This window comes from Cydia fagiglandana, chromosome 4, assembly GCF_963556715.1.
Source record: "Cydia fagiglandana chromosome 4, ilCydFagi1.1, whole genome shotgun sequence".
NCBI lineage: Eukaryota > Metazoa > Arthropoda > Insecta > Lepidoptera > Tortricidae > Cydia > Cydia fagiglandana.
In genome coordinates, this window is record NC_085935.1 from 20,885,926 (window position 1) to 20,951,840 (window position 65,915).

General features: G+C 38.0%; 3 protein-coding genes across 3 annotated transcripts; 2 read left to right on the forward strand and 1 right to left on the reverse strand.

Moving 5' to 3' along the window:
• Positions 1-5,215: 5,215 nt before the first annotated feature.
• On the forward strand, positions 5,216-8,825 carry LOC134664035 (collectin-10-like). Its single transcript, XM_063520598.1, has 5 exons — positions 5,216-5,249; positions 5,798-5,923; positions 6,553-6,690; positions 6,866-7,048; positions 8,668-8,825. The coding sequence occupies exons 1-5, from the start codon at positions 5,216-5,218 to the stop codon at positions 8,823-8,825; spliced, it is 639 nt and encodes a 212-aa protein (XP_063376668.1).
• Positions 8,826-14,433: 5,608 nt separating this feature from the next.
• LOC134664039 (peroxisomal ATPase PEX1-like) lies at positions 14,434-48,504 on the reverse strand. Its single transcript, XM_063520603.1, has 14 exons — positions 48,250-48,504; positions 47,581-47,799; positions 40,688-40,879; positions 39,416-40,328; positions 38,746-38,986; positions 37,406-37,559; positions 34,217-34,385; positions 32,686-32,834; positions 32,007-32,194; positions 31,315-31,374; positions 30,707-30,893; positions 29,771-29,929; positions 29,293-29,411; positions 14,434-15,380 (listed from the first exon to the last, which is right to left on the reverse strand). Exons 1-14 carry the CDS (start codon positions 48,340-48,342, stop codon positions 15,293-15,295), a joined length of 2,931 nt encoding a protein of 976 aa, XP_063376673.1. The 5' UTR covers positions 48,343-48,504; the 3' UTR covers positions 14,434-15,292.
• A 1,566-nt stretch (positions 48,505-50,070) lies between these two features.
• LOC134664045 (G2/mitotic-specific cyclin-B3) lies at positions 50,071-59,323 on the forward strand. Its single transcript, XM_063520613.1, has 8 exons — positions 50,071-50,234; positions 50,445-50,741; positions 51,060-51,340; positions 52,198-52,417; positions 52,991-53,245; positions 55,450-55,605; positions 55,986-56,160; positions 58,779-59,323. Exons 2-8 carry the CDS (start codon positions 50,451-50,453, stop codon positions 58,940-58,942), a joined length of 1,542 nt encoding a protein of 513 aa, XP_063376683.1. The 5' UTR covers positions 50,071-50,234; positions 50,445-50,450; the 3' UTR covers positions 58,943-59,323.
• Positions 59,324-65,915: the final 6,592 nt, after the last annotated feature.

The window sequence follows — 65,915 nt, forward strand, 5'->3', positions numbered from 1 at the left end:
ATTCGCGAGATGCTCGACTTCGGTATTCAAACACAAAGCAATAGTACAAGAATCTAACTAAATGCAAAGGCCGAAGGAGCGATTCGAAGATCCGAAGCGTCCGACAGACGCGCGCCTCCCGTAACTTTTCCAAGTATTTTTAAGTACAAGTGTCTAAGTCGCAAAATCCAAAGGCTGAAGTCGCATTGGGCCGAAAGTCCGAAGCATCCAGGAGGTCAGTTCTAAACACAGGTAATTAATACAAGTGTCTAAATGCGAAGGCCGGAGGCCGAGCTCCGCGTAGGGCCGAAGGCCCGACGCCTGCAAGATGTCAGTGGTTAAACACAGAACTGACAGCCTGGACGCTTCGGGCCTTCGGCCCTACGCGGAGCTCGGCCTTCGGCCTTCGCATTTAGATACTTATACTATTGTTCTGTGTTTAAGTACTAACATCCTGGACGCTTCGGGCCTTCGGCCCTACGCGGAGCTCGGCCTTCGGCTTTCGCATTTAGACACTTGTACTATTGTTCTGTGTTAAAGCACTGACATCCTGGACGCTTCGGGCCTTCGGGCTACGCGGAGGTCGGCCTTTGGCCTTCACATTTAGACACTTGTACTATTGCTCTGTGCTAAAGCGATGACATTTTGCTAAAGCTCGGCCTTCGGCCTTCGCACTTAGACACTTTGTACTATTGTTCTGTGTGTGTAGTTGAATACGGTACCCTAAAAACAGGCAAACAACCTCTGTAAAATGTAACGATGCGAGCGGTACGGCTACCATCAGTTTGGCATTGACATAAACGCTACCGTGGGCGTGAACGTAATTTACTTTCTATGCATCTCGCTCGTACTGACATATTAGTGCGAAAGAGATATACCTATAGGAAGTAAATTACGTTCACGATATCGTTTATGTCAATTCCAAACTGATGGTAGCCGTACGGAACACTAAATGCCTCGAGCTATCTCGGACTTGGCCAAATTATTTTTTTTTTTTATATAATAAACTGATCGGCGATTGGCTCTAGTCACACCTGATGGAAAGTGAAGACAGAGCCTAAGATGTAGCTCACCGGTTCAGTAATAGCCTATTCACTCTAGCTTTAAAGAGACCGAGGTCATATTTATTAGAAGACAAAATCGTTTGTTTTGAATTGGCCTCCTAGTGAGTCGCAGCATACTTGTACACTCGGCTTGTACATGTACAAGTGCATAGATCATCAAATTCCTCAAAACTTTTATATACAGCGGCGATTTGATATTTATGTATTTTTTTTTTATTTATTTATTAACACAAAATAATACATTTAAAAAATCATGACAGCGAACAACGCCCCCTGAGGCTTAACTGCCTCATTGCCTCATTTCGTTGTGCCTCAAATCAAATCCTTATCCTTGCTTGCAAGAATGAATTGATTAGGGTTGCCGAATTAAGTTTAACTTACCTGGATCTTACCTTTTCGTCAATGGTGGAAAATGGTGTCCATTGATTTTTAAGAGTCAACAGCAGTGGTCATTTCTCCATACAAACGTACTCGACTGTTTCCTCCGTGGGTTTTGATGCTAGAGCAATTATTTTTTCAACACAGATTAATATTGTCAATAAGTATCTGTGTCGGACTGTTTTGCTTTTTTTGATATTTTTGTTTTTTAAGGCGCTAGAGCCGAGAGGCGTAGTATTCAAAAATCAAAACTAATATCAATTAGCCAAAAAAGCAAAACGGTCCGACACTTATTTAGATTTCCAAATTTGGTTACGATTGGTTAAGTTTTGGAGGAAGAAACAGTCGAGTACGAAACCTCGATTTTTGAGATTTTTATCGCAATTTGTCCTTATCGCACTAGTTTTAGGAGCCGCTTCCGTTAGCGAGACGGGTATATTTATCTAAAATATTTAAAACTCAGCTCCTGTTTCGCCTTATGTTCCTACCGGTAAATTACTGAGAAGGTGTAGGTATAATTACTTATATTAGATATCCCTACCAATCCCGTTGTAATATTACAAATGCGAAACCCGTTGTAATATAACTGTTTGTCGGTCTTTCTGTTACCTCTTCACGCTTAAACCGCTGAACCGATTTAGACGAAATTTGGTATGAAGGTTGTTTGAGGTCCAGCAAAGGACATAGGGTAGTTTTTATCAATCATCGTCATTCCACGCGAAGTGAGCGCTAGTATTAAAGATGTAAAGATAAATAAGTTTAAATTAATAACCGATGTAAATGTAAATCAGCGTCACAGCGCCGACGTATCGCGTCCTGTGTAAATCAGGCGCGATAACGCGACGCTGCGGCGTAGCGGCGGTTTATTGAAAAACTTGCGCCCGATTAGCGCCAACTTGCAACGTAATTTAGATCGCGGGGAAACTCGCGGGACAACGCGCTAGTCGCCCTGGATATGCCTTTATTTCTCGTGTTCTCATGACTGAAGTTCGCAACCACAAGAACAGCCGGCCTAGCCAAGGTTACAATCGCTATCGCTTCGACAACGAAAAGCATTATCTCTCTCTATCACTCTTCCATATTAGCGCGACAGTGACAGCTGCGTTTCGATCGCTACGGAGCGTAAGCGATTGGCATCTTGGCTACGCGGCCAGGCGTATACTGATTTTAATAGGGTGACTGCTATAGTCATTGGCCACTACATAGTTTTTTTTTATTATAAACTGATCGGCGATTGGCTCTAGTCACACCTGATGGAAGGTGAAGACAGAGCCTAAGATGGAGCTCACCGGTTCAGTAATAGCCTATTCACTCTAGCTTTAAAGAGACCGAGGTCATATTTCTCAGGGAATACAGATGACGGGAGCGCATTCCAGTCCTTACCAAAAATTGGCCACTCCTAACAAATCAGAAAGAAACCAGCCAATTGAAGCCTTATTGTTAGAGTGGCCAATTACTATATAGTGACCAATATAGCAGTCACCCTAACAGGTTATGAATGGATATGGTTAGATTTGGATGGTTACCTATGGATCGGATATGCCAGTGTCAAAAGTGACATTTCTTCGACCACTGACACTGACAGATCAGATACATAACTAATCCAGATCTAAATCATAACCTGTTATTAAAATCAGAATACGCCGTACTGAGACTTAAAATAAAATATTCATTCTTCATTCATTCAATGAAAGTAAACATGAAATGTTTAATGGAGGCAATCAGTTGAGAAAGAGGCTGGCTCAACTGGACTCGGCTGGAAAGAGCTGGAAGTAGCCGCTCAAGATCGTGACAAATGGAGGCTTCTTCTGCAAGCCCTATGTCCCTAATGAAGGATAACAGGTATGCATCATCATCATCTTCATGAAATGTTTAAATAATCTCAAATCACTTCCAGTTTGATTACATCAGCCATCTTGTAAGTGCTTAAGCCTAGTTTACACTTAGCTCGTCTGTCGAGCTCCTAATGAATTAAGCCTTATTTACACCCCTCCAAACTGCATAACGTGTTGCTGTTATTATAAAGTTTTGTGGCAACGTCTGCTAAGTCGTAAATAATGAAAATTCGCTTTATTAGCTTAACTTTGCTTAACCATGGCGGCTCTAGTTACCTATATTTATCTTTAGAAAATAATGGTAAAAAACTTGACATAATAATATAATCTAATAAATGTATCAGAGGACAGTTCTGGGCTAGTGGGTCACTACCCTGCCTATGATGCCGATCGATAGTTCTGGATTCAAAGCCCGTTAAGGGCATTTATTTGTGTGATGAGCACCGATATTTGTTCCTGAGTCATGGGTGTTTTCTATTATTTAAGTAGGTATTTGTATAGGTATTGTATATATCGTTGTCTGAGTAGGTAATCATATTAAGGAAAAAAAAGGCCCGTAAAAAATACTCATAATTTTATTTGAGTATTTATTAATCAATGTTACAAATGTTGCAAATGTGTGATAATGCAGTCGGAAGATAACTAAATGAAATCCTCGGTGGAAAAACACAAACACTTCGAGATAGATTAGAAAGGTCGCGAGAACTACTTGATATGATAGACATACAAATGAGAAGTACAGTCAGCAATAAAAGTAGGTAAGTCACAATTTTTTTTTGAGAGTTTGTTATTATTATACAGGGTGATTCATGAGACGTGAGCAGGACTAATCCTGCACACTCAGTAAATGATAATTGATCGATCTCCGTCGTATTTAGGTAAAACAACTACACTTTTTCCTATTTTTCAACTTTTTGGTGAGGGCAAATTTAATTCTCTACAATCATGGTCACCCTACAAGACCTAATTAATAAACATAAAACCTCTTTTACGAAGGAAATAAAATGTCAAATCTTAGTGAGATACGAGTTTTCAAAAGTAACCAGACCGTGATGACAGTGATGATATTGAATTTGACACAGAATATCTGTAGTTTAGTATTCTAATTTTAGGGCGACCATGCATGTCGTAAATAAATTGAAAAAAATTTTTTTTACACTAGTAGAAAATTAACGTCAATCTCACTAATACTGATACGAAACAGTTGCTTATAATTTACAAAATGCGCAGTGTTAGTCCTGCTCACGTCTCCTGAATCACCCTGTATACATATAATAAATGGACTATCTATAACAGGGAAAGCGTTTTATTATAGATAAAAATGTCTGTAATATATTATATATAATTATATATAATTATTTAATGTACTTTTACTTAATTGATAATTGTAACTACTGAGCTCATTGATTGGGGGGTCACGGTCAGGTAATACCTATAGATAAGTTCAATTCCACGCAAATATATGATAAAATAAAATATAAAAATTACTGCATTCCCATTGCCAGGGAGCTTTTGGGATTATACTGAGAAACTTTTACTACGGGACCAACCCCGAATCCGCGAAAAAAAAATTTAGCCTCCCATAGAAAATAGACCAGCCAAAATGTGTGAAACAGCCACTTTTTTTTTCACGTAGGTATTCGGGGTTTGTCCCATAGTAACACTTGCTCAGTATAATCCCAAAACCTCCCTGGCAACGGAAATGCAGTAATTTTTTTGCCATCCTGTATGTAAGTCACTACACAGAAAATGATATTCCTGAAACAATTTTATTCGAAATTTTGAAGTCGGTCAAAAGCAGATTGTTTTGACAAACAGGGGTTTTCCAGTTTTTATCTAAGCTAGGCAACTCAGTTTATAAAGACAGACAATATAATGGGTTCACGCAGTCAACGAGCGACAGTCTTTGCGAAGATTACACCACAAACCAAAGTTGAATTTATAGTAAAAATACTAAAAATGATTAAATTTTTGTGTGTCATTTTATTTGCCGGTAAGTAATCTGAATTGTTTTATTTATCTAACCATCTTGCATCTTAAAACCGGAGTTCCATTTAACTTATGAACTTTAGCATTATAACTTAAAAAATAATACTTATTCGTTTAGAATGTGTTGATACCAAAACCAACACTAGTCGCCTAAAGGCCCAGTTGCACCAACCACATTTTAACAGACTGATTAACGTCAAACAACAGTGAAGTATGAAACCCTTACAAATTTTAGCGAACGCTTTAACGGTGACAGACGGTTTGGTGCAGTGCAACCGACCCTACGTCTGTCTTATCATCGGATCGGATGAGAAGAGATCTTTATTTAAAAAAGTAACAGAATCATCTGTTTTATACAGGTCCGTGATTGATACCAACTGATGTACTATACACAGGGTCATTTTTGAACCGTTAGCCATATTGTGCGAGGTGATTAGGTAGGTCATACTGAACAACTTTTTAGGACCAACCCCGATATCCCAAAAAAAATTTGGCCTTCCCAAAGAAACCGTCGACATCCACAAGGTTTTAAGTTACCTTCTTACGTTGCAGGAGCACACTACGCCGCTGGCGCCCCCAATTCTGGCTACGTGTACAGCCGAGAAGCGGACGCATGGCTGCGCCTGCACATGGTGCCCGCCAGGTGGTCCGACGCGGGCATGCGCTGTCTCCTCGAAGGTCATTATTTCTTACATCCATACTTCCATACTTCATCATCATTCGCTTGCCCTTATCCCATTAATTTGGGGTCGGCGCAGCATGTCTTTTTCTTCCATGCCTCTCTCTTGCCCGTCATCTCATCATTCACTTGCGTTCGTTTCATATCATCTCTGACACAGTCCGTCCACCTTTTTCTCGGTTTTCCTCTTCCATTACTTCCCTCCACATTACTACTAGGTACTTGATGCATATTATAAAGGCGAAAGTGTGTCTGTCTGTCTGTCTGTTACATCTTCACGCTTAAACCGCTGAACGGATTTAGTTTAAATTTGTTATAGAGATAGTTTGAGTTCCGGGGCTTTCCCCGGATAGGATAGTTTTTATGTCGGAAATCATTCCCGAAGAGAGTGCAAAGGGGGTGGAATTGAAAGAGTCAATGAATTGCCTAATAATTGAAGTCATTAACCAGGCGCTATACCTATTTCACAAATTCCACGCAGACGAAGTCGCAGGCAAAAGCTAGTTTATTCATAAATCACACAAATTATATTTACAGAAATAAGCACTTATTAAGCAAAATTTTATAGTTGTTCAAACGAAACTGTCGAAATCTGGTTGCGTTTCTAAATGGTAACCGAAATCTACAGGTGGCGTTCTAGCTTCTCCCACGACCAATGCCTTGGCCCAGGTGATGGCAGCCATTATGGATGACCACAAGCTGACTCGCAGCGTGTTCACCGGGATCAACTCTATCTTAGTCAGGGAAAACTTCACCTCTCTTGAAGGTCAGATACGGGATTATTATGGGACTAGTAAGATTAATATTACAACATGTGTAAAAATTCCACATACTTATCGAACTCGCTCATAAAATTTCACGAGAATCGGTTGAGAAGAGGCTGGCTTGTACGCAGCATCTTGTACTAAGATATGGGACTTATAGCCATTATGAGTTGACAGGAGTGCCGCTGTCATCTATCCCGGTTGGCTGGGCCGCCGGTCAGCCGGACAACGACAATGCTGACGAGGACTGCGTGGCGCTGACGGGCGCGGCCAAGTTGGAGGACGTTAGCTGCGAGAGCGTGCTCCCATACTTCTGCAAGAAGGCCAGCAAGAGAATTAACTGTGGAGATGGAGAACATGGTAAGAGCATCACTGAAACTTTTATGTACCTAACAACCTACCTATACGTATATTACGATAGTCTAATAAAGCTAACGTATCGTAAAACCGTCTATTTTGCTATGGACTATAAAATTAATACCTATGCTACTGAGATTTTTTAATGATCTTATCGTATTTTTTTTTCTTAGCCTATTTGATCGAGTGTCCCACAGCTGGGCAAAGGCCTCTCTCCCGGTTCTCCATAACTCTTTTGTGCTTCATCCGGCCAGTTGTAATTGACCATTCTCAATTACTAGAACTATCGCCCAAAACATCGCCTCAGAAATGGGTGACTTTCATCCCTTGGTTAACAATCTACAATATGTCAACGAAATGATTTCAGAGTACAATATGGGGTCTCGCACAGGCAGCTGCTATAAGTTTCATCGTGGTAAGAAGACCTGGCGCACGGCCCTGGCCACCTGCCACGCTCAGGGGGGATACCTTGCCATCATAAACAGTAAGACTGAGTCAACTGTGCTCAAGGAAATACTGGCCATGGAAGGAAAAGGTGATCATACCTACGTTGGAGTTATGAAATACGCTGATGGCGTGTGGGCTACAATAAATGGTGAGGAATTTAAATTGTTTATTGTGTATTGTTGTTTGTTTGTTGGTGAGGAATTTACTGTTAAGGATGATGATGGAAGCGTCTGGCACTTGGTTTTCTATGACGGATCGGTGATCACGTCATCTTTCTACATGGAATGCAAAACAGACGTAGGGCTGATTTAGACGGCGCGCGAAGTCGCATGAGATATTAGTTACCTACAATGCGGACATTGGTTACGTCCGACTTCAACCGACCGATCAAAACCCGCAATGTTCTCGCATCGTCTAAATGAACCCCTAACGGTCGGGTGGCAACTGCAGCAACAGAAAGTTGCATTGTCAAGTCAAATTCTTTGATAAAATGAGTTTCCTATAACAGGTGATTGGTAATCACTTGTTACTCAATCACTTCACTTATATAAAAAAAAGTAGTGTCGGACGCCTCGGCCCAGAACCCAGACAGTTCTAGCTTATAGATTAGCGATGTTTATATACCTACCTATCTATAACCTGGTATAACATAGTATGTATAACTTTGAATCTGATATGAGGGGTGGGGGGAAATGACCGAACGGGATGGTTTTATGGAACTTTCAATAGGATATAAGAGCGAGTGCTATTATTGTTTGTCCTAGGTAGTTACCTACTTCTATAAAGTTGTTAGTAACGTTGACGTTTTTGTTGCCCGTCATTTTTATGGTGGGTAATGCCAATGAACCCGACCAAATCACGTAGGTTATTGTTTTCGAAATATTGTCAGGAATGTCCTGTCCAAACGTGGTTTTAATTTTGTCGCAATGAGTTTGTTCTGTCCCCACTGTCTAATAGGTATAGAAAATATAAGTAAGTAAGTAAATACACTTTATTGCACCACAAATAAATATACCAATAACAGATATACCTATTGATATGCTGTTAATCCATATAATTATTTAGTAACCCGATAGTACACCTTGTAACTTTAGTTTGTCTTTGCTATTGCGCCCACAGATGACTAAATATTTGTTTATTAAATATATGCTCTAATTGTGCTTATGTTTCTATAGGTGACCCGCTCTCCGAGGCCGGATTCAACGAGTGGAGTCTTAATGAGCCCAATAATGCCACAGGATATGAGACCTGTGGCTCCATTTTTGCTAGCGGACTTCTCAACGACGCTCAGTGCGATGAACCACGCGCATTTATGTGCGAGTTTACCCTTTAAGAGTTATCTCCTAACCTAGCCGTCGCCATACAATCGAACTTATGCACTCATTTAATTTACTATGTATGTAATAAGCTGCTTTTTTGATACCTAAATAAATAAAAAAACATTTTTATTTTCATTTTGTAAAATATATTCTATAAAATCATGGAATTCGACAATTATTATTTTTACTTCGGACTAACATAATTCATATAGGTGTGTACGAGTAAGTAAAATGCATCTTAATAGCCTAAAGGTGTGTGTGTACCCAAAGACAAACAATGCAAAAAATAAAATAAAAAAATTAAAATACCCCGACTATTAGAGCTGCTTGTCCCTCCCTACCGTGACCTCAACCCAATAGGTACTTTATTAGCGGGCAGTCGAGACGCTCGGCTATCGGCTATACACCTCAGCATGTGCCACTGCCGCGCGCACTCATTTCAGCAGTGAGGCTATTCTTTTTCGCTTATTGGCAAAAAAGTCGTCCAAGTAAAATATGCAAGTAAGAAAACTTCTACCGGCTCTATTTTCTATACATACGTACTGATTCGGTTAAATTATGTTCTAATGTATGGGCAAAAAAAACTAATTATAGCCAGCATTCTATGAATGTAGTATGATACCTTTGGGTATGGTGCTTTACGCACACTAGCGTCCCTCCCCCTCCCCCTGACGCAACCCCCCTTGTGACGTTTCGCGTCACATGTAGATAGAGATAGATAGGTTAGAAATGAAAGTTTAATTTAGAAAAAAAAAATATTTAATATTAATTAAAATTAATAACAAATTAGCTAGGTCGTGAGTCCGTAAAACTGAGCTGATACAGAAAGATATATAGAAACAAGTCCTTAATAGAAGGCACTTTCCTGAGGCTCTACATCGTAGGCGGGCCGTTGTAGATGGCTCCGCGGTACAGCACAGGAGTCCCAGTTGGTCCTGAGTAGACTAGGATGGCTTCCCGCTGTGGTTCAGGATCCTCAGCTCGGAACGGAAACCTTCCGGGATACAGAGCTTGCGCATAGCGCAACCCGGGGTAGTGCAGGATAGAGGGTTTTCAGGCAGGGTGCAAGCAATTTCAATCCCAGACTTGATCCCTAGTAATATTGGGCATATTAGAAAATGCACTCAATAGTGACTGCTACATCCGGCCCACAAGGAAAGAAATATCAGGAAAGTTAACCTTTCAGCATTATTTTAGTGTTCACGGATGAAGCAGTCAGAAAATAACAGATTAGTTAACAGTATAAAAGAACACAACCTAAAATTATTCCTAGTAGTAACTTAAATGAAATATTCACAACACTTACCCGATCCGGGGAAATGTACACATCATAATACCAATAAGGCACGATCTAGATAGATTAAGTTAGGTAAATTATATTATTTTAGAGATATTTAGTATCTTATTTGCAAGAAATTGTCGTAAATGTTCATCAATGTTCTTCAAGTGACAGATTCCAGAAAACTATTTAAAAATGTTTTTAATTTTTTTTAAAACCGGCCAGCACAAAACGCTTAGCGCAAACGAGGTTTTAAGCAAACCGTTACATACCCCCCTTTTTAGGTTAGGATTTTTGCTAAGAAAATCCCCTGCTAAGTCTCTATTTTACTTAATAGAAATACAAGTTATCAATCAGGCTTCAATCACAAGATACCTCTTCATACATACAACACGAAGACAAACAAGCAAAAAACACAACAGAAAAGTGTTTTTGCGTCCATACAGACTGAGTATTTTACTTAAGCTAGTATAAAATACTCTCATATAACTATTAATAGATGTTAAATTAGTCTAACTCTAAACCTCAGTAACCAAGTTATTCACGCATACTATTCTTTATCATAAAACTTTCTTTTAAAAGTCTTATATTCTAATATAATAGGCAAACAGCTCATTAACCGGTAGGGGTTAAAAGCAAATTATTTTTTTTGAACTTTGTTGAAGTTCATTAACCGATAGGGGTTAATAAAAAAATAATTTGTACCTAATACAGTGAAAATTTAAAGAACATGATAGCGGTTTAGTTAGTATGAGTTCCATGAGGGTAGTTTTAGAGAATTAGATTATAGACGTAGAGATAGATAGCAATAACGGAAGGAATTAATTTTAAGACTTATTATAGTTCGTTATTTTAAAATCTTTGACATCATTTAGATCAGTCGCAGACTTTAAGTGAGATTCTAAAATATCCTCAAGTGGTATATTTAATTTAACAGTCTGGCTCTAAGGATCTTGTACTAAGCCAACTGAACCTCCCCTTAGAATAACCTCGTATTCTAATTCGGCTTTTTGCAGAGATAGAAACTTAATAGGATACGCCATGATCAATTCAGACGAATTAGGTGAGTGTTGTGATTATATACACAGGTTTACAAGAATACACAGGTTAGAAAAAACAGTTTTAGTTTCATAGTACGTGGTTTACAAATTTGTTAGGAAAGTGAAGCTACTTTATAGTAAGAAAAAAAAAACAAAAATGAACAGATAAATATAACCACGTACCAAGGAACTGCTCAAAACAAACTTAAACTAGGTAGATATGACTGTACAGAAACTAGAATGACTAATGATAGTAATGAACCTACATATACATGAACATCAGTGAAAACTAAAAATAAAATGCTAAGGACCTGTTTCGATAGTGCTCAGCTCAGTTAAACCTAGTATGGGCGCCAATGTGACGTTTGTAGACCCGGTTTATCATTGAAAGCTTTAGACTATCGCACGTTGGGCGCTAATGTAACGTTTAGCGTCACATGTAGATAGAGATAGATAGGTTAGAAATGAAAGTTTAATTTAGAAAAGGTATTTAATATAATTTAAAATTATAGGAAGTTAGCTAGGGTCGTGAGTCCGTAAAACTGAGCTGACACAGAAAGAAATATAGAAACAAGTCCTTAATAGGAGGCACTTTCCTGAGGCTCTACATCGTAGGCGGGCCGTTGTAGATGGCTCCGCGGTACAGCACAGGAGTCCCAGTTGGTCCTGAGTAGACTAGGATGGCTTCCCGCTGTGGTTCAGGATCCTCAGCTCGGAACGGAAACCTTCCGGGATACAGAGCTTGCGCATAGCGCAACCCGGGGTAGTGCAGGATAGAGGGTTTTCAGGCAGGGTGCAAGCAATTTCAATCCCAGACTTGATCCCTAGTAATATTGGGCATATTAGAAAATGCACTCAATAGTGACTGCTACATCCGGCCCACAAGGAAAGAAATATCAGGAAAGTTAACCTTTCAGCATTATTTTAGTGTTCACGGATGAAGCAGTCAGAAAATAACAGATTAGTTAACAGTATAAAAGAACACAACCTAAAATTATTCCTAGTAGTAACTTAAATGAAATATTCACAACACTTACCCGATCCGGGGAAATGTACACAGCATAATACCAATAAGGCACGATCTAGATAGATTAAGTTAGGTAAATTATATTATTTTAGAGATATTTAGTATCTTATTTGCAAGAAATTGTCGTAAATGTTCATCAATGTTCTTCAAGTGACAGATTCCAGAAAACTATGTATGTTTTTAATTTTTTTTTAAACCGGCCAGCACAAAACGCTTAGCGCAAACGAGGTTTTAAGCAAACCGTTACACCCTTTTAGCATGAAATATGTCCCGGTTTACGGATTTTTTTTTTATTTTTGAGAAAAGTATTAGAGTTAGGAAATAAGTGTCAAGGTAAGAAATAATCCTTAATAAATTTTAAACAAAAAAGGTTATATACATCTTTTTAGTAAGACTCACCATATTCATGTATTAACTTGTTGAAGTTCATTATAAGTTAGTACGTGATAGTACTGAAAAAAATCTTATACGGAAAATATGCTTGCAAGGTTATTGTCCTGTATGATTTCTTTTAGTACCTACTATCACGTACTATGTTATATTGATCTTCTGCAAGTTTTTCAACGGTTAAATTTTGTCGAAGTTCATCTAGCCATAACATGAATATGGTGCATCGTATCAAAAAAATGAATATAACCTTTTTTGTTTAGAATTTAATAGGGAACATTTCTTTCATTGACACTTTTTTCCTATATTGTATACTTTCCCCAAAAAACAAAAAAAACTCCCAACCGGGACATATTTATGCTAAAAGGGGGGGTTGCGTCAGAGGGAGGGGACGGGACGCTAGCCTGCGTAAAGCACCATACCCAAAGGTATCATACTACATTCATAGAATGCTGGCTATAATTAGTTTTTCAAAACACACAATTTGACCGAATCATACTACATAACTTTGATTGGACGGCGACAGAGGTCCGTGTGACTCAATGGTATCAAAATGACATTCATTAGAAGCGCAGCGCAGGTTATCGCGCGGGTTATCAGGGCACACTAGGTATGTACGCAATAATTAATACAAGATTAGAGGGGATATGTTACGCATAGTGGGAATCCCATAGTTGTTGTTGTTTGTTTGCTGTTTTGTACGCAGATATAGACGACCGGTTTCTGGGGTAGTGCGCCGTTTTTTGCCCGGTTGCGAAAGTGTTAAACTTGTTTAATACAATTACCTATGTTTTTTTTTTATTCATGATAAAGTAATACACAATAGACGGTGCAGGTTGGGGTTTAGGCAGACCAAAAAGGAGATGGCGGGACGACTTGACCGCATTCTACCCCAAATGGTGGGGAAAATGCCGTTGACACATCATGGTCGAGTGGAGAAAACGAGGGGAGCCCTGCAGTGGGACACCTAGTAGGCTAAAAAAAAGTAAAATATACATTTTATTTTTTATTTTTTTTATTTTTGACGACTACTCTGGCCTAGTGGGTAGTGACCCTGCCTATGAAGCCGATGGTTCCGGGTTCGAATCCTGGTAAGGGCATTTATTTGTATGATGATACAGATATTTGTTCCTGAGTCATGGTTGTTTTCTATGTATTTATATATTATATATATCGTTGTCTGAGTACCCACAACACAAGCCTTCTTGAGCTTACCGTGCGGCTTAGTCAATTTGTGTAAAAAAAATGTCCTATAATATTAATTTATTTATTTATAAATTACATAAAACTCGCCAAACTGTGAAGTTTGATTTTTTTACCTTTTTTCATAGACATATTTATTTTTGTCAAGCTTCTAACTAATGGTATAGAGTGTGTAACATATTGAATATAAAATAAGTTTGATGTATACCTATAATCAATCTTTTTCCTCCTAAACTGCATTACTTCCCCGAAACGAGGGTAACAAGTGTAGACCATTTATCTATGTATACATAGATACATATAGGTACCTATGTGTTTGTTTCACAAATTAAAAATAACTTTTTACCAACGATAGGCATTGATGATAAGTAGTAACATTGCCAATTAACCTATCTATATATAGTAACTTATTAAGTAGTGATGCAATAAACAGCTCACATTGAGTGCCGCGAACCCGCAATCTGTTCGTAGTCGCTTTCCTCTACAAAGTGGGAAAACGCTGGAATTGGCTAAGAGCATAACGATAGGGTCGATAGCTAAGAAAGCGTTGGCATCAGTGAATATGTTAACGATAATTAAAAAAGGGCTAATGCTAAGCTATTAATATAGCTTTTTTCTATATTTGCATTTGCCATTACATTTTTTTTCTAACTTTACACCAATGGGTTATAACAATAAAAACTCACTTTAAAATCCCAATTGTTATATTTTATTCAACAATAATTAATTCAAATAAAAAAATAACTGCAATATATACAAATCACCTATAACAAACTTTGCGCTTAAATAACTTCGCTTACAGACTAGACTTTGCACCACAGATAAAATAGCGATTTAACTAAACACAACATTAAACTATATTGCTAAAATTTGAGCTTCAAGAAACTTCCTTTTTTCTCTTGCTTGCGTACAGTCGAAGAATTTAATTTCAGTGCCATTTCGAATCTTGTCACAGAGACAATCAATATGAAAGTCGCTAGGGACCTCATACTATTGTCACTGTGACAAGGTACGAACAAGAGCTCATTCTTAATGGGTAGGAAAAAGCTAGAGTAGGTACAGAGTCTAAAAATATCGATATGTACGGACAAACATATGGTAAAATATACAGTACTTTATACTTTCCACTTTTGTCCGTATCGATATTTTTAGATGTGACTGTTCTAAGCCAAAAATTCATTGATTATATAAAATGATATATGTACGATACATTCGGGCTACGATTTTGACAGATGATGTAGCGGCTGTTATGTGGTAACAGTTGTAACCAAAATTAAAATTTTATTGTTGAGACTTTTTATGTTTGGGTTACAAACATGTGGCGCCATACAGCGCAATCTACAACAACAACAAACTACAAACTCAACAAACAACAAACACAGTACGATTTCAATCATGAATTAAAGTTAGTTAGTTTTACTACAAATTTGAAAATGTAGGCGCGAAGGGATATCGTCTCATAGAAAAGTTGAATTTCGCGCCTTTTTCTACTGACAAGATTTGCTTGACCATATATAATTAAATTGTCAATTTATTAATCTTTGACTATGCTAAAGTGACTCTCTGCTTCTCCAGTTGCCGCGACATCAGTTTCTGGTCTGCGGACAGTTTCTCGCCTCTGAACCTTTTATATCTACAACAAAACACATAATCGATATTAATTCATTTTCTATAATATTGAAGCGTCTCCGTTTCAGCTTAGGCAAAAGTGACATATCCAGCTGATCTCTACATGTCGCATTTCTCAACCGATTCTCGTGTTTTTTTTTAATGGCGGAGCGTCGTAGTTACAGCGCTACCGAGAAATTACAGAATAATCAAAATTGTATGCATATTAAACTATAAAGAGGTAAAAGATAAAAAAATAAGTTTATTGCACACAAAACAGGCAGTACAATACATAAATTGCTGTGACATCGGGTGGGCGCATAGCATGGGCTGAATAGTACCGAATTTCCAGGGATCCCCGCACTAGGCTAGGCCTGTACCATAGACCTAGCATTCGCTTGCGCTTGACAGACAGCTGAAGTGTGCGAAAGGAAAGCCATCACGTATATGAACATCCCATGAGTGCGAAAGAGTCAGACTACCAATGAGAAAACGTAACCACTTTTGAGTTTGACAACGGCCGCGGACGGCCAAGAGCGTATCACGGTAATTTTCAAATTGAAAAATATACACGGATTAGGACGAAAAGTATTAAATAAAGTAATTCAGTGAAGATGGTGTCTTGTAGTGTGCCGGATTGCAGTGTCACAGGGCCAAATAATCCAAGCAATTACTCATTTCAGAGGATTTATGATATTCCGAACGAAATTTTCATAACGATATTGTGTCAAATTAACAGCGTAAAAAGTGTAAGAAGCCGGTTTATACAGTTCATTATAAGTTTTTCTTCCGCTCCGTGCTAATATTTTATCATATTAGTCAATAATTTAGGATATTTTGTGTAAAAACATAAACTGTTCGTTTACGCTAGGGCTTGACAAAATGTTCATATGACAGTATCGATAACTTGTCGGTATATTAATAGCTATGTAATTATTTCTTCACAAGACATCATTAAGATATTCGTTTTTATAACCGACTTCAAATAATAACGATTGTTATACCTTTTTGAAGGTGTTCATGTTTAGCGTGTCATGATAACTTCACTTTGCAACACAGTAAGAGTTACATTAAGATAAGTCTGTAACGATTTTGATGGCAAACGCAGTGCAATTGTTATTTATACGTCATAATGTCGTAGAATTTTAATGTTTAAAATAACACATTTGAAAAAGTAGTCGATAAAGCAATCAAACATCGACAGATTAGTAATATGTTGTAACATGACATCACTATTTTTGATCTCACATAGACAATTTACGCACACACTTGCATTTCATTTTTGGTCACACTTTTGAAGATTGAGAGTTGTTCTTTGTCATATAATTCTTTGGCCTGTACTGCGGGAGACCAAGTATGCATTTGTATGTCATGAGTGACAGTTGGAATAATAAAAAAAATATAAACTAAAAGTACCTGCATTGTTTGATTTGTTTGTTAGGGAAATAAATAACATTAGGTACATTACAGTTTTACAGGAACTAGGTGTAGTTGGTTATAGTTGTATGCGATTGGAAAGAGTTAACTCTTAATATAAAATTCATTTATACAAATTAATAATTATTTTGAAATAATGATTAATCAATAATACATTAATAAATTACATTCGATACAAAATTTCAAAAAAATGTTGTCACATTTATATTTTAATTATTCATTTATTTAATTTTTTTTAATAGCCTATATTGTGTCCCACTGCTGGGCAAAGGCCTCCCCTGTCTTTCGCCACATTTATTTGCTTTCTTTTATTTAATATAATCACATTTATTTATATCCTCCTAAGGCCCAAGGTCCTACCTATAGTACTTATTCAGTTCAATGAAATTTAAATCATATTCGATTGGAACAGAGTTGCTTTTCCTGTGTTTAGTTCAGTTTTTGAACAACGCAAAATCAACTCTATTAGCTACATTGTAGGTTCAAATTTCTGTGGCAAATTTTGCATTGTTCATTTGTATGGCTGGGCCTTAGGAGGATATTGATTTCAAAATTTTTTTTATTTATTTAAAACGCAATTTTGGCTCGATATTCCTCACCTTTCTGAAATGCTGCAGTCAACTTTAAAGTATGCCGAGACCCATGGACTCAGATACAACGTAAAGAAGAGTGAGTGGCTTGTGTTTAAGGCTGGTTCCAAATATTATCCTGACGTACCACACCTAAAACTATGCGGGACTCCTCTAAATAAAGTCGTCAAATTTAAGTATCTGGGTCACTGGGTCACGGAAGATCTGAGTGATACCATGGATATGGAACGTGAGCGTAGAGCGTTGTCAGTCAGATGCAACATGTTGGCGCGTAGGTTTGCACGGTGTACGAAACAAGTCAAGGCGACGCTGTTCACAGCATATTGCCAATCTTTTTACACCTGCAGCCTATGGGCCAACTACACGCAGAAGGCTTACAACGCTCTACGTGTACAATATAACAATGCTTTCAGGGTTCTGATGGGGTTGCCTCGTTACTGTAGCGCCTCGGGGATGTTTGCCAATGCCGGAATAGATGGATTCCATGCCATCATGCGAAAGAGGTGTGCTTCAACCCTGAGCAAGATACGGGACAGCCCCAATAGAATCCTGGGCATTGTCTCAGAAACGTGGGACAGCCCCCTAATGAGGCACTGGCTCGGTCTGCATGCGCCAGTTCCGTATGTACCGGGTCATAGGTTAAGTTAGTTTTGTTTTTGTTTTATTTTTAAATTTTAATGTATTCTTTAGTTTTATATGATGTTAACCCTAATTTTAAGTTTAGTAATAATGATACTAACCCCAATGGACCTAAAGTCTGAAATAATTTTTTTTTTTTTTAGATCCAACGCTTGTAAAATTAAGTGGCAAACACAATTTTATATAATCATATTCTATCAAGTCTGATCAGATGTAATCATATCTGACATCCTGCACAAATTCGGCCTTAAATAGAATTTTGAGTGCAGTCAGTGGTTTTCGTGTATTTTGGCTGATGCTCGGTCATTTTCGGTTCTTCTCTGAGCGCCTTCGAGCAGAAACCGAATACGCTGCAAGATAACGGAATAAAGCTAGGTTGAGCCAGCCAGTCTAGTCAGTGCCAGTCAGTCTCTCGACTCCTTCTCTCGAGAGCGCTAACGAAACGAATAATAATTATTTTAGTAAAATTAAAATGCAACTGTTCATATTCTGCGATGTTATTTGGCTAACAGCAATAACATTATATATGGTGGAGTGCAAATCATACGTTTTTACCGATAGTTGGAGAAATGAAATTAATAAGTGTGCAAGTGGCGGTGGTGACCATCATACGTACACTTTCAACGTGGGAAATTTAAACGCTGTGGGCCTGAAATATGAAGATTTGAACGAGCAAACCGAGGTCATATCTTTTGGTGAACTTAGCGGCCATACAGGAGCCTCAGACCACAATATTCCAGAGCTAATACTTCAAAACTACAAAGACGGAGGCAGTTATAAAACATACTATGCTGAATGGGGATTCACATCTACAGCCGGATGGGCCACACAAATAGTGCAGATACAGCTGACGGTGAAGTTTATGAATACTGGCAAAGTGGAGCTCACTAATTACGTATATGCATACGCTATGATGTCCGTGACATGTGCAGAAACGAAAGCTTATGTGAATAAAATAAAAGTTAATACCGATAATAGTAGATATCGCCTAACTGATAATTCTATTTAACCTTTTGGCCGCCGGACCTAGTCCGCAAAGACGCTCACTCACACGCCAGAGTAAATTTTAAGTAAACAACTAATAAAAAGTTTAGGGATTGCAAATTGTGATATCGATATTTACAATTTATGGTAAAAATCTTCTCAATTTGGCTTTGTTCTTAACCAACTTTAATTTATTTCGAGAATGCCAAAAATTAACATATTTTTTACACACGACAATGTTAAAAATAAAGGTCTTTATCATTAAAAACAACCACTAAACAATATCGATTCATGACGTAATATCACCGCACTAGGCTCTACGAGAAGTCTTGTATACATAACAACGGCGCGTATGGACTGCCCGCAGTGCAGACCGACAAGGACCGTTTCCGCGCGGATTAAGTAATAATAGTCTCTAGGTCAACGGCGTAAGCGCTTGTCGGTACGTAAACTTTATAAGCGTTAGGTTAGAGCCGCGCATGGTGTGTCGATAATATAAATGTACCGGAACTGCATTGGGGAAAATGACACGTGGGTTGAATTGTCAATGAGTGAAGAACAATAATATTGGAAAAGGGTGGGGATCAGAAATGTTCGGGAATGCATGTTTCACATTCGACATGTTCCTTAGAAGAGCTTGTCAGTTCCCGTATTACACCCTCCCTACCATAATATTTTTTCGTCAATTTCAAATACATAGGTAACATTCTCATGGTTAGGCGACACTGACTAGTCCGGGCGTCCGCCTGTAGGTACCATTCTTGTGCGAAGCGGTCACTGCAGGGTATCACTCCCCACTATACTGCAAAACGTAATTCAAGACCAAAAAAAGTACGACAATGTTGCCATTGCAATAATTTGTTTGTAAAATAGTAAATTCCTTTTGATAAATAATCACGCTCAGATAATTTATTCCTTAGTAATTTTACTCCTACTATTTAATAAAGTACTTTTATTTATTTATTTGTACATAAATACAAGACGCGCTAGTAAAAAGTGGCAACATTTCTTACTTTTTTTGGTCTTGAGTTACGTTTTGCAGTATACACTATCATCTCAAAATGAATCATTTGTTCTGCAAATAGACCACAAGGACAGATTTACTTGTCTGACTCTACTATGGACAGCTGAACAAGTTCCCTGAACTCCGGAGTTATGCCTGTCTCTCTCTCGTTTAACGTATTCTAGTTACTAGTTATCACCAATTGGCATTTAACAGATGTTCAAATGCTTAAATAAAACCAGATTGGCCACTTGATATTTAATTTGAATATTCTCTAGAGATGCACCGGATATTCGGTTACTATCCGGTATCCGGCCTATCCAGCCAGTATTTTAATATCCGGCCGGATACCGGATAGTACCATTGCTTGATTTCGGAGTTAGCCACGTCAAATTAAGCCGAATTTGGGCAAGCTGCGGAAATAATTCGTGTAGTTTTGAAAATTGGTACAGGCATACCTTGTGGTGTCTAGATAAACATACTAGAAGTCCTCGAGGGTAGGGGGTGTGCTGGGGGTGTAGAGGGGGGTTGAAGGTACCTTTTTTCATATTTTTGCTCATATCTCGAAAATGTGTACGAATTGCATTATAATTACTTCGAACAAAAGTTTTAACATAAAATTTACTACAAATTTGGTTATGTTTATTTTTACTCTGCGATCAATACTTTAGGAGCTACAGGCTGTTAAATTTAAATAAGAGATAAAAAATAGACGGTTTAAAAAAACGTCGTATTTTCATAATTGTTCATCATAAATAAAAATTTTAATTGAGAATAAGCAAGCTAAATGACCTGCTGATAAAATATAAAAAAGCCGGCCAAGAGCATGTCGGGTCATGCTCAGTGTAGGGTTCCGTAGTTACCCGTCCGTCAAAATAGACTATTTGCAAAAACTCAAAAACTGCTTAATCGATTAGGTTCGCTATATTTTTCTCTGAAAGTCTTTACTAAGTTTTACTTTCACGATTTTTTTCATATTTTTTGGACCCATGGTTCAAATGTTAGGGGAACTAAAGTGGAAAACACAACTTTTTTTCTTTCAGATCGATTATTTCCGAAAATATTAAGCAGATCAAAAAATGGTTCTGAAAGACCCGTATTCTTTTTAAAAGACCCATCTAACGACACCCCACACTATAGGGTGGAAGCGAAAAAAAATTTCATCCCCTTTTTAATGTACGGCAGCCACCCTAAAAAAATATTTTTTCTAATTTATATTTTACAACTTTGTCAGCGTAACTGATTTATATATTCGTGTCAAACTTAAACATGAAAACTAGAAAAATTTTTTTTTATGGTGGTTGCCCTACTACATTAAAGTGGGGATGAATTTTTTTTTCGCTTCCACCCTATAGTGTGGGGTGTCGTTGGATAGGTCATTTAAAACGAATAAGGGTCTTCAAGAACCATTTTTTGATCAACTTAATAGTTTCGGAAATAATCGATCTGAAAGAAAAAAAGTTGTGATTTACCCCTTAGTTCCCCTAACTTTTGAACCATGGGTCCAAAAAATATGAAAAAAATCGTGAAAACATAACTTAGTAAATACTTTCAAGGAAAAATATAGCGAACCTAATCGGTACAGCTGTTTTTGCGTTATGGCAAATAGTCTATTTTGACAGACGGGTAACTACGGAACCCTACACTGAGCATGGCCCGACATGCATATGGCCTATTTTTTTATATTTTATCAGCAGGTTGCTTAGCTTGCTTACTCTAAGCTAATTTTTTTATTTGTGATGAACAATTCCAAAAAAACGACGTTTTCTTAAACCGTCTATTTTTTATTACTTATTTAACTTTAACAGCCTGTAGCCCCTAAAGTATTGATCGCAGAGTAAAAATAAACATAACCAAATTTGTAGTAAATTTTATGTTAAAACTTTTGTCTTAAGTAATTATAATGCTATTCGTACAGATATTCGAGATATGAGCAAAAATATGAAAAAAAGTACCTTCAACCCCCCTCTACACCCCCAGCACACCCCCTACCCTCGAGGACTTTTAGTATGTTTATCTGGACACCACAAGGTATACCTGTACCAATTTTCAAAACTACACGAATTATTTCCGCAGATTTTTCTAATTTGCTCAGGCTAAGTAAACAAATTGGATTTAAGAAACAGTCACGGTCATAATCGTACTTGATTATTATTTTAAAACAATTGGGTAGGTAAAGTTTTTTGAAGATAGGCAAATTATATTTTTTCCCGATAGTATTCATTATAGCGATCACGGAAATGCAGCTCTTTTATTTTTATATCATTTTATTGATTAAATATAATTTTTTAAATGATCGATATGACGTTTGTGAGGTGAAATGGCAGATTCCAGTAATTAATTCCTTGGCGCGTAGTAAATGGGACGGGATAGAAAAAAAAACGATGTCAACTGTCAGTGTCACTTAGCTCTCATTCCCGAAAAATAACGGACAAGCCTCATGTTACCTTGTGAATTGCTATTAATGTTATCATTGAGATTTTCGGCGACCTCAACACGACCCACGGACTTCTGATTCCCCACGACATCTGCGCGTATTTGGACAAAGATTGAATTTACTTTCGATAACTTGGCACTGCATAAATTATTGGACAACGTTTTCTTCCCCACCCCTACACGACGGCCCCTACGCTAACCCTTGGACAGAGTTTTGCAAGAAAAATAAGCGAGTTCATACGAGATTGCGAGCAGATTCTACAAATTTGAAATTATTATCATAACAGTGATAGGCACAATGCCGTTGAATTAGAGGAGCAATGGCCGTACAGGAGTACGTATCCGTGAAATACATAGGTACATAAAACTTTCTTCACTTGTGTTTTGATTTTTATTATTAAATTGCCATGTGCTGTTAAGTTCGTAAACAAGAAATCGGTCTAATTTTTTCTAACAATTTCAACCATCTGTTAGTTTTGTGTGGTTATCCTCATTTTATGAATGTTGTTCTTATTTTCAGGTGGATGTAAACATTCATTGGCGGTATTATACTGATGGCTAATTAGAACCATTGAGCCATGACATACTTCCTTGCAGTGTTATTCGGCTAAGCCTCTCCGAGCATCCTGTGAATCTGAAGGATATAATTATTTCCATAAAAAAGAGCAATCGAATTAGGACCAAGATATCCCGAGAATCTAAAGACATTTTATAAAAAATGCAATAAAATGAAAATGGGAGACTCTTATTTTAACAATGTTACAAGATCATGACAATGTTATGGTCTATACTTATTAAAATTTTAAAACCAACATGTCTTTATCTTTGACTTGAAAATGTACAAATGATTTGGGTTAAGTTTTATGAAATGCAACTTATGCTAAAAATCTATTATTATTATATGTCAAATTATCGTGAACTCGATGTTGCTTAAGGCGTATCCAGATTAGTCAATTTTTCGCCAATCTGATTAAATTGCCCGATCGAATCGGGACGTATGGACGCAAACGCCAATTTGGCTCGCCGAATTCAACCGCCGATAATGACCAATAAAATGAGGTGCGGACACAAGAACACCAATTTGTGAGGCTAGTATTTTCGTTATGGGGCATTTTTTCAACTTAAATGGGTCTAATATCACCATAAATCTAAAATTGGAGATTGACGCCAATTTCATTTCTGATCAGATCGACCGATTTGATCAGTCCCGTCTGGATACCGCTTTAGCACCGCGAAAGGGCGCTGCGCGGTGCGCGCGGATTGACGCATGCGCGTACCGTATGCTTTGTATCTATGGTAATATAATTTTAAAAAATATGCAAATAAAAGGCGGCAAAGTTTATTCGTTGTGCAATACTCAATAAGTTACCGCTTGTTATTTTAATACTCGTAATAAACAAAATGAGTTCAAGTGACGAAAACGACCTGGAATAGACGGCATGCACCGCCTCATTTGAAAGCAGAAGCAAACTTAATAATGAATAACTAGCTTCCTGCTAAGTCCTGGGACAAATACAACAGGACTTACGACATGCTCATGCTGTGGAAGGACACAAGAAGGACAGCCAAAACGCAAGAAACACCTACTCTGAATGTGGTTTTTAGCGTATTTCTGTGACCAAGTGAAAACTAAAAAGCCATCTACATTTAATATAAACTAAGAATATGCGTTGTTTTTTTAATTGTATTCGCGTCACTTTACCCCTATTAAATACGCTTTACTAAATTGAATTTGTTTTATTTCCTCACATAATTTGAGAATAGTGCTTACTATGTATACCTCAATGGAAGCAAAAATGTAGTATTTTTGCGAGTTGATACACTTGCTACTTGTGTATAGTGGCAAATGTATTAAACCCGCAATCAACACTAATCAATATGTAAACAGGCCCCAACGTGAAGCACATTTACCCTACAGACATACTTATCCATATTGACCATATTTGAACCGCTCAACTCTCTTCAAGGGCACGCCACACAGCGTGATTCTATATACTGTTGTAATGTTAATGCTTAAGGATAATAATTTGTGGATTTTAAAATAAAACGAAACGAAATTTACTGGATTTATATTATATTATTTTGGATTTATTTTATTTTTATTTTATTTTGTAAGGAGTACCAACAGCTGCAAAAACATTATATAGATTTAGGTAACAATACAAAGCCAATTACAGGTACTCACAGATAGAAGAATTTATATTATAAGTTTTCTAAAGTACAGTCGCCATCAGATATATTGGTGCAGCTAGGGTGCTCATAAATATCTGAACACGCCTCTATTATCAGGGCGTGCGTGTTCAGATATTGTGAACACCTTGCCGAGCCCATATATAATAGCCAATAACGACCTAGTTATAAGACTATTACAATCTTAATCATTATGTATGTATAATACAACAATCACGTTTATATAGTCCTCACAAACGTATAAGTTACCATTTTGGCCAATATATCTTCAAAGCTTGGCACCGAATCGCTGTTAAAGACTTTGGTGTGCTCAAATACGCTGAATTTGGAAAGTAACGTATCTGTACTTCCTACAAGACGGTACGACGCACTTTGAGTTCATCTCTGTAATATTCTATTTCCATTCGAACGTTTCCGGGATCGTCTCCATCTATTGTGTTGATACTGAGATCCAAAATGACTCGTGTAGCAGTCCAAGAGTCGTGGTGGAGGCGTTAATGAAAATGTTCTCCAAGAAGCAGTGCCAAGTAGTCGAAAGCAATCGTTATCATTATCAAAATATCCGTGTTGATCGTGCTAGGGACGTTAAAAATACTTATTCTAGAAATCACACCGACATCCAATTACAAGAAAACACAAATGTTTCGTCCGACCATTATTTTCCAATTATTTGCAAGTTATTTTCCAAGAATGACACTGACAGTTGACATCGTTTTTTTTTTCTATCCCGTCCCATTTACTACGCGCCAAGGAATTAATTACTGGAATCTGCCATTTCACCTCACAAACGTCATATCGATCATTTAAAAAATTATATTTAATCAATAAAATGATATAAAAATAAAAGAGCTGCATTTCCGTGATCGCTATAATGAATACTATCGGGAAAAAATATAATTTGCCTATCTTCAAAAAACTTTACCTACCCAATTTAGAGATTCCACTGACTTCGAACTCATTTCGAACCTAGAAATGTGTCCGCGCGAACGTTCACTTAGAAACAGGTCAAAACTGCAGAATGCGCACCTGAAAAACCGAAATGTAGGTGCAGCTCCGCTGGCCGAATATTCGGCGGCCGGATACCAGATATTCGGCCGATGGGCAGGCCGAATATCCGGTATCCGGCCAAACAACAAATCCGTTGCACCTCTAATATTCTCATATCGAGTTAACATTCCCATCCCTAGCTGTCTTGTATACAAGACAACGGCGACGAGGAACATGAAAAACGTTGAAAACTGGAGCAATTTTTTTGATTGCCTTATTATAAAAGAATGGATTTATTTATCTGCTTTGAATGCAATTATTAAAAATCAAAGACCTAAAACATTAACACGAGTGTAAAAAATACTACAATTGATGTTTTTTCACATTTACCGAGCGGTTGAATTTGTGTCTTGTATACAAGACAGCGGCGCCAATGTATCGTTCTATCGTTGTCTTGTATACATGCCAACGGCGGTCAAAGGGTTAATAATAAAATTACATCGCGCGGACGATGACCGCAGTGGATGATAACTCCTCTGAGTGTCGTCCGCGCGGGTGGCCTCTGAGGTCATATTATTTTCCATTGTATTTGTACCTAAATCAACCCTTATTTTTAAGTATCTTTTATTTACTAATCCATGGATCTTTGTAGTCTGAAATAAACGAATTTGAATTAAATTGTAGTACAGTCATCAGCAATAGTATCTTACACAACTAGGGCCGCAAAAATGTGACACGTTCTTATTTGGAGCGCAATAAGAGCGCGTCATATATTTTTGCGGCCCTAGTTGTGTGAGATACTATTGCTGATGACTGTACCTAGTGCAAAGGTGTTTCGCGCTAAAACTCTGCTACACTGGGCCTCCCATTTCAATAAATTGAACCGTTACATCGATGCTGAAAATAATATATTAATTTGGAGAAATAATAAATGTTTTGCTATGAGCATCACCACCAATGGTGTCTACTTGTTCTTATGCAGAGAGAAGATGTATCAATAATAACGAGCCGAAAGGAAAAAAAGAGAAATTATTAAATTAAAATTAAATCAGTTTGAAATATCCATTAGAGCAATAATATATCAATATCATTTAATTTTAATAATAATGTATGTTGCATAAAGTCCATTCCAATAGAACTTGCAAACTTTGTCAACAAAGCACGTAACTTTGTTTTGTCACTGTTTCTCCTTGAATTTTCACATAATCTCATCAAACACCATTGAAACACATACACTATACACTATTAAAGCGGTCGTTACCGTAAAATACAACAATATATAACTGTATCTTGGATATTTCATTAAAAGTTTAAAATGGTTTCATAAGTTAGGTTAGTAGGCCCTGATGTAATGACGTTTTTGTTTCTTTTACATTCTACAATTGTCTATGATGGGTAGTGTTGTGACTAAAGTTGGTGATATACTCGTAAAGCCGCTACACACTACGCGACTCACGGTCTGTACCTGCCAACGCGGTTATATACACTACGCGGTAGTTTGACCGTACCATTCGCGTCACATCGACAAAGTACCCACCATGCAATGGAGGAAAGACGCCATCCAAGCTTGGTTTCGGCAGAAAAAAATAAATTACGACGAAAAAGAAATAAAAGCTGACCTTATAGGAAAAATAGATAGGGCTAGATATAAAAAAATGTTCGTCGATGAACTGTCGAAATCAAGAGGGATAACGGTATTGCGTCTTCCTCCCTATCATTGCGAATTAAACCCAATTGAATTGATATGGGCACAGGTAAAAGGTTACGTTGGGCGGAGAAATAAAACCTTCAAGATGCCAGAATTGAAGGTTTTGTTGGCAGAAAGCTTATCGCGAATCGGAGCAGACCAGTGGAAAAAATGCGTGTATCACGTCATAGAGGAAGAGAATAAAATGAAAAATTTAGACGGCATCATCGATAGGGCTACAGATGATATAACGGCACCTTTTATAATAAATACTGGTGATACATCATCTTCTAGTACCGTTTTTTCCTCTGATCGTGAAGAATCGTGATTAAACAAATTAAAAATAAGTATCTACTTGTTTTTTACTTTCGGTATTTAATTATTCGATATGGTTTGACATAAAAACTGGGCAAGTGCGAGTCGGACTCGCGCACGAAGGGTTCCGTACCATAAAGCAAAAAAAAAAAACGGAAAAAAATGCAAAAAGAAAACGGTCACCCATCCAAGTACTGACCACGCCCGACGTTGCTTAACTTTGGTCAAAAATCACGTTTGCTGTATGGGAGCCCCACTTAAATCTTTATTTTATTCTGTTTTTAGTATTTGTTGTTATAGCGGCAACAGAAATACATCATCTGTGAAAATTTCAACTGTCTAGCTATCACGGTTCGTGAGATACAGCCTGGTGACAGACAGACGGACGGACAGCGAAGTCTTAGTAATAGGGTCCCGTTTTACCCTTTGGGTACGGAACCCTAAAAATGGTAACACACTATCGCACCGCACCACGACCTTGGTGCGTCGCACCCATAAGTGATATATAGTTCGATTTTAGCATTAAAAATAAGGTAAACAATCTTTATGTCTTTGTTTTTGATTGAAAAACACATTCAAAAAATAAGTTACGGCAAATATGTAACAATTATGAATCCAATACGATCATTTATATTCTTCTGCTTTCATAAGTAATAGTTACTGATTTTTAATAAGCGTTTTTCAATTAAAAGACATGTCAAGATCGCTTACCTTCTTTCAAGTTCTTTTTAATGCAAAAAAAACGAACTATAGAGCGAGAAAGAGATATCTGTTTCTCGCTCTCACTTATGGATGCGACGCACCAAGTTCGTGATGCAGTGCGATAGTGTGTTACGGCCTTAAGTAAAGGACTAAGTAAGACTCTTGCCCATCACTAGCAAATTCATCATTCAGAGACAATTTCAATATGGCGGTTTGTTTACATACATTGCAAGTTCTATTGGAATGGACTTTACATTATTATACTTCTTATAATGCCTTTGTAATTCATGATAACAAATAATGTATTACCCGACTAGAAATGAAGTCGGGTCACAGAAAACCGCCTATAGAATCCTAATTATTGGCCATTTTGTTCGCGACGTGCAGGGTGTACATACAGCATACTGCCACGAAAAGGGTGCAATAAAGAAATATAACTAATACAATACAAAAATGACGTGAAAAAATATTTTACTATAAATAAGTCATAATATCCGTCTAAAAAAGAAATGTTACATTTAAAACTTTCGTGTTTTGAACACAAGAAGTCAAAATATGTGTTCAAAACGCGATGTGTACTTTTTCATAGATTTTTCGTCGGGGAGTTATTCAAATCTTTTGACGTTTTGCTGGAACATCGATTATCTGCGAATAAGACCTTTGTAACCTACTTCAAAAGCCTATGCAAAAAGCAAAGAAAAAAAAATTCGCGAAAAACCCGCTAAAAATTATGATATATCCTCTAGCGGCCCACCATACAAGGAAAATAGGCAATCGAATTGGATCAACGGTATAAGAAAACGGAGTTGAATTTGTTTTGTTTTAAAATCAAACGAAACAAACAAAAGCAACTCTGTTCCATTTCATTAAGATTTAAATTTCATTGGAGGTAATTTGCACTAGTATTAGGACAATGAACCCCAAGAGGTTAATATAAATAGCAACGTAGATAACAAATGCAACATACATCATGTCGTAGAAGACCCTCTGCTCGTTGGAAAGCGAAGGCTTGGTCTCCAATAGCGCGCTCTGTATGTCTGTCTTCCTCACAACCACTGATTGCAAGTCTTTCTCTACTCCGCTTAACTGAAACAACGAACTTACATTATAGTTATTTACGATAAAAGTGCGAAAAACAGGAAATTCGCAACGAGTAGCGAATTTAAAAGCACGTATCAAAGGAAGTGTTTCGAATTACCTATTCGCACGTGTATCGTCTAGCGTTTTGCAGTATATATTACCCTTTAAATTTTCGACGTAGTTACGTAATGAGCTTATTATAGCACCGGTGTCGTAATGTAGCACCAGATGTACTGAAAATGATTTTAAATTATACCAGGTGGGGCTTGTAACTGGAGCAATAAATTTAACTGTAGGCTGTACTCCTCAGACTGACTAACATTTGTTCAGCGACTTTTTAAAATAAACTTGTAAGGTCAACTCACCAGCTGTTTCTCTAGACTACCAAGTTGCGCTGTGACCAGTAGACTCTTGAGGTCCGCCGGTGAGTAGCCCTCGGTGACCTCCGCCAACTGTTGTAGATCCACGTCTTCCTCGAGGACTACGTTTTTGCTCAGCGTTTTAAGCACTTCAAAACGGTCATTCTGTGGGACATGAAACAAAATGTGGTACCTCTATGTTACTATTACGCGCTCAAGGTGGGGCTCGTAAGAGATGGTCTGACGCCATGAAGAAGGCGAGTGGCGGCAGCCTGCACCGTGCAGTTCACTTGGCTTATGACCGCAATCAGTGGGGACATGTTGCATGTGGTCGCGATCCTCAGCATTGAGGGAACGAGGAAGAAGAAGAAGAAGAGATGTTACTATTACTTAATACTGATTTTATCGTTATTCATAAACGTATTTGGTTACAACCAAACCCCTTTATTAATGTTGCGATTCATTGAAAATCAGTTTTGGCAAAATTGTATATGCCGGTGTAATACGTCTGCCGCCTTAATGTCCCCTGCATTAAGGCGGCAGGCGAATTTTTCGAACAATATTAGATTAATATTATTAGTCCACGAGCTGGCAAATCATAGGACAACACACTAATAATATTAGACTAATACCGTTCGAGAAATGGGCCCCAGGGCCGACTAAGTCATTGCCACTGGCCGCAGCGATTACTATCATCACGCACCACACGTTCAGCTGACCTAATCATAATCTAACAACAATACGAGTCGTATTCGATGCTGGTTGTACCCGGTCAGGCGGAGCGCAGTATATGTGCCTCTGTAATCTACCCAGTCGCAGTAACGCAGGATCGACTAAGTCGGGGCGACTAGTCGAAACGATTACTGTCATCACGCACCACACGTTCAGCTGTCCTAATAACAGTCTAACAACAATACGAGTCGTGTTTGATGCTAGTTGTACCCGGTCAGGCGGAGCGCAGTATATGTGCCGCTGTAGTCTCCCGGGCCGCAGCAAGGCGGGGTCGAGCAGGTCGGGGCGGCTGGTGGCGGCCACCACGGCGCCGCGCGCGCCGCCCGAGGCGCCGTCGAGCCGCGCCAGCAGCTGGTTCACCACGCGGTCCGTCACGCCTGTCGAGTCGTGGCCGCGTCTGATGACAGAACACAGGATCGTGTTGGACGATGTCAATTTAATTTAGACGATACGAGAATTCGCATACGCCTTTCATTACATTACGGTTTTTAATCGGTCGGTCGAATTGGACGTAACCGACAGTCCGCAATGTAACTTAAATCGCATGCGAGTTCGCGCGCCGTCTAAATCAGCCCTAAAGTGTAATCGTTTTCACTGTACGCTTTAAATGGTAATATCAGTATTACGATCGATTAGTGTATATGAAGTTATAAAACATGAAAATATAAAGTCATCTCGGAGGACTCCATAAACTCCCACTAGACAGATATTTGCAAAATTTTATAACTAGTAATAGAACAGGTAAAAGACGACTTAAAGTATAATTTAAAGTATAATTGTATGAACACAAGGCATAAACTTACAACGCGCTGACTTACTTAGGTGCTAGACTGTCGAACTCATCGAAGAACAATATGCACGGCCGTTTCAAGTCCGCTCTGGAACAAAAAAGCAAATTAAACTGAACATTCCAGACTTTAGATTAATAAGCTGTAAACGAACAAACACAACACAAAAGAAGTTATTTAAATGGGAGTAACAGAAAGAGAGAGATAATATCTTCTTGACATCAGATTTATTTTTAATTTCAAATTTAAAATCGTGGTTTAATTATCTGTATATCACGTGACCGAAAACGACGACCACCGATTTTCTTTTCATGAGTGACGTCACTATACTCACACTCACAATAGCAAAAATAAGTGTTAAATTTGTAACAACGGTGAAAAGTTTGTACTGAACATTTGACGTTAATTTTTTACTGCACTGCTATTATGACGTCACGATAACGGCGGGCGGCTGCCTTTTTGGCGTGAACATGTTTTTTTGCATATAATTTTCATGAAATAAAAATACCAGTTGGCTATCGAAGCTATACGAATATTTATAAATTTATTTCGTAAAAGTGTAGAACTATTAAGTAAATATAAAACATTAAATTAGCTTACAAATAATAATACAAACTATCTCTAAACTAAATAAACTTAAAATAAAAAGCGTAGAATAGCCTATTGAACCGACTAGACTTGCCGGTGTATTCAAGTGTGAGTGAGACGGACGTCGGGCATACTTATCGAACACGTCGCGGACTGCCTTCTCGCTCTGGCCGATGTATTTGGAGAGCAGCTCGGGCCCCTTCACGACGACGAGGCTCATGTTGTGGAGCCTCGCCAGGCTGGAGCCGATGTGCGACTTGCCGGTGCCCGGGGCTCCGTATAGGAGGATCCCGCATGACTGGGACGGAAACAGGGCCGGGTACTGCGGAAAAACAAATTTTTCAAATGTATTTGTCATTATCAGACCTTAGAATTGATCATTTCATGAAATGATCGGTTGGCCACATCATGAAACAGTCAAACCTAACCTAACAATATCATGATCATGAAGTGATCAATTTTAAAATTGGATTTCGTTGAAGTGAACAAAATCTATGATATATAGCCACGACATTCACACAAATTTGCATTGTATAAGGGTTAACCAATTTTTTTGTGTCACCGTCGCCATGGTCACGGTTAGTTTTCCAGGGGAAAATGACTTAAAATCATGATTTTTTTTTTTAAACGTGCATTTGTGTAATACTTACTTGAAGCATTTTTAACCGATTTAACCAAGATACCGACATTTTATTTGACAAACTTATTTTACATTTTTTACCGATTTAACAGAAAAATATCGACATTTTATTTGACAAACTTATTATAGTCAAACTACCAGTTTTAGTAGTTTTAGGGCCTACTGCAACTCACCATAAGAGGCCAGAAGATGCATTCAGTGAGCTCCTGCTTAACTCCCTCCATTCCCCCTACAGATTCCCAGATGTCAAACGCGTTGTTTTTCTCCTCTGACTCAATCGCGCTCTCCACTAACCGGGGCATGGGTTCGGATGGATGAGATTCTGTAACAGTACCATGGTTAAAATTGGCCAGAAAGCTGATTTTATTTTAAGATGACACTAGAGTCGGTCCATGAAAAGTCTGCAGCGGATTTGATAGCCCACGCAGTGCACGTGTTATTTTAAACGTCAACTTCTAGGAAATTATGACGTATAAATGACACTTTCACTGCGTGCACACGGCTATCAAAGCCGCTGCAGACTTTTCATGGTCCGGGGATATAGGGAATATTACGTAAAACTCTGCGTAGGGGGCCACTGCCACTATCCATCACAATCTGAGGTTCTACCTCGAAAAAAGAAAATTGAAATTTCGTTACCTAACCTCTCTATCAATCTTGCATATTCGAGCGATAAAGAGGCAGATATCTAAATTTAGATTTTCGCGTTTCCCGATAGGCCCTTGTTAACAAACCGCCTTGATGCAACAATGTCATATTTTATTGTATGTGAAAACTTGTCATAAAACAGTTTAAGGCACAGTATGTATAAGTAAAAATATACCCATACAGAATGTGGATTGTTTTAAATATTTAGGTAGTTTAATTACAAAGAACTCCAGATGTACGCCAGAAATTGTTACACGGATAGCCATGGCAAAAAAGGCGTTTAACCAGAAGAAGCAACTCTTAAGATCTAGTTTGTCATGTAAGAGCAAAAAGTTGATGATTAAGGTGTATATTTGGAGTATCGCACTTTATGGTAGTGAAACGTGGACTATGACTCAGAGAGACCGAAAAAGACTGGAAGCTTTCGAAATGTGGTGTTGGAGACGTATGGAAGGTATAAAATGGACGGAGAAGATAACGAACGAAGAGGTATTACGAAGAGTGAAAGAGAAGAGGATGATATTGAACACCATCAACAACAGACGGGGAAAAATGATTGGACATTTGTTACGGCACGACAACTTCTTTAAAACCATCATAGAAGGCAAGATAGAAGGAAAGAGAGGCAGGGGCAGACCAAGACGTAGCTATATAGACCAAATAAAAGAAATAGCTGGTGTCGTGTCGTATCAAGAGGTCAAAGCTATGGCTTATGAGAGGGAGAAATGGAAAATACTCCACCGACAAGAGGATACCTCTTAAATTGAAGAAGAAGATGTATAAGTTACTCTATGGTTTACTAGCTAACTTAGTGCTGCACTCTGGCGGCAGAACATTGAAGTAATACCCCCTGTTGTGGCATGATCAAACACACTTTCACTTTAACCCTTTCAACGCTACGTCTATCTTGCGCGGCGCCATTTTGAAACTTATCGGAATGCACGAAAGTTAATATTGGGCTGTAACCGCTTGCATTAGTTGACATCTTTGGTGGTAAAGGGTTGAATGGAGTGTATACATTTTCAACTTTCGCCTTAGATAAAGTGTGTCACTCACTTTTTTTCTTAACAGCTTGGAATATCTTCTTATTCAGATGGTCAGTGATTTCCCGTATACTAAAACCGGCCGTGGCGGCACCCAATCTTGTGAAATCATCTTCTTCCACTAAAAATTGCTCCCGCAACTTATTGTTGATAAGATGTTTGAAGAGTTCCACTCTCTCCTCCTGGAAATTGTGGTCAAGGCATAGAGGTATATGTAAGCTTGAAATTGTGGTCAAGGCATAAAGTTGTCCCCTACAGTTTTTTTTTTCAAAATTGGGATTTTTTTATGTTATTTCTACTCGGAATCATGAGCTCTTTTGATCCTAATAGGAGAAAAAAAGTGTCCCAAGGTTTATATGATGTCCCATATGATGTATCGGAGCGGCCGAGGTGCTTAAAAATATCTGAACACGCACTTTAACGCCTTCACAAATACGTGTAGACATATTAGTGAGCACCTTGGCCGCTCCGATATATCTAATGCTGACTGCACACTATAGCACTAGCTAATGCTTAATGTAATTTTCATATAAAGAGTCACTTAATGTTTGTAGATAACGCTATTTAAGGTGGTTCGCTTTTCATACAAAATTCAATCAAAGCTCATTAAGTAACTACACACTATTAGTACACAAATATTTCCGCATTTATCTTCTTTCGAATATTCGTTTGCGCGAAATTAACAGGAAAACAATGTTTCATACAGAAATCATGCAAAAATCATAGTTAAATTTTCATCAATTTTACGTATGTGTGTGTCACAAATGCCGTGTACAGATACATTTGCGACGTTGCCATACCATTTCCGACGTTGCCGGGCTGACCACGACTCGAATTTGGAGTGCCGTCATGTTTAGTGCAGTTTTGTTGACACTGATATTTGACAGGTAGTTAATTGACCTAAGCGAGAAGTTCGTCAGCTTAGCTAAGAACTATCATGGCGTGTTATGCAAACAGTCGCTTTTTTGCTTGCAAACGGAAGATTCCCGGTTCGATCCCCAGTCATTGTATGCTGGAACATAACTTTTTGTATTTTTGTTACACCTAAATTTCGTATTGTTTTTTTATTTTTAATTATTTTTTCTTATTATCATACATCGATTATTAAGTATGGGCTACACGTATTCTTTTATTTTTACAAAGATAATTAGAAATTATACTCTACCTAATCTCTCTGATTTTTACAATCAGGACATCCTCACTGCAATAAAAACCGGGCAAGTGCGAGTCGGACTCGCGCACGAAGGGTTCCGTGCCATAATGCAAAAAAAAACAAACAAAAAAAAGCAAAAAAAAAACGGTCACCCATCCAAGTACTGACCACTCCCGACGTTGCTTAACCTTGGTCAAAAATCACGTTTGTTGTATGGGAGCCCCATTCAAATCTTTATTTTATTCTGATTTTAGTATTTGTTGTTATAGCGGCAACAAAAATACATCATCTGTGAAAATTTCAACTGTCTAGCTATTACGGTTCGTGAGATACAGCCTGGTGACAGACGGACGGACGGACGGACGGACGGACGGACGGACGGACAGCGAAGTCTTAGTAATAGGGTCCCGTTTTACCCTTTGGGTACGGAACCCTAAAAAGAAGTGTATAAAATTTCCTGTGGTTAAAAATAATGGATTTTGTCTATGAATGAAAAACACAATTATTACTATAGTTTGTTTTTTTTAGCATTAGAAATAAGGTAAACAATCTTGACGTGTCTTTTAATTGATAAACACATTTTAAAAAATAAGTTACGGCAAATATGTAACAATTTTAAATCTAATACGATCATTTATATTCTTCTGCTTTCATAAGTAATCGTTTTTGATTTTTAAAAAACCGGGCAAGTGCGAGTCGGACTTGCGCACGAAGGGTTCCGTACCATAATGCAAAAAAAAAACAAAAAAAAGCAAAAAGAAAACGGTCACCCATCCAAGTACTGACCCCTCCCGACGTTGCTTAACTTTGGTCAGAAATCACGTTTGTTGTATGGGAGCCCCATTTAAATCTTTATTTTATTCTGTTTTTAGTATTTGTTGTTATAGCGGCAACAGAAATACATCATCTGTGAAAATTTCAACTGTCTAGCTATCACGGTTCGTGAGATACAGCCTGGTGACAGACGGACGGACGGACGGACGGACGGACAGCGAAGTCTTAGTAATAGGGTCCCGTTTTACCCTTTGGGTACGGAACCCTAAAAACCTGATAACACTGAGTATGTGGGGGAAGCGCTGCTGGCCTAGCGGAAAGCAATTCGGAGGTCGCGGGTTCTAACCCCGGCTCGTACCAATGATTTTTCGAACTTTTGTACGAAATAGCATTTGATACCTACCTATTTATACACCGATACCTATTTTTCGGTGAAAGAAAACAATGTGAGGAAACCGGACTAATCCAAATAAGTTTACTCTCTGGGTTGGAAGGTCAGGTAGTCGCTTTCGTAAAAACTAGTGCGCATGCCAATTCTGGGATTAGTTGCCAAGCGGAGATTGAATATCTGGGAGACCGACCAAAGCTTACAAAACATAAAAACTCAAAAATGCGCGTTTTCTCATAGACCTAGCTAAGAGATCAAACCCCTTATAGCAAATTTCATCGAAATCGTTAGAGCCGTTTCTGATACCATCCAAATATATAAATAAATAATTATATATCTAATAATTGCTGGTTTAAAGGTAAGATAACACAAAGGAGAAACAAAAAGAAATTACCTACTCGCACCAGTCTTGAACCCCAATCCTCTTGCACGTATTTCCACGAACATACCGTTACGCTATTGCAACATACTTACGTTGTGTGAAATTGTCTACTACAAGGATCACGGAAACACTGTTTGCATGTGTGAGTAATAGTAGGAAAAAGCGTGACAGCAACACTCCGTCGAATTAAAAAGGTGGTTTTTGCACAATGAAGTATTCAATGTTTATTTTAATAGTTCAATATTTACTTAAAGAGTGCGCGAAACATACTTTTAAGTATACAAATACCAAGACCATTTCACAAAAAAATAAAATCTGAAATTTTGCAAAAGTGGTGCCATCTAGCGAGAGTTAGGTTTTGAGTAACCTAGGCGAACCACCTTAAGCTGTATTGGGATTGTCTTGTAAAATACTGTGCGTATGCGTGTGCGTGCGTGTGTTCGTGCGTGCGTGCGTGCGTGCGCGCGTGCGAGTGTGTGTTTGCAATGAATAATCGTTTATTTACCTGTTGTAACTCTGGTGTGGTAAAGTGCGCAGTGAACAGCGGCCTGCCCCCGAACTGGCGCAGCGTCGGGTGCAGCTCGTTCACGCTGGTCGCCGTCAGCAGCACAACGACGCCCGCGCAACTTTGGAGCAAGTGCTTTATTACTACCGCCAATCTGTAATAATTACAACAAAATTCGATAACGTAACGTACGTGTATTTCCAAATGTCGTATAAATTTGGAAACCATCTTATATGTTTTTGCTCAATGCACACAGCAATTAAACCCATTTTTCGTGTTTAAGTATTTTTTATAATTTTTTGTATCTCCTTGGATATCACGGGCCTATAATCCCGGTTTTTTGATAGGCTTGCGTGGGGACACAGATCCAACACGTAGAGGCCCCTTGGAGAGCTTTAATGTCATGTAGAACGCCTGCTGGAACCCGTTCACAGGCGCAACAATAGACACCCATGAACCGGTCGCAGCAGGCATTGGGACTATTGTAGCAAAAGTGAATAGTATACCGGTCTATGGATTGAAGTTTGGGTGGACAATGAGACTGGGCTTATAATTTTTATTGTTAATTAAACTTTGTACAGAACAAAACTAAAATAGGAGTTTTGTTCTGTTTTGTAATGTACCTATTTGTAAATTGTGTGTTTTTGCAGCATAAAGGTTTTATCTATCTATCTTATAATCTTATTCATGTCCATTTTCGGAACATCGCACTAAAACAACACGGAATTAAATTCACAACACGATCATTCTCGTCTCTTCAAAGACGAAAAACACTTGAAATTTTCAGGTATGGAATTACATATATACGTCGCAGTCAAAAGACAATGTTTTATCAAAAGTATGACAACACGGCTAGCGCAAATAGGCCGGGATTTATATATATTAAGGGCTGTTCTCTTGACACATCAGAATAGCTCGACCGAGATCCTCGGGATTGCTCTGTCCCTAGTCATCATCATCATCATCATTTCAGCCTATATACGTCCCACTGCTGAGCACAGGCCTCCTCTCATGCGCGAGAGGGCTTGGGCTATAGTCCCTACGCTAGCCCAATGCGGATTGGGGACTTCACATACACCTTTGAATTTCTTCGCAGATGTATGCAGGTTTCCTCACGATGTTTTCCTTCACCGAAAAGCTAGTGGTAAATATCAAATTATATTTCGTACATAAGTTTCGAAAAACTCATTGGTACGAGCCAGGATTTGAACCCGCGACCTCCGGATTGAAAGTCAGACGTCATATCCACTCGGCCACCACTGCTGTCCCTAGTACCCCTGCTAAATTATGAGATAGGAGACAAAACAGAAGATACTGCAAGGATTTTGGTGTTTACTTACCTCTGATAATAAGCAATGTCTTGCGGCGAAGATCCTTCCAAATTCGGTGGCACTAAACTATCAATGTCATCACAGATCAATACTGAGGGGCTTCTCTCTTGGCACATAAGTATAGCGCGGCCTAAGGCCTCGGGAATGTCTTTTCGGCCTCGTAAGGATCGACAGTGGAGTATGTGCGACCAGACGGTAAGGTCTTTTTGGACTATGTGGCAGAGGGCGGATTTTCCTGTGCCGTTGAGGCCTGAAAAAAGATCGAATTTTGAGCTGTGTTTGGACTGTATAAGGTATATTTAAGTAGGTAGATAAGTTCAAACAATTCTCGAGCCTTTTAAATATTGAACTGTGAGGAATAAAATCTGCTTAATGTTTCTTTCAGTCTAAAACAAACTGGCTGGATTTATGGCCGAAGGTACCAATTTATTGGCCACCTACCACTATTTAATATAAGCATTTGATAAGCACATAATATTAGATAAGCATTTGTTTATCTCATTCTTTAATACTAGAACTGCTAGAAGTATGTTTTATGATTGGGACATAAAAGTATCGATCTATCTTCACTCGTAGAATAATGAAATTTCTATTATTTGCCTGTGGTTTACAAAAACTTTAAAAATACAGTTACAGTTAAGAATAACCCGCCCCAATCAAATAATTAAAAACAACTCACCAGTAACAAGCACATTGCTCTTTATCTCCGAGACATCTTTAAATGTCGCCTCCCGATGTATCTCAAAGAACAGATGCGACACAACCTTCTGTACCAAATCCTCAATAGACTTCAAACCTCTACAGTAATTCTTGCAATCATACTCTAAACTCGACGAAGAGATTTTAGGAAACTCGAAATCCGTGTCACTAAGACATTTCGCTGATACAGTACATTGCCGGAAAGATTCGGAATTGAGCAATGTATATTTTAATCTCTCTGGTTTTAGTTTAAATTGTAGGAATCCATTGCAAATTTGAAGATTTTGCTTTAACATATCATGATTGATAAGAAACTTTTTACCTGAATGTGTGTTGTCTATGACGCATTTTTTAAATTTCTCAATTATATCATCTTCTTTCAGTGACTGTTCAGAATAAGTCACTATATCTACATGATCTGGCTGTTCTATATTATCTCCTATTATAGTAAAAGACATTCTCATTCCATTTTCAATATTAATAATAGAATTTAAGGACTTTGGTATAAGCACTGTCGGTATAAATCTGTTGTATACTTCATGGCATAGACTTCTAAAGACAATATTGTTTACAGGAACAATTTCAACACATAGATCATTGATTTCTTTGTGAGCTTCATCATCTGTATCTTGAATTATTGAAGGAATATTTCTCATTGTCGCTAGAATAATGGTACTATCTTTATATTTTGCTTCTAATAAGTCTTCGTGCATAAATACTGTGTACGGATGTATTAAGTTTCTTTTCCTATCACTGTCTATGGGTAGAGCTCGAAGGTATAACCTCTTTGGTGGATTTAGGTAAGGTCGAAGCATTCCTTGGTTGATGATTCCTATGTTATTGAAGCGGTGTTCTTTTTCTTTTGCTATATTTGGCGTGTTTTGCGCGGGTGCCTGTAAATAAAATTGATTACATAAATGTTTGCATGAAGTAAACAATAACTACGTAAATCTTCGTTCTAGTATGGTTAAATGCAGATTTTTGCGTATAAATAGTATGTACTTATAAAAAAATAAAAAATAATCGGATAATAATAACATTGTAAAAGTAAATAAAAATTAAATAGGTAACATTCCAAAGTAAATAAAATAAAAACATTTCATGCGATAATTTAAAATTCAATGTCACAATAAATAAGGTTAAAGTATATCATTATTTTTAGTATTTGTGCTATTTTAATCCGTCAGCTTTTTATCATTTAAGAACTCCTCAAGTGAGTAGTAGCATTTGTGAATTAAAATGTCTTTCTTACCGAATTGTGGTGAAGCGTATTAAACGCATCCACTTTGACGATAATCCTTGACTGGTTGACCAGCAAGCCGGTCTGTTTGGGAGTGAAGATGATGGGCAGCGAGACGGAGATCCAGACGACGCATTTCTGGCCTGACACCACCAGACGGAGCTGATCGAGGATTCGGAGCTGGAGTAGCTCTGCATTGTGTTCCTGGAGTCAGAGTTCAATCATTTTGTCGGGTGACAAGCAAAAGTCACTAAGTACTATCAAAAAATTAAAGTAACAATGCACTTTATTACACTTATAACACGGTTTCTTGTCCAGTGATTTCAATGGTGTTAGTTAGTGACTTTTGCTTGTCACCCGACGATTTTTCCTACCAATTGTAGGTTTAACAATGACTTTTAGCAAGGGATTCGAGAATTTGGGGTAGAAATAGAAAGACTATTGCAATAATAACCTTGTGTGAATGTGACATTTTAAAATGTATAGAACAGAATTTGCATTAAGTAAATATTCGGAATGCTTTATAATATTGGATATTATGTTATGATCTTGAATTATTATTAAAAAAGGAAGTAGGTAGGTACTTTTATCTAGAGAATTCGAAAATAAATACATTTGTCAAAAATCATACATACAATGTAACTAATAAACTGTTAGAATTCTTTGCAATTTCAGAAAAAATTAACTACTATGATTTTCTTAGACTGATTAGTGTCTTTATAAAGTAGTAGTAGTAGTAGTAAACTCTTTATTGTACAAAACGACATATTAAAAATAACATACAATTAGTAAGAAGTACAAAGGCGAACTTATCCCTTTGAGGGATCTCTTGCAGTTAACCTTCGAGAAAGTGATTTCCCTATAGTGATATCGTATCCTATAGTTCCCTAGTGATATCGTATATCTTCTCGGGCGGTTAATACACGTACGCGCTCCGTACTTTATTTTAATCGCGATTGTTGTCAAAATGTCGCAAAAAACGTTAGAAAGTGCAATACGCGAGCTGCAAAAGACAGTGGCTACACTTGTGAATAAAGTCAGTGCATTAGAGGCAAAAATAACTGAACAAAACAATATAATTCAAGTGCAATCTAAAGCTATTATACTACCAAATAAAGAAGTCCTAAATAGGGCTCCCGGTATCCGTGTTACACGCCGAAACGAATACCCGTGTTCTTAAGACCGGCGGTGCTAAGAACACGGTTTACACGGAACCGCCGGGATCCGGATACGTGTCCAAGAAACGTTCCCAAGAAACGTTTCTCAGATACGTATCTCCGTTTACACGGGTACTTAACACCGGCCCGAACGGATCCGAAACAGTTTGAGCCAATCAATGCTCTAGGTCTGGGTATGCAAGGTCTAGTATTGAATGTTAACTTAAGATGAACTCGTTTGGCGTAAGAACTTTTTTAAATTATTTATAACAGTTTTAACACATGTGTTAATATATCATATTTAGCCAACTATACAATAAATGAATGGAAGTAGGTGTTCCTATTCTATATAGTCTACTATTTTTAATTTTAAACCTACCCGTCCCTAGTTTAGAACCTTAATTTTTGTACTATTATTGCTTTTAAGCTAATTTCATTACATATTACATTTCAATCAAAGAAACACATTTTATATACCTATAATGGTGTAAGTTATGTAGTTTCGCGAAGAATAGGTGTGCAGATAAATACACCTACTACTACTTTGTGGTCATTTGTTATTTTTATCAATTACCTAACTGTTGCGCGAGAACAGCAAATCCACCAACGATGCAAAAAAAAGTACACAAAAGCGGCATTTGAAACTCAGGATTTCACGCGAGAACTTTAAAAACCCATGCTACCTTGGTTACCTTGCAATTATATTGTTAAATACATTAAGATAGATCTCAAAATTCGTAATCATTCATGTTCACTTGGATCACTTTCACACTAGTGTTCAGGTAATAAATGCCGGCCGGTGGTGTTCCATTTAACGTGTTGTTTTCCAATACCCTTTTGTCTGATATCGCCGAAAACAAGTAGCATCCCAAATCGTTATCAGACCTGCCATAGCCAATTCTAAGCTTTATGTCGGTGTACTAAGGAGAACCTGTCTACACATACATGAAATTGTAACAAATGCAGCGGCTAAAATTAAAGAAGCAAATATATCGAAGCAAATGATTTATTAATAATAAACCACAAAGTATTAGTATTTGAAGTCTTATACAAAATACTATTTTGATAAGTGGCATAGGTATACTGTATTTTTAATTTTCTACTCGTATTGCAACATTGCAAGCAAAAACTACCTGCTCAGAAAAGGGTTACGAGTATTTAAACCGTTTGTTGAATTTCGACTCTACGGACCACGGAATAAGGTTAGATATGACGGTAACTCGTCATGAATCTTTTGTCTATTTATTTGTAGCTCTTAAGTACGCCGCGCCGGCTCGTTCCTTCACTACTCGTCAAGGACGTGTCCGGAGCCACGGGTAAATAAGATCCGTTTCTTCGAATACCCGTTTATCCGTGGAGACGGATCTCAATTACACGTTTCTTAATTACACGTGCGGAACGGGCCAGAAAACCGTGTACGTGTTATTCGGAAACGGGTATTCGAAACGTGTAAACGAAACACGGACTCGACCGCGAGCCCTAGTCCTAAACGAATCATTGAAGACTACCCGCGAACCACCAACGACTGCCACAACGACCGCGGCAGCGCTGCAGCGCCCGGTCCGTAAAGCGCGTCTAAACGCAGCAGCAGCGATACAAAACAAATCCAGCGCTGCGCGAAAGCGACGCACGGATGAGGTGCGTGAGCCTGTCAACATAGAACGGTGCGCAACTCCTGAGTCAACCCGATCCGGGACGAGTACGCCGGTCAGTGCCAGTGCGGCCACGAAACATGCGAGTGAAGCCCTAGAAGTCCTAAACACACCTACTCAGGACTATTGTGACACGGGTTCATTAATAAATGACGACCTTAACTCCCAACAACCCGATGAACCTTGGAGGAAACCTACCGGTAGGCAGAACAGGCGTCGCCAAAAACGTGAGGTAATCGTAGGAGCCGGAGAGGAGGACGAGGAGATAAAGACTGTTGAACGAATCAAATACATTCAGGCATGGTCATTCCAGCCAGATACAACTGAGGAAAATGTAAAAAAGTTTTTAAATAAAGTCAAAAATTGCGCTGAATATTATGTCGAGAAACGTAATATTAACTCCACTAGGCATGCCTCATTCATTATAGGCATCCCTGAAAATTTGTTCGAGTGTTTTAAATCGCCAGCGGTATGGCCCCCACGCGTTCGTGTTGCGGAGTGGTTTCTTGTGCGACCCCGCAGGCAGCGGGGTGACCCGAACGTCAACGGCAGAACAGCGTAGTCCCGTCCCGCCCGCTCCCCCGCTACCGCATATGCAAACACAGCGCGCTAATGCGATAGGGAGCGGAGACGAGATATTGTCAAATGGGCCGATAGCAACTGCAACCGGTTCACCTGTGCGTCACAAACAAACACAAAACGATGACCGCGCTGTTAACACGCACGCGCCGTTAACTGTTTCTATCCAACGCCGGCGGGATGAATGTAAACAACTTCGTATTATTCAACAAAATGTACAATGCCTGCGCAACAAAACTTACAACATCGAGTGTTTACTTCAATCGGACTTTAAGTGTGATTTATTTCTTATGACTGAGCATTGGTTGGAGCTGAATGAAATTGAAGTACTTAACTTTGAGAACTATGACCTTATATCTCACTTTTGTCGCCAGACTCGTAAGCACGGTGGAGTATGTATCTACGCACACAATGCTTTAACAATATTAACTAGGGACGACTTATGTAAGTTTTCCGTAGAAATGCACATAGAAATAGCAGCCGTTCATATAATTCAAATAAATCTAATTGTCTTATGTGTCTATCGTTCGAATACTGAAGGTGATTTTAATGTTTTTATTAGGCAATTAGAGCTACTATTAAGCATAACAATTAATGAAGATTCTCACGTTTTAATAATGGGTGATGTGAACGTTGACTTACTACAAAGATCGAAACAGAAACGCGAATTACTAGGCCTTCTGGAATTATTTAATCTAAAATCGTTTGTTAATTTCCCAACCAGAGTCCAGGGGACATCCAGGTCGTGTTTAGACCACGGTTACACTGACTTACTGACTGGTCAATTCAAAACTCATCCTATGGTACAGGCAATAAGTGATCATTTCGCGGTATGTGTGGATATCAACATACCTGCCTCCAATAAGGACTGCACTACGCGCCATTGCGTAAAACGACCTATATCTCAGGCAAAATTGACTAATTTCATAAACTATATGAATCAAATAGATTGGTTAACGCTCTTAAATAATAATAACGCAGGTTTTGATAGCTTACTGAATATTTTTATACATAAATTTCACACTTTTTTCCCACTGAGAAATGTACCAGTATTAAGTAAAGATAAATCTTGGTGCAACACTGAAACAAGTGACAGCAAAGGCTTTTTACAGCTCCTAGCCATGTTATTAAATTTTTATCCGGAAAATAGCAGTTTACGGGATTTATACTTGTCCTACAGGTGTAAACATGATGGCCTTCTTAAAAGAGTAAAGAAAGCGTACCTAAACCGGACTATAAGTGATGGTGCTAACACCTCTAAGTCCCTGTGGCGTATGATTAAAACCCAAACCAACAAAGGGTCGCGGGGCGGAGATGCGCTCGCCGTGCTCCGGCATGCGGTGTGCGGCCCGACCGGCTCAGACGCTCAGTTAGCTGGCTCGCTCAATACCTACTATCTTTCTATTGTGCGCGACACCCCACAGAAGCCGAATATAGCAATGGCCATGCTTAATTTGCGGAGGAACGTACCGCATGTGGCAAAAACAATGTTTTTCGCACCTTTCACTGTTGCCGAATTACTAAATATAGTTAAAAAAATCAAACCTAAAGGCACAAGAGATATTTATGGGTTACCTACATATATTTTGCGCCAGCTTCCTTGCAACTTTTTGCATGCACTGTGCCATCAGTTCAATATATCCGCATGCAGAGGGGAATATCCCATTTTGCTCAAGACGATAAATGTAACGCCGGTGTATAAGGGAAAAGGCTCTAAACGAGAACTAAAATCCTATAGGCCCATATCAATAGTCCCGGCGATATCGAAAATGTTTGAGATGGGATTGTGCGACCGACTAACCAAGTTCCTAATGGCTAGCGGCGCACTCTGTAAGCAGCAGCACGCCTACCAAGTTGGTAGGTCCACAACCGGAGCCGCTCGCCTTTTGAAGCGAACTGTATTGGAACACCTCGAGAGCAGGAAACGCGTAGCTGCTGTCTTCTTTGATTTGTCACGTGCCTTTGATTTGGTCGATCACAATCTCATCGCAAACAAACTTGAACACTATGGCGTCCGTGGCATTGTACTCAAGTTGCTCAATTCCTTCCTATGTGACAGAGAGCAATCGACTGATGTCAACAATAAGAAGTCGAGTCTTGTCCCCATAGGAAACAGGTCCGTACCGCAAGGGTCGAATATTGGAAATAACATGTTCCTAATTCTAATGAATGACCTTCCGTTTGACTCGCCAATAGTAGACTTTATAATGTACGCTGATGATATCTGCGCCATTATTAATGCCGACACCAGAGATCAACTGCTGGCAAACATTCGCTACGTTATAGATAACCTCTCTGAGTGGTTTGCAGTAAATGGAATGCTCCTAAATCTCGATAAAACCAACCTAGTCGAGTTCAACTTAAAGAAAAGTCAAGAACCTGCTGAGACTAATTCAGTACTTGTAAAAAATATTACAATCCCGATTGTTGACCATGTCCAATTTTTGGGTTTCACTTTTGACTGTGGTCTAAAATGGCAACAGCATATTGACAGGATGTGTACGAAACTCCATTCTGCCTACTTTATAATAACCCGTCTCATGCCTATCCTATCGAACGAAAACCTTTTAATAGCTTATAACGCTTATTGCCACTCCGTACTAACATATGGCATTGACCTGTGGGGCCTAGCTGCTGACAGGGATCGTCCATTTCTTATTCAAAAGAAAATCATTAGAAAAATAGCACGCGTTGCTCCGGACACGCCGGCCCAGCAGTTATTCATACAGCTCAAAATCCTGACATTACCATCTATTTTCATTCTGGAAGTTGGCAAGTACGTCCGTCAGAATCTCGAATCGTTCAGTAAGAAAAAATGGAAAAGCGGTCGTTATCACGAGAGCAGACAACACGACCTGGATGTGCCAAAGCACCGGCTTGCTAAGGCGGCCAATAGCTTGCATGTTTTGGGTCCGCAAATATTTAATAAAATCCCTGTTACCATTAAAAGCGCTAAGACACACTTGGGCTTTGCCCTAAAATTAAAATCATTGCTGTTACAGAAGGCCTACTATTCCGTCTCTGAATTTCTATCCGAATGAAGTTAAATAACGTAGACATGCATAATTGTGTGTTGTGTCCCATATTAGTGCAGCATTTTTTATTTATTACCTTTATTTAATTTTTTTTTTTTTTTTTTTTTTTTTTTTTTTTTTTTTTTTTTTTTTTTTTTTTTTTTTTTTTTTTTTTTTTTTTTTTAAATATTATTTTATTTTTTATTTTTTATCTTTCAAATTGTAATATTTGGCTAGACTTATATTGACCAGGATCTGAACCGAAACTCTGAAAACTGATGTAATATTTGAATTTTTAAATAGCTAATACTTAAATTGACCAAACCTTAATTTATATTATTACTATCTGTACATATTATTGTTAATGTTATTATCTGTTTGACAATGTATAATCATTACTGAATAAAGGAATATGAATATATGAATATATAAAAAGTTATTTTTCACAACACCCATTATGTTGCAGTTTTCATTTAAAACCAAATACTTCAACATTAACTTACCAATATCTCCTGATCATCAGGACTATCGGTATCTATATACAGCTCGTCCAGCACCTTGACATCCCCGTACGGAGACACAAACACTTCTGTCCCCTCATCTAAGCCGAGCAGACGGCCATGTATCGGGTTGCAGGCTAGGTGCCCCTCTGACACGCTGTTGCTGTAAACTACCCATAGCAGGAGCTGACGGTCTTTAAAGATCACTTGGATGCTTTGACCCTGGAAATATTATAAAAGAACTGCTTCAATATTAACAGTTATGAAAAAAAATACATACATTTGTAAAAATCCAGGTATCTGATTAGGTACCAAGTGTACTATAAATTGAAATATCTACAATATAATACTTTTTCAATAAATAATGGTTCCTTTTACTTTAAAGAACGGAACGCCTGCAGAAAGGCATTAATTATCAACAACAGAAAACCTTTGGACTTTGACTTTGACCCAAAACACTAACAATATATTAACAAAAACAAAAGTTTTTAGTTTTAATGAAATATATATAAAACCTTGAAGAATATTTAATCCTATTAAGATTACGTACTATTTGTTATCGGAAATTGCAAAAACAAAGGAATAACCTAAAAACTTTTAAGTATCTGATTTAAACAGCTACTATATAGAATATTTCAGGACTACGCTGTCGGAGTCAAGCACTGTACCTACCTGTTCATTATTGGTGCTGTATTTAGAACTTAAATAAGCAAAACAAGTCTTTTCGTGAGTGTAAGTAACTTGCAATCTCACTCCTCCGAGCATTATATAAAACTAAACTTTGTTGGAATACTTCTATAGCGAAGAATACTAGGATTAATTAAAGCACTATTGCAGGTTAAATTAAATGTAAATACAATTTTTTTTAACAAAAATTAAGAATAGTTTTGGTATTTTAATGTATTATTTATCTTCTGTCATCATTATTAGTGTCACCGTCACTGTCAAATTGTTGTACCTACAAAATGTTGCCATAGGAAAAGCACCAATTCCCTTCATTGGATTGAACGGCGGAAGGTCGAGCCGAGTAAACATTTTACAAAGTGTTTGGTAACTTGGTGCAAAGCTTTAAAAGAGTGTACCATCGCCCCCATCGCCCACACTGTTAACTGTACATAGGTGGACCTTATATTTTTTGCAATAAGGTCCACCGGTATACAAGAGTTCCGGTTTGTACCTAAGGAATTTATTGTTTATTTTTTGGGTCAAAATCTATGAATATTTAGATCACTTATTCTGAAAACGAAAGTTGATATCAAAAAAAGAATGGATTTCTTACAAATACAATAAAAATACGTGAAATTCTGTAGATTTTTTAAAAATAGAATAAATACGTGAAATGAATACTTATTTGTGACGTCCCACGTGGAAAGGTACTTTATGGCGGTTGGCGCTTACGCTATTATTAAAGCCGCTGCAATATTATTGCGGCGCTATGCGACGTAAGCTCCAACCGCCATAAGGTACCTTTTGCCGTAGAACGTCACATTTGACATATGGGGTCATCCATTAATTACGTCACACGAATTTCTAGGTTTTTTGACCCCTCCCCCCTCCTTGTCACACTTGGCCACATTTGGCAAACCCCTCCCCCCTAGTGTGAATTCACATTTTTTTTCTACGAAATCGCCAAATCGAATTAAGTAAGTACCTAAGTATTATTAATATTTTATCAAAATATTTTTGACGATATAAATATTAGTAATTTTATAACCCAAAACTGCTTAGGAAAGAAAATTAAACGAATAAAAACGTTTTTCGTTTTAAAAACTTGTTATTTAAATGTACAGCGAATAAAATAATTTAAATAAATTTTCGGTTACTGATGAAGTTAAAGTGACGTCACAAAGTTTGTGTCTCCCCCCTCCCCACATGTCACAATATGTCACATTTTCTTGACCCCCTCCCACCCCCTAAACGTGTGATGTAATTAATGGATGACCCCTATAGTCATTTCAATTTTTGCATGGGAATAAAATTAATAATTTAAGGGCAATGCTTTACACTGGCACCATATTGACCGTTCTGAAACATATATACTATCCAAATAGAAAAATAAAATTTGTAACAAATTACTTCAAATTCAATGGCAAAGGACATATTAATTGAATTTGCACTAAAATCATACAAATTCTTAAATTCTTTATATTTGTTTTCAGAAAGTCTCATAACTTTAGCATAAAATTGTCTGACTGCTCTTTCTAACTTTAACTAGAGGCTGGACTTTGAATGTGCCTACACGTTTCGTTTCACGGACACATACAAAAAACAAACAACTAAATTTTGTTGTTTTAAAAAGCAAAAATACTGTACGTAAATTCTTTTGTTAAAACAGTTTGTGTTTTTTAACAAGTGCACTAATCATACATACAAATCCTTTCTCAAATTACAAACAATTACAAACTCTCAGTATGTGTGTCTTAAGTTCCGTAGTTTGGAGCGTTAAATCACAAGCTTTACTGCCATTGGCCAGATGGATGCCCAATAGAATTTTAAAGCAACGGTTTCTGTCTGTGGTTGTTGGAGTTCAGTCCGGTTTCAGGCTGGACTTTCGTTAAGTTTAGATAATATTTTACACTTCTTAGCAAACAATCGGGACGTGCAACTCCTTAAATATCTATTAAACTAATACACAACGGCCGCCGCCGTCTAGAAACGTGAGTATTCACAAATCGTTAGATAACCGTTTGACGCTGTCTCAACGGGCGACGTTCGCTTGTTTTGCCTCCATTTTTAGACGGTTAGACGTGAGATTTTCGAAAGCCTTGTTTACATTTATCATACGTGTTCTATTATATTTATCTGTTTGTGTGCTTAGTGTTAATACCACGTTGAGCAGTGCACGTGAATTGGTTACCGTTTTTCAGTGCGTAATGGCGCCAACCAGGTTGGCATCTAAGCCAATCGGCGTCAATGAAAACTTGAACGGTATCCTGAGTCATGGCATCACGACGAGGAGTAAGCAGATGGCTACTCTGAAAAGCTACAAAGACAGTATGAAGATGCCAAACAAGAGGAAGGCCGACAGTCCCCTGAAGGATGCGACGGCGAAGCGAGCGGCGTTCGGGGACCTTACTAACGCCTTCAACAAATCCGCTGCCCCAGACAAAGCAGCGCCTCTCAAAAAGGTCACAGTGGAGTCTAAAATGCTTCCTACACTTAAGGTTAAACAAAATATATTTCTGTTATTTTTTGTATAGAGAGGGTACTCAATTTCTTGGTTTCCTTGACTTCTTTTGTTTAACACATCACTAAGGATGTAGATTAATAACTATTGGACTTAATGATCATGAGGTAAGGCTATATTTACATCCTGACACAGGTCAATGAACTTTCCCTCCAAAAATTTTGAAGTTAAACTATTCTCAACTGATCTCAATTAAACTTAACTAAATATGCATTAACAATGTTAACTACTGTGTTACCACAAAGAAAGCACATGTTTTGTTTATGATAACACTTTTTTAAATCATTATTTTTAGAACATCAAACCACAAGTCACAGTAAATGGCAAAACATCAAAGACAAAACAGCTACAAAGAGTAGCCACCAATGCCCTAGAGTCTGTACAGAAGCACTTTGCTAAGGACCCACCCAAGCCTGTAGCGACTCGGGCCCAGAACGGCATCCTCAAGAACATTGAGAAAAAGGTTTTGAAGGAAAATCAAAGTCAGAATCAGAGCAACTCATCAAACTCTGCTAAATCAATGAGGAGTGATGTTTCTGGAGAGCCTTCACTGTATATGACTGCATTAGAAAATATGTAAGATATAATTGAAGGGATGTTTACAAAAACAACATAACTGACTACACTGGTTGACACCTGAAACGATTTACAATGTTCTTTTAAAAGTGTCAACCGCTCTAAGCAGTTAATTATGTTGTTTTTGTAAACATCCTTTCAATTTATGCCCATCATTTTTCATTTGGATGATATGTTAAGCTTGTGAAATTTAACTTTATTTAATTATCTTGAGGAAAAGTACTGGATGAAAATTGATGCACTATTTGCATTCTTTTTTTTTTAATTCCTAATGGTAGTAGTTTCACATAATCATAAAAATTTTAATATAAACTGAAACCTTGACTTAAATACTTATCATCCACACTGTAATCAACAACTTTGTAAGACAAACATAAGTTGGTCAGCAGTATTATTATAATTAACTTTTGTTTGTTTAATATATACTAGTTTCTATTTGTATTAGTGGCCTGTAAAAGTATCTACTCACATAATTATAGTATTTTTCAAATTGTATGAAGATGACATCTGAATGGAATGAACGGAATGGAATTAAATAAAATTTAATCTGTCATCATGCCCATACTGTTTGAAAAGTACTATACACGGCGTTTTTTGAACAACTAGCCATTTTTGGGAAGTTGGATATGGTATGGTTGGTATGGAAATTTTCTTTTTGTGTTTCGGAGTTATTTTCATAGAAAAAGTTGTTCAGTATGACCTACCTAATCACCTCGCACAATATGGCTAACGGTCTACAAAATGCCCTGTACAAAAAATTGAAGTTCACCAAACATTAATATAGGGTTTTATACCCAGAAAATACAATTTAATTCACATAATCTTGCTTCAATTCTCACTACATTACACCATTACAGAAGCCCCTTAGACCCCACAAAAGAAGAATGCAAGGCAATCAGCGAGAAATTAGACAAAGTCAACTTGGACGACAGCACAGCCAACAAATCCCTGGACGACGAGACAGACTTCCACCAGGCCCCGGCGGGAGTCGCGGACTTCGACAAGGAGAACTGGAATGATGTATTCCAAGTATCACAATATGCTATGGATATTTTCAATTATTTAAAAAATAGAGAGGTGAGTTTAGGTATTTTTATTTATTGGAAACTTCAAAGCTTATCTTTTTACGCTATTTCAAAAAACCGGACAAGTGCGAGTCGAACTCGCCCAACGGGAGTTCCATACTTTTTAGTATTTGTTGTTATAGCGGCAACAGAAATACATCATCTGTGAATCAATTTCAACTGTCTAGCTATCACGGTTCGTGAGATACAGCCTGGTGACAGACGGACGGACGGACAGCAGAGTCTTATTAATAGGGTCCCGTTTTACCTTTTGGGTACGGAACCCTAAAAAACGGGTTGCACTCCGGGAGTGTCGGCAGAAGTGAAAACTCAATGACATTGCAACAGTTTTTCGATCAGGTCACGTGTCCGTCTTACGAATTTTCAATGTGTCGAATCTGTCGGTCACGTGACCTGTCGCGAATTTAACATTTCTTTTTCCCCATCACAAAAAGTGCACAACGCCGCTAAAAAAGTTTTCACTTCAAAAAATATTAACTAATTAGTTTCCTAATATAGACATTAACTATGGACAGTTTCTGTTACATGCTCATTGCCAACTTTTATAGGTTTTATACTTTTCCAGCAACTATTCCCCGTGGACGACTACCTAACCCGGATGAAAGGCATCACCTCCTGGATGCGAGCGCTCCTCGTAGACTGGATGGTAGAAGTCCAGGAGAGCTTCGAGCTGAACCACGAGACCTTGTACTTGGCGGTGAAGCTGGTGGATCTGTACTTGACCAAGTCCTCGATGAAGCAGGCGGAGAAGGAGCATCTTACTAAGGAGGAGCTGCAGCTACTTGGGGCTTCTGCGCTGTTCATTGCTTCCAAGTTTGACGTAAGTGTTAAGCAATATCCATATCTGCCGCAGGGATGACGACACAGTGACCAGCGACTGCTTTTGGTGTGAAGAGATCATCACCAAGGATGAAAGGGAAAGAAAATTTACAGAATAAGGATAGCAAAGAATAGGGAAGAGAAATAGGATAGCGTGTCATTGTGTAACTTACTGGAATGCACGAAGGTTGATATTGGGCTGTAGCCGCGCGCGTCAGTTGACGTCTTTGGCGGTCAAAAGGTTAAATACATCGTGTCTAAATTTGCGCTAGGCCACCAGCGCCAGTTTGGCTTAGTTATTATTTTTGGTCTATTAATTAAGATATGTAAATTACATCTGTGTCCGACGTGTGGGCACGGCTCCACAGAATAAATAATAGTACTATTAGGTACAGAAGACTCACTCTCTAACAAAACGCGTCTGTTACGATCAGCACAGATATGGCCGCTAGGTGACGACAGCGCCACGCGCGGCTCATGGCAAACCCCAAAATTGGGGCCGAACGGATGCACTTTTAGCTACCTGTAGCAAAGCTACGGAATCGCGGAGTGAGCCACGCCTGACGGCTCGAAACAATTTAGCGCACGCGCACGTGTATGTCTACGCACACACAGCCGGTGTGCCCTGTCCCGAAACTAACTAACCCTGGTCTCGTACTGTCTAAGCATTCTAATACACAACTTCCGGTGTCTGCCCAATGTTATGGCTCCTCTTCACGTTGGGCCAACGCCAACGCCAACGAGGGACGCATTTATGCGTTAGAGGGAGCAAGTGTTATTGCTATCTCAATCTACCGCATGGCTGCGTCCCTCGTTGGCGTTGGCCCAACGTGAAGAGGAGCCATTAACGACACTGTTACAACTTGAGTGTTCTTTATTGAGAACAATAGGCATGACGAAGCTAGAAAACACTAGTAGAAGAGTTTCCGTCGTTGAGTTCAGTGCCCTTTATTACATTCTCTCTTGTTTCATTTCGTACTGTTCTCTTTTGTCGACATGTCACTCTCCATCCGATACCGATTACTACCGGAAACATCTGACAAATTATTTACACTTCATATTTTTTCACGCGTCTAAATAATCTTCCCTTTTTCACAAACATATCACCAACTACCACCATACAATTCACTGTCTACTTATAACTCTTATTACAAGTAAATAAGGGCTATTCATGATCAAATAAGTACAAAGGATGCAACATCTTCAAGACTCCCAATTTATATTTGCACCCCAATCTCATGTGCCAAATTGAAAACCACCCATGCAATGCTCTGATTTTGTCCGTCTTACACAATGGCACCCCTCACTGAAAGGTCAGACTGACAACGTATTCATTTCTTATGCACCCTAAGCTCTCAGCTGCTAGTTAGCTGTTTGGTAAAAATCTCACGCCTTGCCATTCGGTTTGGGGAAGGTATAAGCTGTCATATACAATATGACAGCTGATTTGTAGTATTGTTTCCGTAATTTAAAATTATACAGGTAAAACTAGTATAGAGATTCTTAAAATGACGGTGACAATTTGTGTGGCCTGTTTCTATGGTACTATTTAACTTCATATGAAAATAAGACCAATATGATTATGCTGGCTTTGCTGATGCGTTTTCAGTTACTTTGCAGTTACTTGGTAGTACGCGTCACAACACTCACAACACATCTATTCAGCCATGAATTTTAACTTATAAAATCTTTTTATTTTCATACTTTATGCATATATTTTGTTTAATGTCCTTTACGAATGGAACTTGAGATTGTACGTTGCAATTATGTCTTTCGGTGATGTTTCACGAGTAATGGCGTTTTATTAATAAACGTGCTACAAGGCCTACAAGTCTCTATTTAATCATTTGTCATCTGTAAATATGTTGTAAGTAGTGCATAATTGTTTTCCATCGTACTTTCTCGGAAACGTTCGCATTTGTCATGCTACTTCAGTCAACCTCAATACTTTTTGTGCCGAGACTGACTGAAATAGCAGGACACGTACGAAATCGTACGATTCCGTGAAAATACGACGAAAAATAATTATGCACGACAACTGTAACAATTATTTAAAACAGTGTAAAATGTACTTTTTTGTGTGACTGATATTACTTGACTTGACTACCTATCGCAAGATCGTCATGCTAATGCATGATGAGGAGTAACTGATATTCTATATTAAATATAAATATGTTGTGTTAATAAAGATGTAATTACTTGCAGGAACGCGTCCCCCCTCTAGTAGACGACTTTCTATACATCTGCGATGGCGCGTACACACTCAGCCAGTTGCTCAAAATGGAGATGACCATCCTCCGCACGGTGGACTTCGATCTCGGCGTGCCGCTCTCATACCGCTTCCTGCGTCGCTATGCTCGGGTCAGTACACTACATTTACATAACTCAGGGGTCAGCGCCGTTAAGCGGCTCTTAGGAGCTACGATTGCGGCTCTACAAATTATTTAATAACTAGCGACCCGGTGGCTTCGCACGGGTTGATAAATTATACACTTGATCAAGAATCACTCTATCGATAGGTGAAAACCGCATGAAAATCCGTTCAGTAGTTTTAGAGTTTATCGAAAACATACAAACAGACAGACGCGGCGGGAGACTTATTTGTTTAATAAGGTGTTTGTGATTTGTTTTTGATACTTCTTTGATTTTGAGTTTGATTGTTCTTATATAGGTTTTAATTCACTAGATGGCGCTGTTAAAACTTTGTCAGGGGTTTTAAATTAAGTTTTCTGATGTTACAGTGTGCGCGTCTGTCAATGCCAACATTGACCCTGGCGCGCTTCGTGCTAGAACAGTGTCTACTAGACTACGCTTTAGTGCAACACTCAGACAGCAAGATGGCGGCGGCGGCTCTTTATATTGCGCTACGTATGAAATCCCTTGGACATTGGACGCCCACGCTCGAATATTATACAGGTAACTAATACAGTGGACGTCTATCAATGAAAACATAGACAATAGCCCAGTTCGTGCTAGAACAGTGTATACGCTTTAGTACAACACTCAGACAGCAAGATGGCGGTGGCGGCTCTTTACATCGCGCTGCATATGAAATCCCTCGGACACTGGACGTTCGTACCAGGGCTCGGAACCGGTATTTTTTAAAAACCCCGAAATAGACCAATATTTTGAATTATTTTATGCTTTTTACGTAAGACTGGATCATGTATTTAGGTAACGAATTTGTGTTATCAGATTGTCCAATTAAAAAAGAAATAATAAACCAAAGAACGAAAAAGAACGTAATAATACCGGTATTTTTGTATGGAGCAAATACCGGTTTCCGAGCCCTGGTTCGTACTCTTATACTATACAGGTAGGCAATGGTCTAGTTAACTCTAGTTTGTGTTAACCTTTTCGACGCCGTGTCAAACACAAAAGCTGTTACTCGGACGCCACGTCACCGAAGTGTCAAAACTGAAATTGAACTTTATGCATATGCACGTAGGTCTATGTTGCTCTGTGGTCTGTGACCGATTAATCCGTCTTTGGCGTTGGACCTGCGGTGCGGATATATCGGTCATTGGCGTCCAAAAGGTTAAAACAGTGTCTACTAGACAATGCATTAGTACAACACTCGGATAGTAAAATAACGGCAGCGGCTCTTTACACTGGAGGCCAACGCCTTAATATTACAAAGTCTACTATGTCAGAGATCGGGGCCAGCTAGTTAAAGCGAAATCGACGTGAAGAATATTGTACAAGAATCTAGTTTAAAAATAAAGGGTCTAGCAGGCTAAGCGAACAAGAAGTGCCCCCAACGACGGATTTGGTCATTCTTTCAGGTGGTGTACTGGCAGGTCCTAAGAACTGCTATGCTTAATATCAGTCCTCGATCTTCTTTTGTTTTCGAGTTATTCAGGATAATGTAAAATCATCAGTGTATCATTGAAAGTGTCATATTTTGTAAACCGTTCAAGTTAGATTAACCAAACAAAATTATATTTGACAACAATAAAATAGACTACAAAATGAATATGTTTATAGAATATGTGTATAGAATACGCCAAAACGCGGCAAGAGACTGAAAAACTGATATTAATATCGTTTATCAAAATTGAAAGTTTAAAAAATCCAATAACCTAATTAATTAAAATTTTTTTTAATTACATTTCCATTTTAAGAATTACATTTACAATGTTTTCTTTTTTCAATGAATCACTTTATGTGTTATAACCTAAAGGCCAAAACGATGCAACTAGGAAATAATTATGGCAAAATGATGTAACTATAGAGTTACAGCGTTTTGCTAAGAACTTCTATAAATTATTTTTAGTTGGATCTTATTGGCAAAACACTTTATGGCTAATATTTAAATAAATACACTAATTTATAAAATTTTCATTAGTCGGCTATATAAAATGCACTTTTAGGTATATATTGTGTAAATTTCAACCTTATAAGTTTATGAAAAATGGGTGTTTCAAAGGCCGGAATGTTCAAACCTTTAAATGCGTTTTTCTCAAAACTGCATTTTTTGACTTGCAGCGTTCTACCATTTGACGGCAGTGCATCATGTCCTTATACTTCATTATAAAAAAAAAAAACATTTTATTTTTCTTCTCATTATTTTTTATACTATTCGCGGAGGTACACCTACAAAAAAAATATGCATGAGTAGCCACTAATACCCACTATATACACATATAAAAATATTTGCATAAATCTTCGTGCGTTATGTCAAAAAAAAAAACATTATCGAACAAGGATCTCGGAAACGGCTCTAAACATAAAAAACTCAGAAATGCGCGTTTTCCCAGAGATAAGACCTAGCTAAATCAATTTATCGCCCCCGAAAACACCCATATAGCAAATTTCATCGAAATCGTTAGAGCCGTTTCCGAGTTCCTTGTTCGATAATGTTTTTTTTTTGACATGACGCACGAAGATTTATGCAAATATTTTTATATGTGTATATAGTGGGTATTAGTGGCTACTCATGCATATTTTTTTTGTAGGTGTACCTCCGCGAATAGTATAAAAAATAATGAGAAGAAAAATAAAATGTTTTTTTTTTTATAATGAAGTATAAAGACATGATGCTGGATGCTGGTTAAACATATTCATTTTGTAGTCTATTTTATTGTTGTCAAATATAATTTTGTTTGGTTAATCTAACTTGAAAGGTTTACAAAATATGACACTTTCACTGATACACTGATGATTTTACATTATCCTGAATAACTCGAAAACAAAAGAAGATCGAGGACTGATATTAAGCATAGAGAGTTCTTAGGACCTGCCAGTACACCACCTGAAAGAATGACCAAATCCGTCGTTGGGGGCACTTCTTGTTCGCTTAGCCTGCTAGACCCTTTCACTGCAGATTGCTTTATTATACGCAAGGGTCTAATTCAATAAGATATGCTATTCTGCCCTCCTAAGCTAAAAAGCGGTATTTGCAAAAAAAAACCATTAAAAATACGTCCTTCCCTCCTAAGCTAAAAGGACGTATTTTCAATGATTTTTTTTTGCAAATACCGCTTTTTAGCTTAGGAGGGCAGTATTAATACTTCACTTTTCACTTATTCCAGGCTACACATTTCAAGAAATCCTCCCGATAGTCCTAGAACAGAACGCATCCCTGCACAAGAAACCCAAATCTGCCATCAGCACTGTCCGCAACAAATACTCCCACCAGATCTTCTTCGAGGTGGCCAAGGTTCCCCTCCTCGACGATGAGGCGCTGAGCAGCTGAGGACAACGTGGCACCTTACTCAATATACTCAGGTGGGTACGCTTGCTCTGATACAGTATTATAGTATGGCCGGATAGTGGTAGAAGAAAGTTGCTGGTTAGGGCGCGTTTATATTGACTTGACTGCCTGCGATCACTGATGACCAGTCGAGACAGTGAAACACACCCTTATATGTCGATCAAAACTCCCAAAGAAATACTGCAGATGAAGCTTATTAGTGGAATGTGGATGTAAGTTTATCACACTGGATGAGATTCGCACGTCGCTCTGATGTGCGAGCGGGATGTTTATAATACGCGAATAGCATTGTCTCACTCATCGGATCGACATGCGAATCGCATCCAGTGTGAAACACCGATAACCGCCTAAATCGGCCATATGAACCTAGTGCATAATTGTTTTCCATCGTACTTTTCGTAACGTTCGTATTTATCATGCTACTTCAGACAACCTCAGTACTTGTTGTACCGATACTGACTGAAAGAGCAAGACACGTTCGTAGGTTTCCATGAAAATACGATGGAAAACAATTGTGCACTACAACTGTACATCTTGAGGTTTTACAGTGTCTTTATTCTTAATTTTAGGCATATTACAATGCACTTATGATTGTCAAGAACTACCACCAGCCGGCCAAAGTGATGGTTAGACCAGCTACTTTCCACTGCCGTTATTCGATGGCCAGACTGCCACTTACAATGGCTATCGGTAACCTACGGTTTTTAAGTGAATAATAAAAACTACTGCAATAAAGTAGAGCATGTACAAATTTGGGAAATTTACTTGTCAACATATGATCACTCGTACAAATGTAGCGCATAACCCTTTACCATCGTATTTTCACGGAAACGCACGAACGAGTCTTGCTATTTCAGTCAGTCTAAGTACAAAAAGTACTGAGGTTGACTGAAGTAGCATGACAAATACGAACGTTCCCGAGAAAATACGATGGCAAACTATTGTGCACTACATCAATTGTTGTGCTGTGGATTTTGCGAATTATCTCACATAATTTATGTCTATGACAAGTCAATGTGTAAAATTATTCATGCTCTGTAGACTTAATTCTACCAGATAAATTCTCTAGTGCAATAGTGAAATAAGTTCAATAACCGATAGTCATTAAACGGCTGGCATTACTGTACTAATAAAAATAACTAGTTCAGAACATTTCCAGTGAAATTCAATTTTGTACAGAAACATCGGCTAGACGTAAGATTTAAATCGGTAAGAATTCAAGAGACTTTCTAACGGTGACATTACGCGAGTTGTTATATAAATAGCTTTGTCGCATTGTTACGGTTTGCTAATGTAAGGTGCCACAACGCTATTTAAAACTAGAGATAGGATCTGACCAATTAATTTTAGACAAATTGTTCTCGTTATGATGATAATTGTATGTATACTTGTAATGTACCTAGACGAGGCGGCCGCTCACTGCCCCAGACAGGAACCTTTTCGAACGGAGCGGCAGAGACGGTCCGTCTAACCTAACTTTGCACTGACTAAAACAAAGTGAAGAGTGTCATTATAAAACTGCGTTTCCACTAGAGATTTGCGAGGATGCGTAGGGAGGGATGTGTTTGTTAAGAACCAATAATAAATATTATCATTTTCATTCATATTCATTTTGGGTCGCTGAGCCAACGGAGTAAGTAAGTAGTATTATAGGACATTCTTACACAGATTGACTAAGTCCCACAGTAAGCTCAAGAAGGCATGTTATGGGTACTCAGATAACGATATATATGTATAATATGTAAATCATTATATACATAGAAAACCGCCATGACTCAGGAACAAATATCTGTGTCATCACACAAATAAATACCTTTACTGGGATGCGAACCAAAGGACCATCGGCTTCACAGGCAGCCCACTACACCACACTAGGCCAGACCGGTTGTCATATAATAGAATCACTAAACGCTGGCTGACTGAAGAAAACAAAGTGGAGGTGATTCTTAATAAAAACATCCCTCGCTACGCATCCTCGCAGATCTCTGATGGAAACGCAGCCGTCATATTTTCATAGAAATTTGACTTTAATGATTATATTGCCAGTTTTTCATTTCGAATGTCATGCACAGTTATCTTGGTCCGGCTCTATTGCCGCGTCAATTGCTGTCGACGCCACTCTGTTCGGAATTGTACCTTAAATAGAGAATTGGTAGAGCGTAGGATAATTGTAGCGTTAACTTAAAGGTTTACATTTAAGCGGGAGCATGACGAAATGCGAATTGTTATAACGCTTTAAAGTCTTTATAATATTTGCTTTTTATGCAAAGTTTATTTACAATCTTTTTTTCGTAAAGAGAACAAAAAACACCGAAAGAGAGACTGACACTTTTTAATGTTAAGGTATTTTTTTTACCTTTTGGAAGAGCTACTTAATTATTTAATGTGCCATATGTGAATGGCAAAAATCTGACCACAGAGCACAAATTGAAACTAAGTTTAACTTGTTGAAGCTCAAAGTTTCTTTGTAATTGTCAAACTGTTTGAAAAAAAAAACCAAAATCATTGCCAACCTTGTCCGCTTTCCCGCGCAAATTTACAGTAAGTAGATGGAATTTTACCAAAAACGTATACCTAATAGTACCCACATTCCAATGTTTTTCCGCTTTATTCCTCTATAAATATTATTTAGTGTTATTGTCTTCCTGTAGTAAATTTTTTAACATACGGATTGATTTAACATTTAAATAAATGGCGTAATGCAGTCGGAAAGCCGTAGATACTAAAATATGCTAAGGTTTGGAGATTCCCGGGTGGCGAAACTGTATTTTGAAACACATCCTATTTATATGAATACTGATCCACAAATATAAAATTTACCGATGTTAATTCTCAAACATTTCGAAATAACGTATTTATTCCTACGACTTCACTAACTAAATATCAGTAAATAATATATTTGTGGATTAGTGCACATTCAAATGGGTATTATTTAATTTTAAAGGTAAATAGTTTTACTCGCTATTGAGTGTTCGCTCGCCCGCGCGTCGTCCTAAAATTGTACGCTTAAATACTAGACTAGACTTAAAGCAACTCCAAGGTACCAGACCGGACCTAGGCTCGCAATGGACGTGTCCAGATATTTTTATATAAAATATGTACTTGGCAAGCTTTGCTAATACTCTTTTAATTATAACAATTATTAATAATGGATTTTTGTAATGTTTTAATAATAAACTTTACATAGTAATTATTGTGAGACTGTTCACAGCATTTGTCGTATGTTTTGTAATTTATCACATTTTAAAGAGTACAAAATATTGGAATGTTATAATAATAATGTTGTTCATTAATGATAAGTTTTAGAATAATTCAATTTTAATGCTGTTTTTACCTAATATCATTTGTCGTCTAATTATACAAAACTGATGTAAAACCCCAACTTGTAAATAAAGTGATTTTGGTTTGGTAATCCTGCCTTCTTAATTTCCGAATAAACAATAACCACCAGGTTTCCGATGAATTCATATTTTAAAACTTCGTTATTCGAGAATGGAAACTCCGTTATAGGTACAGATGTCGTGCATAATTGTTTTACATCGTACTTTCTCGGAAACGTTCGTATTTGTCATGCTACTTCAGTCAACGTCAGTACTTTTTGTACCGAGACTGACTGAAATAGAAAGACACGTTCGTACATTTCCGTGAAAATACGATGGAAAATGCAGTACATCTGTACCATCGCCTCCACTGTTAACTGTACATCGGTGGATCTTATGCCTTTTGTAGCAAGGTCCACCGATGTACACGATTGGGAGTCTTGTCGTTTGTACGACGCCTATGTATAGGCGTCCCTGATGTAAGTGACGTAACCAGCCGGCCTAGCCAAGGTGACAATCGCTATCGCTTCGACAGCGAAACACTTCGTGTCTATCTCTTTCATATTAGTGCGACAATGACAGTTGCGTTTCGATCGCTACGGAGCGTAACCGATTGGCATGTTGGCTACGCGGCCAGTTGCGTGCTGCCGGCCTAGCAAAGGTTACAATCCCTATCGCTTCGACAACGAAAAGCTTTGTCTCTCTATCACTCTTCCATATTAGTGCGATAGTGACAGTTGTGTTTCGATCGTTTCGGAGCTTAAGCGATTGGCATCTTGGCTACGCGGCCTGGTTACTCTAGATTCTAGAATAGTGGGGCAAATAAAACAAAATATCTATTTCCTGACGTGATTTAATCACCTTCGAAAACAATGGTACCTCTGGAGTCTACAACTCTTACAAAAGTTACAAAACGCTTTAGACGGTTGCCGATACAAAACCGTTCGTACGGCATGGGAATACAGTTCACACAAGTTTAGTTCCAAAATCGGGGATATAGTCACGATCATAAACACAAGCTGGCCAACCATTGCAGTCTGCAGTTGGTTACATTTAAAATATGGTTTACCAGAACATTTTTACTTGTTTCAGTGGCTAATGGTAAAAATTTGTATAGTTATGACCGCAACAATAGTATAATATTCACATGAGTTTGATAGGGTTCACAGATTCCACAAAACAAGATGTACACAGTACAAAAATACAATAAAAATGCGCTTAACAACAATGAAGTTAACAACCTGGCAATGATTTTTGAAAAGGGTGCTAATCTTGGAGGATATAACCAAACCAAACGGAGTAGCCAATAACAGGCGTTCCCCTCTGTCGAAACTCTATGACCAATGGTCATACGCATTGTATGGACTGACGTTTATCTGACATAACTATTTTTACGTTACGTCACAGAATAAGTAATAGTATTATCATACAGAACGGACACGCACCGCCCCGCCCCGACTCGGATTACCTCGCCCCGCGACCAAGGCCTGTTCACTTCCTAAGAAAGTTATGTCCCCAAATAATTGCGCATGTGTGCGCCTGTAGCTTCTATGTGTGCGTTGGCCTCCGAGAAAAAATTGCGAGTAATAAAAATAAAAACATTTTTCTACAGCAACATTGCTCCCAACTCTGATTTAAATTATCACGAATTTTATATATTATTAATCATAAAACGGGACTTAAAACGCTTAAAACTTAATTATACGCGATTAAGTTTTAAAATTGAATACAGTAGAATCCGGTTAGTACGACTTCGCTTATAACAACCAACCGCTTATAGCGACGTAAGTATAGGCACTTGTTTGGTTTTAGTACAAGCTACTATGAAAGAACAACCGTTTATTACGACTCCGCTTATAACGACCGACCGCTTTTAACGACGGATATTGACACAAAATCCGTCCGTCAAGTCCGGTTACAACGACGAGCGACGTAGTTTTACAAATAAATTGTTGGTAAGAAGCTTACTCCGTCCCGCACACCCAACTCCCCTTTTGTCTATACGGAGCAAGATGAAATAGTCACGTGAGTTTTCGTAAACTTGCTCTTCCTAATACTTTCGTAAACTAAATAAAACCCAATTCCCATTATTCAATTGAGCTTAAACTTCACATAAGTACATAATTATGTAAGTTCGGTATCTATGCAATATTTTGATAGGTACCTTCGAGCTGATCTGATGATGGACACAGGAGGTGGCCATAGAAACTGTGTGATAAAACAACGTCATCTTGATTAGATCTCCAAGAATTACGACTTTTTATTTTACGGGATTCGAGTAATTTGCGGATGACGAGTGAGTACGCGTACATTGAAAAGTGGCTTCTTCTAAACACACAAGTCTCTCTATTTTGACAAGGTGTCGTAATACTAACGTAAAAAATATTTTAAAAGGAATGTTTTCTTTTTTATTTAATTGTCGCATAAATATTAATAAATACAAAATGATGTAATTATTTTGATTGAAAAAATATATTAAAATTGGCAGTTTGTTTTGTACGACGTCCGGTTAGTACGACGTAATATCAGCGGTCCCTTGGGCGTCGTTATAACCGGACTCTACTGTATTTGCTTCCAACTGTCTTTATCAATGTTCATAAAATATATGGAGGGTAGGTACGTCTACCCACCATAATACAAAAATATATTTGTCAATGACTTTGTCCAACTGCTGTGGTTAAAGTTCATAACGAAAATTTTATTTATTAAATCTATAAATAATAAATACAACGTAGCGGTACTACCACCTAAGACTGTAAGTCTGTACCTACATGGATTACAGCAATGTGCTAAATGCGGAGCAACGGCTGTTGAAGCAGCCAGAGTGAAATTTACAGCTTAAGTGGGTTCAGAAGGAACCGAGTCATAACGCATCTGGAAAGCGTATTAATCAACCGTGAAGAAATGTAGGAATACAAGTTGGAAATCTGTGTAAAATGCCGTGTGTAAAGTGTAGTGTATCTGTGTGTAAAGTGTAATAGGTAGGCACGCCTCATGTTAATTGTATTATACTGAAAACTTTGTGAATGCGCTTTATTAATGTCTATTTTTTTATTAAGTTGCCAGTTGCCAGTTTTCAGTGTATATTTCTATATGTAAAACATTTTTTAATAATGAATACAATGTTATAAACATAAACATGCCTTTTATTTAAATCAATTGATAATACCAGAAACAAGGGTTTATTTGCACCTTTCATATATTTCGTGATATGAAGATAACAAATATGTTTATCAACAGAATTACTATATACCTACCAATACCCGCCAGGCTAAACCGGTTGTCAACTTTAGTTCCACTGGTACACAAAGACGGCGCCTCTAGTATAAACGTATAAACGGTTGGGGACATTTTTTTGTATGGAGTTACCGTTCTTCTCCTAGTGAGTATTATATTCTTTGCCCGCGACTGAGTTCTGACGGACTCCTGACATACGCTCAGTTCGGCTAGCGACGCCGCGACGCGATGACGCAACGTTCAAAATGCCGGTGTATTGTGCGATGTACGGGCACCTACTTATTGTAGAAATGAATAATAATATAGTTTTCCAAAGAGACGAAATATGTATCAGTAAATAAGGCTATACTTTTGCGTAAAAATAATAATATCATATGAATTAAAACCCGTTCGTTGAA

What these genes read in the sequence shown, in the direction of transcription:
- LOC134664035 (XM_063520598.1), top strand. Translation starts at nt 5,216, where the DNA reads ATGATTAAATTTTTGTGTGTCATTTTATTTGCCG. An exon ending in GTGTGTCATTTTATTTGCCG is followed by an intron (nt 5,250 to 5,797) that starts GTAAGTAATCTG and finishes CTTACGTTGCAG; the next exon opens with GAGCACACTACGCCGCTGGC. An exon ending in AAACTTCACCTCTCTTGAAG is followed by an intron (nt 6,691 to 6,865) that starts GTCAGATACGGG and finishes ATGAGTTGACAG; the next exon opens with GAGTGCCGCTGTCATCTATC.
- LOC134664039 (XM_063520603.1), bottom strand. Translation starts at nt 48,342, where the DNA reads ATGCTCGGAGGAGTGAGATTGCAAGTTACTTACACTCACGAAAAGACT. An exon ending in GACATTGCTTATTATCAGAG is followed by an intron (nt 37,560 to 38,745) that starts GTAAGTAAACAC and finishes TAATTATTACAG; the next exon opens with ATTGGCGGTAGTAATAAAGC. An exon ending in CCAAGCTGTTAAGAAAAAAA is followed by an intron (nt 32,835 to 34,216) that starts GTGAGTGACACA and finishes GTACTGTTACAG; the next exon opens with AATCTCATCCATCCGAACCC.
- LOC134664045 (XM_063520613.1), top strand. Translation starts at nt 50,451, where the DNA reads ATGGCGCCAACCAGGTTGGCATCTAAGCCAATCGGCGTCAATGAAAAC. An exon ending in AAATGCTTCCTACACTTAAG is followed by an intron (nt 50,742 to 51,059) that starts GTTAAACAAAAT and finishes CATTATTTTTAG; the next exon opens with AACATCAAACCACAAGTCAC. An exon ending in TCCTGCGTCGCTATGCTCGG is followed by an intron (nt 55,606 to 55,985) that starts GTCAGTACACTA and finishes CTGATGTTACAG; the next exon opens with TGTGCGCGTCTGTCAATGCC.